This window comes from Bufo bufo, chromosome 5 (assembly GCF_905171765.1).
Source record: "Bufo bufo chromosome 5, aBufBuf1.1, whole genome shotgun sequence".
Taxonomy (NCBI): Eukaryota; Metazoa; Chordata; class Amphibia; order Anura; family Bufonidae; genus Bufo; species Bufo bufo.
The window spans coordinates 342,393,869-342,465,957 of record NC_053393.1 but is presented as its reverse complement, the minus strand read 5'-3'; positions in this window follow the sequence as shown (position 1 = coordinate 342,465,957).

Genomic DNA, 72,089 nt, shown 5'->3' with positions numbered 1-72,089 from the left:
GTCACTGAATGGGAGTCGCGAGTCGGGACTCGGGAAACAGAGCTCCCTTGGGCCCCCAGGAGCAACTGGGCCCAGGGCAGCTGCCCCTTTTGCCCTGCGGCAAAGACGGCCCTGGTAGGGACACAGATGCTGGGTCTATTCCCCTAGGTCAGTGGTCGGCAAGCCGCGGCTCGCGAGCCACATGCGGCTCTTTACACACTTTAATGCGGCTCTTCTGCAGGGCTCCAGATGCCATTAGCGACTAGACCCGCCGCCGCAGCTCTGCTCAATACAGCGGCGGGCACAGGAGATGATCGTTCTCAGCAGCGCAGGAGGAGTCTCTCCCTCCCCCCTGTGCTGCTGCTGTCCCCGCCGCTGCCAATAAGAAGAGGCAGGAGGAGGAGGGGAGGGGCTGTGGCCACTGCGCCACCAATGAAGAAAACTGACCTGTTAATACAAATACAGGAGGCGGGTGCCGGAATCAAATAGCCGGCACCCGACCTCTGTGACAGGGAGCTGCGATCTGCTGCAGTTGAGTTAACCCTTCAGGTGCGGTACCTGAGGGGTTAACTGCCGCTGATCGCAGCTCCCTGTCACAAAGGTCGGGTGTCGGCTATTTGATTCCGGCACCCGCCTCCTGTATTTGTATAAGAAACGTTGGTGGCACAGTGCCCCCCCCCCCCCAGTATAATAAACGTTGGTGGCACAGTGCCCCCCCCCCCAGTATAATAAACGTTGGTGGCACAGTGCGCCACCCCCCCCCCCCCAGTATAATAAACGTTGGTGGCACAGTGCGCCCCCCCCCCCCCCAGTATAATAAACGTTGGTGGCACAGTGCGCCCCCCCTCCCCCAGTATAATAAACGTTGGTGGCACAGTGCCCCCCCCCCCAGTATAATAAACGTTGGTGGCACAGTGCGCCACCCCCCCCCCCAGTATAATAAACGTTGGTGGCACAGTGCGCCACCCCCCCCCCCAGTATAATAAACGTTGGTGGCACAGTGCCCCCCCCCCCAGTATAATAAACGTTGGTGGCACAGTGCGCCACCCCCCCCCCCAGTATAATAAACGTTGGTGGCACAGTGCGCCCCCCCCCCCCCCAGTATAATAAACGTTGGTGGCACAGTGCGCCCCCCCTCCCCCAGTATAATAAACGTTGGTGGCACAGTGGGAAGTGCCAATGAGGGTTAAAAATAATAAAAGAAAATTAACTCACCTCCTCCAGTTGATCAGGTAGCTGCCGGTCTCCTGTTCTTACTTCTTTCTAGTTTCTTCAGGACCTGTGGTGACGTCACTGAGCTCATCACATGGCCCATTACCATGGTGATGGATCATGTGATGAGCACAGTGATGTCACCACAGGTCCTGCGTCCTGAAGAAACTAGAAAGAAGTAAGAACAGGAGACGATCAATTGGAGGAGGTGAGTTAATTATTTTTTTATTTTTTAACCCTCATTGGCACTGCCCACTGCGCCACCAATGTTTATTATATTGAGGGGGGGCGCACTGCGCCACCAATGTTTATTATATTGGGGTGATGGGGGGGGCGCACTGCGCCACCAATGTTTATTATACTGGGGTGTTGGGGGGGCGCACTGCGCCACCAATGTTTATTATATTGGGGTGATGGGGGGGGCGCACTGCGCCACCAATGTTTATTATACTGGGGTGATGGGGGGGGCGCACTGCGCCACCAATGTTTATTATATTGAGGGGGGGCGCACTGCGCCACCAATGTTTATTATATTGGGGTGATGGGGGGGCGCACTGCGCCACCAATGTTTATTATATTGAGGGGGGGCGCACTGCGCCACCAATGTTTATTATATTGGGGTGATGGGGGGGGGGCGCACTGCGCCACCAATGTTTATTATATTGAGGGGGGCGCACTGCACCACCAATGTTTATTATATTGGGGTGATGGGGGGGCGCACTGCGCCACCAATGTTTATTATATTGACCTTGTACTAAGCATTCTGTATTCAGAATGCTATTATTTTCCCTTATAACCATGTTATAAGGGAAAATAATACAGTGAATAGACTTTCATCCTAGGAACCATGCGTGAAAATCGCACTTGCTTGCGATTTTCACACAGCCCCATTAACTTCTATGGGGCCTGCGTTGCGCGAAAAACGCACAACAGAGCATGCTGCGATTTTCACGCAACGCACAAGTGATGTGTGAAAATCACCGCTCATGTGCACAGCCCCATAGAAGTGAATGGGTCCGGATTTAGTGCGGGTGCATTCCGGTATTTTGAATGCCGGATCCAGCACTAATACATTCCTATGGGGAAAAATGCCGGAGCCGGCATTCAGGCAAATCTTCATTTTTTTTCGCCGGAGATAAAACCGTAGCATGCTACGGTTTTATCTTTTGCCTGATCAGTCAAAATGACTGAACTGAAGACATCCTGATGCATCCTGAACGGATAAGGGTACTTTCACACTTGCGTTGTTTGATTCCGGCAGGCAGTTCCGTTGCCTGAACTGACTGCCTGATCAGGCAAACTGTATGCAAACGGATGTCATTTTTTCTGACTGATCAGGCATTTTTCAGACTGATCAGGATCCTGATCAGTCAGAAAAATGCCTGATCAGTCAGAAAAATGCATTGCAATACCGGATCCGTTTTTCCGGTGTCATCAGGCAAAACGGATCCGTTTTTTTTTTTTTTTTTTCATTTTTAAAGGTCTGCGCATGCGCAGACCGGAAGGACGGATCCGGCATTCCGGTTTTTTGAATGCCGGATCCGGCACTAATACTTTCCTATGGAAAAAAATGCCGGATCCGGCATTCAGGCAAGTCTTCAGTTTTTTTCGCCGGAGATAAAACCGTAGCATGCTACGGTTTTCTCTTTTGCCTGATCAGTCAAAACGACTGAACTGAAGACATCCTGATGCAAACTGAACGGATTACTCTCCATTCAGAGTGCATGGGGATAAAACTGATCAGTTATTTTCCGGTATAGAGCCCCTGTGACGGAACTCTATGCCGGAAAAGAAAAACGCAAGTGTGAAAGTAGCCTTACTCTCCATTCAGAATGCATGGGGATAAAACTGATCAGTTATTTTCCGGTATAGAGCCCCTGTGACGGAACTCAGTGCCGGAAATGAAAAACGCTAATGTGAAAGTACTTTAAAATATTAAGTTTAAATCCCCCCTTTCCCAATTTTACATATAAAATATATAAACAATAAATAAATAAACATATTACATAGCCTTTTTAGTCACCTTGTCACCCCAAAAAATAGCATAGGACTGTTCTATTATGGGCCGAATGTTTCATAAAATGCGAAATGCACACAGCTTTTTTTGTTGTTTTTTTTTTTTTGCACGGTATTGAGTATCACAATACTTTTTTATGGTGACGAAAGCGAATCAAAATTTTGGTTTCAAAACAACCCTACGCCGATCTGATCGGCGTAGCGTTGTCACGATACCAAAATTTTGATTCAGTTTCGATTTGGCAACTAAAAATTTGATTTGGCTCCTAAATTTTTCAGTTCAGGAGCCAATGGCTACTTGGAATTTTTTTTTAGTCTGGAGCACTGTTCTGTGTGCCCGGCGCCCGCTCCCCTCCCTCCTCTCGGGGGCGGCAGCCTGCGGCTGTCCTGCCTACATGTGTGCCGTGCGGCGCTCAGGCCAAAGGAGGCGTCACTGACTGTCAGTGGGGCCGCGGCGGAGGGAGGCGAGGAGGCGGAGCTGCTCTGTCTGCTATGACCTGTAAAAGCTGCCCCTCCAGGCTGGCAGCAGAAGAACACAGTCACAGAGTAACACTGAGGCACGACTTGTTGGAACTTGGCCGACCCTGCTGGACTCTAGTCTGGACTCTGGAGAAGACACCTTAAGGCAGAGCCAGCTGAGATTGGAGCCAGGACCAGACCGACCCCACTCCAGCCAGACCCCAGTGATATATCAGGTACCGACTTCAACATTGTCCCTCATCATGTCACCCCCCCGATGGTGCAGACTCCAACATTGTCCCCCATTAGGGAGCATAATGGATGGGGGCTGACGGCTGTCATGGGGGGCATGATGGCTGACATGGGAGTAATGATGGATGGGTGCTGACGGCTGACATGGGCATGATGGATGGGGTGCTGACGGCTGACATGGGCATGATGGATGGGGTGCTGACATGGGGGGCTGACGGCTGACATAAGGTCATGATGGCTGACATGGGGGGCATGATGGATGGGGGCTGACGGCTGACATGGACATGATGGATGGAGTGCTGACATGGGGGGCTGATGGCTGACGGCTGACATGGGGTGCTGACGGCTGACATAGGGGCATGACGGCTGACATGGGGGGCATGATGGATGGGGGCTGACAGCTGACATGGGCATGATGGATGGGGTGCTGACGGCTGACATGGGGGGCATGATGGCTGACATGGGGGGCTGATGGCTGACATGGGGGGTAATGATGGATGGGGGCTGACATGGGCATGATGGGGTGCTGATGGCTGACATGGGCATGATAGATGGGGTGCTGACGGCTGACATGGGCATGATGGATGGGGTGCTGACATTGGGTGCTGACGGCTGACATAAGGTCATGATGGCTGACATGGGGGGCATGATGGATGGGGGCTGACGGCTGACATGGACATGATGGATGGAGTGCTGACATGGGGGGCTGACGGCTGACATGGGGTGCTGACGGCTGACATAGGGGCATGACGGCTGACATGGGGGGCATGATGGATGGGGGCTGACAGCTGACATGGGCATGATGGATGGGGTGCTGACGGCTGACATGGGGGGCATGATGGCTGACATGGGGGGCTGATGGCTGACATGGGGGGTAATGATGGATGGGGGCTGACATGGGCATGATGGGGTGCTGACGGCTGACATGGGCATGATGGATGGGGTGCTGACGGCTGACATGGGCATGATGGATGGGGTGCTGACGGCTGACATGGGCATGATGGATGGGGTGCTGACGGCTGACATGGGCATGATAGATGGGGTGCTGACATGGGGGGCTGACGGCTGACATAGGGGCATGACGGCTGACATGGGGGCATGATGGATGGGGGCTGACATGGGCATGATGGATGGGGTGCTGACTGCTGATATAGGGGGCTGATCTGAGGTATGATTAACATTGGGGGTCTGATTGGTGGTCTGACCTGAGGTATAATGGAAAATATTGTTTCTGATTATACTCCTCTAAAACCTATGTGCATCTTATAGGGCGAAAAGTACAGTCCTCAAACCAGATCGAAGATATCAGGACCACACAGAGGAGAAGCCAGCTGCTGCAGACAGAACCAGGACCAGGTGAGCTGCGGGCGGGGCGGTGGGAGAAGGGGGTCACCGAGATGTAGCTTCGCTTGTGTTGCCAAAAAATCCTTGCACAGGCTCTGGTCACGTCCACGTGACAGGGCCGGTGCAAAGAGTCCCACAGTACCCGACCTATGTGGATACTTGCATGCACAATATTCTCAATAAAAACTTATTGAAACTAAAAACAGTGTACCATCCTATGTATTTTCGGTTTTAAAAATGTGGCTCTCAAAATAAATTTCAATCGTGGTTTTGGCGAGATTTGGCTCAGTTGAAAAAAAAGGTTGCCCACCACTGCCCTAGGTGTTCCTGTAACCTTCCTCTATTCACCACTTCACTGTCCGTCCCTAATTATCCCTCACAAGCGGTGTTGACTGTCCAGCTTCGCCATAGGAGCAAAAGAGGGGAAACACTCATACCAATTCTTTGAGGTGGTGAATAGAGGAAGTTTACAGGGACACCTAGTGGAATAGACCCAGCATCTGTGTCCCTACCTCTCTTTTTTCCTCTAATGCTATTAACTGCTATCCGACACTCTGTTTCTAAATGTCTGTAGGCTTGAACATTTTTTGCGTACAGTTACTTTTTTGTTTAGTTTTCAATTAATTGTGATATTTGAGAATTGTGTCTATGGGCCTATTTTTAAGGTATATTTATTAAATGTTAAGTTTTAGTAAGGTCATCCATCACTGTGCATATATATTGTAAATTCAAGTCAACTAAATTAGCCACAGAAAAATCTATACAATTGGCCGTCTAAATGGTAATCACAGGAATGCAATTCTAGAGACTATTAATACCAACCCCAAAATACTTGTCCAATATATGCATGTTACACAGATATATAGACAATAAAATCTAAGAGGTAGATTTATCTTTCCTCTATGTCACTCTTCTAAGTGCAAATGCAGTTCCTATGCCAATCCTCATCACTTTCCTAAAATGTTGTCTGGCATAAATGATAACTGAAATCTGCACCAGCCATGAGATTGAATATATTTTTCAATCTAGGTGCATGTTGTGCTGGAGCATGTGCTTAATTTATGACTAAGCATATCATCATTTAATAAACACATCCTCAGTGGGCGACGGTCTTGATAAATGATCCCCTATGTCTTTGTTATGATCTAAGTAAAATGTTCAGACATACTGTACATGAAAAGTTCAAAATTCCACAAAAAAAGATACATGAAACATGAGGAAAACTATCTCCCTGTTCCATTTTTTGTGTTTTGCTGTGGGTTTTTTTTTAACTAGAGGACAAAGGGAAGCAGAGCTATTAACCTCTCACTTTTCATCAAAGTTCGCCAATGAGCTGCCAGTGCAAAAAAAATATTCAGGAGACAGAAATCAAGGAACTTGACACAAGAACCCAGACATATCCCCATTTTCAACCAGGTAGCCCCCCTGATATGAGCAGGGCAAAGGCTTTTTTAGGTGATCCGGTGACATACCAGGCTCTCCATAGGGATTTCTAGGCGGAGGCTTCCACATAGCAGTGAGCATGGTGATGTCACTGGCACTGATGGGCAGGCTTTATCGCTGCCCTAGCCGGTAAAACAGCTAGGGCAACACTAAAGCCTGCCCATCAGAGCCGGTGATATCACCGGCAACACTGCTAGGTGGAAGCCTCCGCCTAGTAGTGTTTAAAGCATAAACAGCCATTGCCCAGCGCAATACAGCACATGGAGTGGGAGAGCATTAGAGCATGAAATTCTCCAATGCTCATATCAGGGAGCTGGAGGGGTGAAAATGGGGATCTGTCTGTGTTGAGCTCTGAACCCAGACAACCCCTTTAAATATTGAAAAAGACCCTCGCCCATATGGCATTAATCCATGGGTACTGAGGAAATTGAGCTTGGTAATTGACTGTTGTATCCCATCTTCTTAGACTCTCCGGGTGCCGGCTTTCAGAAAGTGGCAGAAGCAATGAGCGCTTCCATCAATACAGATGGAAATGCTCATTGCTGGAGCGCTGGGAGCTGCGGTCCTTTAACTCACCACTCGACTCCCAGTGCTCCTCTCCTCCTTCAGGCCGGCGGCGCACAGAATGGTGAAGCAGGAAGACTTTTCCCCACTCCATAATTCAGCCTGCATGCACAGATCGCGCTGCCGGCCTGTGTGGGTGGAGCCTGCAGCCTGGAAATCGGCATAAGCTCTGCACCCACACAGTGCTGCATGGCGATCTGTGCCTGCAGGAAGAGAAGTATGTGAGCTTCAGGAGTGGGACAAGGTGAGTAGTTACTGTGTTTTTTTATTTTTTATACAGAGGAGGTGCAGAGGGCATTATTACTATGGAGGGGGCACAGAGGGCTTTATTACGATGGAGGGGGCACAGAGAGCATTACTAATGTGAAGAGGGTACAATGAGAATTTCTACTATGGAGGGGGCACAGAGCCAAAGGGCATTACTACAATGAAGGGGGCACAGAGGGCATTATTACTGTGAAGGGGGCACAGAGGGCATTATTACTGTGAAGGGGCACAGTGGACATTATTACTGTGAAGGGGCACAATGGGGATTTCTACTATGGAGGGGGCACAGAGGGCATTACTAGCACAGTGGGCATTACTACTATTAAGGGGGCACAATGGGCAGTATTACTATGAAGGGGGCACAATGGGGATTATTACTATGAAGGGGACACAATGGAGATTATTACTATGAAGGGTGCACAATGGGGATTGTTACTGTGAAGGGGCATAAAGAGGGCATAACTACTGTGAAGGGGCAATGTGGGCATAACTACTGTGAGAGGGCACAATGTGAGCAATACTACTGTGAGAGGGTACATATTTTAAGTGTTGGTGGGGTGCCAAAGAAAGGACCCACCCTGGGTGCCAAACACCCTAGGCACGCCACTGCTCTCTTATGACAAGGTAAGTGTCACAAGATTGGAGGACAGCTGATGTTGAACCACTATTTTAAAAAGGTTAAAAGGTAGAACCTGTAGTATTTCAAATAATTGAAGGCATTTTAAGAAATTAAAACAAATAGACTCAATGAAAAGTCAAAAGAACCACCCTAAGGATGCACATCCAACAATAACCATAGGTAAAAAAAAAAATGTATATAAAGTTTAATAGACAACTCAAACAAACAGACACATTAAAAAATTGTATACAATATGAACAACGTGTCGGTAACTGAATAAAACCGACACATACAGAATCCACTAAACGTCCACAAAATCAGGACATAAGATGTATGCCAGCTATACACAATGTCAACATATAAGCTACATATAGAAAATGTTAAATAAGGTATGGCCACTAATGAATAAAAACAGACCACAATGAGGTAAAAAAGTAAGAGCCAGAACCTGTAAAAGCAGCTGGTGCAGTGGATCTGAACAAAGTGAGAGACGCCCAACGTGTATCGTCGGCGCAGTCCGGCTTCGTCAAGGGACTGCGCCGGCGATACGAGTTGGGCGTCTCTCACTTTGTTCAGATCCACTGCACCAGCTGCTTTTACAGGTTCTGGCTCTTACTTTTTTACCTCATTGTGGTCTGTTTTTATTCATTAGTGGCCATACCTTATTTAACATTTTCTATATGTAGCTTATATGTTGACATTGTGTATAGCTGGCATACATCTTATTTCCTGATTTTGTGGACGTTTAGTGGATTCTGTATGTGTCGGTTTTATTCAGTTACCGACACGTTGTTCATATTGTATACAATTTTTTAATGTGTCTGTTTGTTTAAGTTGTCTTTATATAATATAAGTTGTCTTTATATAATATATATATATATATATATATATATATATATATATATATATATATATATATATTTTTTACCTATGGTTATTGTTGGATGTGCATCCTTAGGGTGGTTCTTTTGACTCTTCATTGGGTCTATTTGTTTCCGTATTATATTCTAAACCACTCCATTGCACTCCTTGTATTATTTGCATTTATTGGTGTGCCCCTCCATCCACACTTCATATCATTTTAAGAAATGAGTTGCACAAGTATATCACAGCGAATAACGTAATAACTATTTGTTAGAAAGGATTCATGAAGAAGAGGTTGTGCCTAACCAACATGGTTGGCTTCTTTGAGGAGATAAGTGCAGATCTGGGTGTTGGTTATGCAGCTGATGTTACTTATCAACAGTTTGCAATAGTTATAGTGTCCCACACAAGAGTTTTGTACTAAAGCTCGGACTGGAAGACAAAGAGGGTAATTTATTAAGACCAGAATTTTATATGCCGGTCTTGATATCCCTTGCTCTAAAGGAGGATGTACTTAATTTACCTTTATTATCAAGGTGCAATCCTTGTCATAAATTAAGAGCATCAATCGGAAAACTATATTCCTAAAATGAAATCTACACCAGCGTATATTTTAGTCATCATTTACTCCAAAAAACTGGGGTGATGACAATGGAGTAAGGTGGGCTAGACTGGAAAGTTAGAAGTGAAGACAGTTTTGTGAGGAATGATTTTAGGATGTAAGGATTCTAGAAGTGTATGGCTGTCTTCCATTGCGTAGCAATGTGGATCCTGGCTTCCAGGCAAATATGCTATACCAAATTATTGGTGGAGGAAAGAATTTGTCACTAACACAGAATGCAACAGGATACAAAATATTGCAGGCTCATTTCTGGTCTAACAACAGAAGGAAATTACAATATGAATTCACAGGATTTTCATCCAGTTGCATCCTATTTTAAAAGTAACATCTAAAAGTAGCATCTAAGTACGGGATACAATAAGTTGGCATGAATGAGGCATTAATAATATTGTTGCCCAAACACATAATCATAATTTTAAGTGTTTGTTATCTTACATAGATAAAAAAAAACAAAAAAAAAAAAACATAAATCACCTCCCCTAGAACAATCATTTGTGGCTTGAATGAAGACAAATGCTATAAATTCAATTGCTGAAATTCTGACAGCTCTGTATATCTGTACTTCCAGATCATTTCAGGACAGCTGTCTCTGCTGGGAGTTCTCAGCAAGCATTTGCTATGTCTGAATCAGGTACTGAAAGCATTGCTACTTAGGTTAAAACAAGTAATCAATTGCATGTAGATAAGCCATCTGTTACCGACAACACTAAGTTTTACTTCATGTTATTGTTGCCTTCATTTTATTCACACTCCACTTGCCACTACTTCAAATTCAGCAGTCTATAAATGTAATGCATTATGCAGTGTGAAACAGCCCTCTAGTACCTTGTCTATTGTTAGTTTTTTTGCAGTTGAGAATAGCATGGATATTGTTTTCTTCTGTTTAGAATGATTATATCAGAGGGCTCAGTGTTTGGCATTTTTAGGCAGCTTGTTGCATTTATTATGGTTACAAAATATTCTTACTCATATAAAAAGCACTATATAGTATATAGTAACATAGTTGCATAGCATGGTAGCAAAAGACAAGTTCAACACAGGGATGGGACTGAATGTCGATGAAGGGACGGGGTATGGAAACCAGCATGCTATACGTTTACATACTGTAAGTGTTAATGTCACTCTTCAATGCCATCAGCTGTTAATGTGTAGGATATTCTAGCGATTCACTGCTCACAGCGATTACTCATGTCTAAAGATGAGCGAACCACTCGAGATTCAGTTTGGTTCAGGTTCACCAAATTTTTTAATAAGTTCAGTTCTGACCTAATCGGGCCAAACCAAAGTTGCTCCAGTGGCCCTGAAAATTTGTATACAACCCCCTCTAGCCTCTTAGGACAATTTTTTTTTTAGGAAAACTTGTTATCTCTTTTCATTTACTTTTTATGATTTTTTTTTCTTTTTCCCTCCCCAAGCTCTGGAACGCAATGACAGCAATAGTAAATGATGTCTGAGTGGCACTGACATATATAGCTATGGGTAAGCTCATGTTTGATGGCATTAACATACAGCATGTTTAAAAACACACTGTGCCAGCATGTGTGTTATGCTTTTTCATATTCCAAAGTTTTCAAAAATTATCCTTTATCAGGTGCAGATGATGTTTATACACACATGGTGTTCTGCGATGAAAAAAAAATGCATCCCAAAATTATGCTTTGACATGGTCAGAATGCCTGCCCATATGCCTGTCCAAGTGTTAATTGTCTGAATAAAAAGTGGCTTGTTTGAAAGAGCCTAGAAAAATTTTAAAACTTTTAATTGGGAGCAGCAGCAGTGCAGTGTGGATGTGTAAAAGATCCAAAAATGTTGGAATATGGCCGCAATAGTAACAGCAGCAGAAGCAGCATAGCATGGAACATACAAGCCAGTAAAACAGCTGTCTGTGGGGAGTAGTAGTAGTAGTAGTAGTATTAGTAATAGTAGTATTAGTAATAGTAGTAGTAGAGAAAACAGAGGCAGATGGTTTGCATTAAGAGTGGTGGCAGTAGGGGATCAGCAGCAGGAAGTAGCAGCAGCTGAGGCAGTGGCAGCTACAGCAGCAGCAGCCATATGGTACATGTTGGCAGGCAGGAGGCATCATGATGACCTTACGGATGATGATGGTCAGGAGGCCACAGTAGCAGCCATACAGAACATGATGGTTTGCAGTTTGCAGCATTGACATGATGGTGGCAGTGGCATGATGGAGAGAGCTGCCATACAGAACATGATGGTTGGCAAGTAGCAGCTGTGTCATGATGTTGGCAGTGGCATGATGGAGGCAGCAGCCATATAAAATATGATCAATAATAAATCAGGCTGGCTCACGGTATATTTGCATACACAAAATTTATTATCCCAATAAATGTATTATAAAAATATAAAAATATTAAAACACGACCTTATTCCATATCAGCATATACACATATAGATAAATATAATGTGGAGCTCACGCATGTATCTATAAAACTGGAGTACTCCAGTAAATGTGACCTCTTTGCTTTCAGATGTTATCAGTTTTCTCCCATATACAAAGTAATTCACCAGCTTAAGATTATAACAATCGTATAACTAGGTGCGATTTTACCAGTAGTTGGAACCTACAGTACAGACCAAAAGTTTGGACACACCTTTTCATTCAAAGCGTTTTCTTTATTTTCATGACTATGAAGGCATCAAAACTATGAATTAACACATGTGGAATTATATACATAACAAACAAGTGTGAAAAAAACTGAAAATATGTCATATTCTAGGTTCTTCAAAGTAGCCACCTTTTGCTTTGATTACTGCTTTGCACACTCTTGGCATTCTCTTGATGAGCTTCAAGAGGTAGTCCCCTCAAATGGTCTTCCAACAGTCTTGAAGGAGTTCCCAGAGATGCTTAGCACTTGTTGGCCCTTTTGCCTTCACTCTACGGTCCAGCTCACCCCAAACCATCTCGATTGGGTTCAGGTCCAGTGACTGTGGAGGCCAGGTCATCTGGCGCAGCACCCCATCACTCTCCTTCATGGTCAAATAGCCCTTACTTTAAAAGTTTTCCCAATTTTTTGGCTGACTGACTGACCTTCATTTCTTAAAGTAATGATGGCCACTTGTTTTTCTTTACTTAGCTGCTTTTTTCTTGCCATAATGCAAATTCTAACAGTCTATTCAGTAGGACTATCAGCTGTGTATCCACCTGACTTCTCCTCAACGCCACTGATGGTCCCAACCCCATTTATAAGGCAAGAAATCCCACTTATTAAACCTGACAGGGCACACCTGTGAAGTGAAAACCATTTCAGGGCACTACCTCTTGAAGCTCATCAAGAGAATGCCAGGAGTGTGCAAAGCAGTAATCAAAGCAAAAGGTGGCTACTTTGAAGAACCTAGAATATGACATATTTTCAGTTGTTTCACACTTGTTTGTTATGTATATAATTCCACATGTGTTAATTCATAGTTTTGATGCCTTCAGTCTGAATCTACAATTTTCATAGTCATGAAAATAAAGAAAACTCTTTGAATGAGAAGGTGTGTCGAAACTTTTGGTCTGTACTGTATATGGTTCGAAGGAAAATGTCCTTGTTGCAATTTTTAAATGGTGAAAAATTTGCGCTCAAGAGCGCTTGCAAATGGTGGGTACCTCGCTTTCAGCCATTGCTTGTTCACTGCCGCCTCGTTCACAGTTATCACTCGTGTCGGCCTACGTGGCGTCCCACGTGATGAACCAAGGAAAGGATTCGCTGATCTAGATAGATGTAATGAAATATGCGATTCACTGTTGTGTGATGTAGCTGGTATATCAGAGTCCGATTGGCGTGATCGATATAACCGAGGCCTATGAAGCAGAGTTTGATTTGGTATAAAATTCGATTTGATGTAGCAGAGTCAAATCGGTACATAAAACATAGCGGATCGGCTGAGATGGTATTTTAGCCTGGTGTCCATTGGTGACGGTATTGGACTCACTGCCCTCAATGTAAATAAATTTGATAGAATAAAAATAATAATAATAATGGCATAGTCCTTTTGCGATAATTGGGAGAAATGCACAGAAAGCTGGGTCACATTCACACTAGACGCGTTCCTTCCTCAGTAGTGAAATATAAAATGCTAAAATGGGAACCTGCTGGTCATGCCTATAAATACCCGATTTGGGCATATTGCAATTCTAGCGGAGGGGTAGCACGATCCACAAGGTCTCCGCTGGTAGACAGGAAAAGCAGGCAATGATCCAAATAGGCCGGTACAGCATACAATCCTTCCCTCCCAAGAACTGTAACGGAACGCCTAGCACCCCGACCGGGTACATCCGTCGATAGTTGCTCCAAGTGCTTCCAGAGGACTCCAAGCACTCCACTTGACCCCGTCAGCACTGCAGACCCCACGAACCGCCGAAGCTTGGTGGAGGTCTCGCCGTCTCCTACCCACCCTGGACCTATGACAAGGCTCCAGTGGGTGAACCTCTCCTATATCCAGAGGCAGGAACCAGGAGCAAGCTCTTACAAGAGCTAGGAGTTATAGCCAGGGGAGTATACAGCGTATAGCAATCCCCATACACATGAGACGAGGCTCTATGTTGAATGTAAAACAGGAACTCTCTTTATTTTAACACACAAGCATTTTATACACATCTTCCAACAAAGTTACCACCCCAGGGTTTTGTAAAAACAGCCAATAACCACGTACAATACACTCAGACACTCCCACACAAAATCCTCCCCTCTGTCCGTGATAGAATTACCTCACACTGGGTTGATGACTCAAACATACAATGTCCCACCCTTTACAATACACATAGACATTTAACACATTCCCAGACAGCTCAAGTCTGAGTGCATATCATTAGGTGAATGCCGCTCAGAATACACAAATACAATACAATTAGCTATCTGGGTGCCCTCACATAACATACAATACAATTGCATGAATGCTGGCGGTTTTCATGCCGCCAGCATAGGAACGTTACAGCCCACCTGAACCATATTACACAAAACATATATACGCTTGGTTCTTTAACCACCTCCGGACCGCCTTACGCAGGATCGCGTTCTGGAGGTGGCAGCGCTGCGCACAGTCACGCATATATGCGTCATCTCGCGAGACGCGAGACTTCCTGTGAACGCGCGCACACAGGCGCGCGCGCTCACAGGAACGGAAGGTAAGAGAGTTGATCTCCAGCCTGCCAGCGGCGATCGTTCGCTGGCAGGCTGGAGATGTGTTTTTTTTTAACCCCTAACAGGTATATTAGACGCTGTTTTGATAACAGCGTCTAATATACCTGCTACCTGGTCCTCTGGTGGTCCCCTTTGTTTGGATCGACCACCAGAGGACACAGGTAGCTCAGTAAAGTAGCACCAAGCACCACTACACTACACCCCCCCCCGTCACTTATTAACCCCTTATTAGCCCCTGATCACCCCATATAGACTCCCTGATCACCCCCCTGTCATTGATTACCCCCCTGTCATTGATCAACCCCCTGTAAAGATCCATTCAGACGTCCGCATGATTTTTACGGATCCACTGATAGATGGATCGGATCCGCAAAACGCATCCGGACGTCTGAAGGAAGCCTTACAGGGGCGTGATCAATGACTGTGGTGATCACCCCATATAGACTCCCTGATCACCCCCCTGTCATTGATTACCCCCCTGTCATTGATTACCCCCCTGTAAAGCTCCATTCAGACGTCCGCATGATTTTTACGGATCCACTGATAGATGGATCGGATCCGCAAAACGCATCCGGACGTCTGAATGAAGCCTTACAGGGGCATGATCAATGACTGTGGTGATCACCCCATATAGACTCCCTGATCACCCCCCTGTAAAGCTCCATTTAGATGTCCGCATGATTTTTACGGATGCACTGATAGATGGATCGGATCCGCAAAACGCATCCGGACGTCTGAATGAAGCCTTACAGGGGCATGATCAATGACTGTGGTTATCACCCCATATAGACTCCCTGATCACCCCCCTGTCATTGATTACCCCCCTGTAAAGCTCCATTCAGACATCCGCATGATTTTTACGGATCCACTGATAGATGGATCAGATCCTCAAAACGCATCCGGACGTCTGAATGAAGCCTTACAGGGGCATGATCAATGACTGTGGTGATCACCCCATATAGACTCCCTGATCACCCCCCTGTCATTGATTACCCCCCTGTCATTGATTACCCCCCTGTCATTGATTACACCCCTGTCATTGATCACTCCCCTGTCATTGATCAACCCCCTGTAAAGCTCCATTCAGATGTCCGCATGATTTTTACGGATGCACTGATAGATGGATCGGATCCGCAAAACGCATCCGGACGTCTGAATGAAGCCTTACAGGGGCATGATCAATGACTGTGGTGATCACCCCATATAGACTCCCTGATCACCCCCCTGTCATTGATCACCCCCCTGTCATTGATCACCCCCCTGTAAAGCTCCATTCAGATGTCCGCATGATTTTTACGGATGCACTGATAGATGGATCGGATCCGCAAAACGCATCCGGACGTCTGAATGAAGCCTTACAGGGGCATGATCAATGACTGTGGTGATCACCCCATATAGACTCCCTGATCACCCCCCTGTCATTGATTACACCCCTGTCATTGATTACCCCCCTGTAAAGCTCCATTCAGATGTCCGCATGATTTTTACGGATGCACTGATAGATGGATCGGATCCGCAAAACGCATCCGGACGTCTGAATGAAGCCTTACAGGGGCATGATCAATGACTGTGGTTATCACCCCATATAGACTCCCTGATCACCCCCCTGTCATTGATTACCCCCCTGTAAAGCTCCATTCAGACGTCCGCATGATTTTTACGGATCCACTGATAGATGGATCGGATCCGCAAAACGCATCCGGACGTCTGAATGAAGCCTTACAGGGGCGTGATCAATGACTGTGGTGATCACACCATATAGACTCCCTGATCACCCCCCTGTCATTGATTACCCCCCTGTCATTGATTACCCCCCTGTAAAGCTCCATTCAGATGTCCGCATGATTTTTACGGATGCACTGATAGATGGATCGGATCCGCAAAACGCATCCGGACGTCTGAATGAAGCCTTACAGGGGCATGATCAATGACTGTGGTTATCACCCCATATAAACTCCCTGATCACCCCCCTGTCATTGATTACCCCCCTGTAAAGCTCCATTCAGATGTCCGCATGATTTTTACGGATGCACTGATAGATGGATCGGATCCGCAAAACGCATACGGACGTCTGAATGAAGCCTTACACGGGCGTGATCAATGACTGTGGTTATCACCCCATATAGACTCCCTGATCACCCCCCTGTCATTGATCACCCCCCTGTCATTGATCAACCCCCTGTAATTGATCACCCCCCCTGTCATTGATCACCCCCCTGTCATTGATCACCCTCTGTAAGGCTCCATTCAGACATTTTTTTGGCCCAAGTTAGCGGAATTTTTTTTTTTTTTTCTTACAAAGTCTCATATTCCACTAACTTGTGTCAAAAAATAAAATCTCACATGAACTCACCATACCCCTCACGGAATCCAAATGCGTAAATTTTTTTAGACATTTATATTCCAGACTTCTTCTCACGCTTTAGGGCCCCTAGAATGCCAGGGCAGTATAAATACCCCACATGTCACCCCATTTCGGAAAGAAGACACCCCTAGGTATTCCGTGAGGGGCATATTGAGTCCATGAAAGATTGAAATTTTTGTCCCAAGTTAGCGGAAAGGGAGACTTTGTGAGAAAAAAATTAAAAATATCAATTTCCGCTAACTTGTGCCAAAAAAAAAAAATTTCTATGAACTCGCCATGCCCCTCATTGAATACCTTGGGGTATCTTCTTTCCAAAATGGGGTCACATGTGGGGTATTTATACTGCCCTGGCATTCTAGGGGCCCCAAAGCGTGAGAAGAAGTCTTGTATCCAAATGTCTAAAAATGCCCTCCTAAAAGGAATTTGGGCACCTTTGCGCATCTAGGCTGCAAAAAAGTGTCACACATCTGGTATCGCCGTACTCAGGAGAAGTTGGGGAATGTGTTTTGGGGTGTCATTTTACATATACCCATGCTGGGTGAGAGAAATATTTTGGTCAAATGCCAACTTTGTATAAAAAAATGGGAAAAGTTGTCTTTTGCCAAGATATTTCTCTCACCCAGCAAGGGTATATGTAAAATGACACCCTAAAACACATTCCCCACCTTCTCCTGAATACGGCGATACCACATGTGTGACACTTTTTTGCAGCCTAAGTGGGCAAAGGGGCCCATATTCCAAAGAGCACCTTTAGGATTTCACAGGTCATTTACCTACTTACCACACATTAGGGCCCCTGGAAAATGCCAGGGCAGTATAACTAACCCACAAGTGACCCCATTTTGGAAAGAAGACACCCCAAGGTATTCCGTGAGGGGCATGGCAAGTTCCTAGAATTTTTTATTTTCTGTAACAAGTTAGTGGAAAATGCTGATTTTTTTTTTTTTTCATACAAAGTCTCATATTCCACTAACTTGTGACAAAAAATAAAAACTTCCATGATCTCACTATGCCCATCAGCGAATACCTTGGGGTCTCTTCTTTCCAAAATGGGGTCACTTGTGGGGTAGTTATACTGCCCTGGCATTCTAGGGGCCCAAATGTGTGGTAAGGAGTTTGAAATCAAATTCTGTAAAAAATGACCTGTGAAATCCGAAAGGTGCTCTTTGGAATATGGGCCCCTTTGCCCACCTAGGCTGCAAAAAAGTGTCACACATCTGGTATCTCCGTACTCAGGAGAAGTTGGGGAATGTGTTTTGGGGTGTCATTTTACATATACCCATGCTGGGTGAGAGAAATATCTTGACAAAAGACAACTTTTCCCATTTTTTTTATACAAAGTTGGCATTTGACCAAGATATTTATCTCACCCAACATGGGTATATGTAAAAAGACACCCCAAAACACATTCCTCAACTTCTCCTGAATACAGAGATACCAGATGTGTGACACTTTTTTGCAGCCTAGGTGGGCAAAGGGGCCCATATTCCAAAGAGCACCTTTCGGATTTCACAGGTCATTTTTTACAGAATTTGATTTCAAACTCCTTACCACACATTTGGGCCCCTAGAATGCCAGGGCAGTATAACTACCCCACAAGTGACTCCATTTTGGAAAGAAGAGACCCCAAGGTATTTCGTGATGGGCATAGTGAGTTCATAGAAGTTTTTATTTTTTGTCACAAGTTAGTGGAATATGAGACTTTGTAAGAAAAGAAAAAAAAATATAAAATCATCATTTTCCGCTAACTTGTGACAAAAAATAAAAAGTTCTATGAACTCACTATGCCCATCAGCGAATACCTTAGGGTGTGTACTTTCCGAAATGGGGTCATTTGTGGGGTGTTTGTACTGTCTGGCCATTGTAGAACCTCAGGAAACATGACAGGTGCTCAGAAAGTCAGAGCTGCTTCAAAAAACGGAAATTCACATTTTTGTACCATAGTTTGTAAACGCTATAACTTTTACCCAAACCATTTTTTTTTTTACCCAAACATTTTTTTTTTTATCAAAGACATGTAGAACAATAAATTTAGAGCAAAATTTCTATATGGATCTCGTTTTTTTTGCAAAATTTTACAACTGAAAGTGAAAAATTTCATTTTTTTGCAAAAAAATCGTTAAATTTCGATTAATAACAAAAAAAGTAAAAATGTCAGCAGCAATGAAATACCACCAAATGAAAGCTCTATTAGTGAGAAGAAAAGGAGGTAAAATTCATTTGGGTGGTAAGTTGCATGACCGAGCAATAAACGGTGAAAGTAGTGTAGGTCAGAAGTGTAAAAAGTGGCCTGGTCTTTCAGGGTGTTTAAGCACTGGGGGCTGAGGTGGTTAAAGTGGCATACACATATGCAATAACATCGTACATACAGGAATGACAATATACAGTGGCTGGGTTTGCCACAATGCTCCCCCAGAACCAAGCCGGCATACCCAGTTTGATCCTAACGGATCGGCTTGGGGATGTCCGGAGGAGTACTCAGAGTGGTTAGGTGGTGCTGTGGTGCGAGCCTGTTGCCGTGTCTCAACCAGATAAGCTTCATGGCTGATGGACTGGGGAACAAAAGCTGAAGTCAGCTCCCCCAGGTCGTTGCCCAAAATAACATCTGCGGGTAAGTCCTGCATCAGGCCCACCTCCACATTCCCATACCCCGCTCCCCAATTCAGGTGGACTTTGGCCGTGGGGATCTTGTAGATCGCTCCCCCTGCTACACGCACTGCCACACCCTCCCCCGTGAGGTTGCTATTGGGTACTAGGTGGTTGCGGACCAGCGTTATAGTAGCCCCAGAGTCTCGTAACCCCTGTACCTTTCTCCCCTCCACCTGTACCTCTTGTCGATGCACTTGGCGGTTGTCAGAGGCGGCTTGGATAGGGTTCACCTCATGTAGTGTGCCCAGGGGTTCCTCGGTGGAAGCTAGGACCTCGGGTACTCTGTAGGGTTCCGCTTGGGCACAATGAACCGCTGCCCGGTTGTTGGGTACCGGGGGGTTCCAGCTGGGCCGTGGTCGGTTGCGGGGACAGTCCCGCTGCATATGTCCCTGTTGGTTACAGGTGTGGCATCGTATCGGGGGGAGAGCTTGATACCTGGGTGTGTAGGTGTTATTGCTTACCCCCGGGCGTGCTGGAACGGCTGTGTTTACGGTTGGTACTGGTGTGGTAGATCCATAGGTTGGTTTCGATTGAGTGCACTGTTCCCTCCTGGTATCCTGGAACTCATCTGCTAGCTTGGCTGCGTCTTGTAGGGTGCGTGGCTTCCGATCCCGCACCCAATTCTGCAGGTGCGCGGGTATCCCGTCAAAGAACTGCTCCATTACCATGAGTTGGAACAGGTCTTCCAGGGTGTTAACTTGGGTGGCCTCCAACCACCCCTTTGCCGCTCGTTGTAGGCGGTGTGCCCATTCTGTGTGAGTGTCTCTGGTGAGCTTTTTAATGTTTCTGAACTTTAGTCGGTAGGCCTCGGAGGTAATCGCATACTTAGCTAAAATGGCCTGTTTTACCTTGGCATAGTTTGTACTGTCCTCGTCAGGTACGGCACGATATGCCTCTGCGGCGCAACCAGATAGTCTCCCTGCCAGTAGGGGTACCCGATCCTCCGCACTGATATTGTGCAACTGGCATAACCGTTCAAAATCCTGCAGGTAGTCATCTACCTCACCTTCCGCTTCCGAATAGCTCTTAAAAGCTTGGTAGAGAATTTTAGCTTTCCCTGGCAGGATGTTAACAGGCGTCGTGGCTCTTTCTCCAGTCTGCTGGTTCATCTGCGACCTCCGAAGCATGATGTATTCCTGCACATCTCCAAAAACTCTGTCAGCCATCTGGTCATATAGCGCTGGTGGAAGTAGAGCCATCCTGCTCCTGTATTCCTCCTCAAATTCTGTTGGCTCCTCCTCCCTTGGAGGTGCTGCAGCAGCCGCGGCTCTGTCTCCTTCCATTAGCTCTGCGATTAATATAACCTTTGTCTTGTTGCTGGCTACTGTTCCCCTTGCCTCCAGTAACTCTTTCAAAGTACTTCGTTTCAAAAGTGCATAATTCGTGCCCATTCACCGGCCGTTCGTGAGTTTCCACGTGTTCCCGGGTTCTGTTTTCAACCGAATGAGTAAACTCACGAATTGCTGCTTCCTTTCTTCTATTCGCTAGAATTCTGCCGAAAGTTGCTTTGCTGGGTAGTTGAAATCCCGTTGCTTGCCACCAATTGTAGCGGAGGGGTAGCACGATCCACAAGGTCTCCGCTGGTAGACAGGAAAAGCAGGCAATGATCCAAATAGGCCGGTACAGCATACAATCCTTCCCTCCCAGGAACTGTAACGGAACGCCTAGCACCCCGACCGGGTACCTCCGTCGATAGTTGCTCCAAGTGCTTCCAGAGGACTCCAAGTACTCCACTTGACCCCGTCAGCACTGCAGACCCCACGAACCGCCGAAGCTTGGTGGAGGTCTCGCCGTCTCCTACCCACCCTGGACCTATGACAAGGCTCCAGTGGGTGAACCTCTCCTATATCCAGAGGCAGGAACCAGGAGCAAGCTCTTACAAGAGCTAGGAGTTATAGCCAGGGGAGTATACAGCGTATAGCAATCCCCATACACATGAGACGAGGCTCTATGTTGAATGTAAAACAGGAACTCTCTTTATTTTAACACACAAGCATTTTTTACACATCTTCCAACAAAGTTACCACCCCAGGGTTTTGTAAAAACAGCCAATAACCACGTACAATACACTCAGACACTCCCACACAAAATCCTCCCCTCTGTCCGTGATAGAATTACCTCACACTGGGTTGATGACTCAAACATACAATGTCCCACCCTTTACAATACACATAGACATTTAACACATTCCCAGACAGCTCAAGTCTGAGTGCATATCATTAGGTGAATGCCGCTCAGAATACACAAATACAATACAATTAGCTATCTGGGTCCCCTCACATAACAACATACAATTGCATGAATGCTGGAGGTTTTCATGCCGCCAGCATAGGAACGTTACAGCCCACCTGAACCATATTACACAAAACATATATACGCTTGGTTCTTTAAAGTGGCATACACATATGCAATAACATCGTACATACAGGAATGACAATACAGGGAGTGCAGAATTATTAGGCAAGTTGTATTTTTGAGGATTAATTTTATTATTGAACAACAAACATGTTCTCAATGAACCCAAAAAACTCATTAATATCAAAGCTGAATATTTTTGGAAGTAGTTTTTAGTTTGTTTTTAGTTTTAGCTATTTTAGGGGGGATATCTGTGTGTGCAGGTGACTATTACTGTGCATAATTATTAGGCAACTTAACAAAAAACAAATATATACCCATTCCAATTATTTATTTTTACCAGTGAAACCAATATAACATCTCAACATTCACAAATATACATTTCTGACATTCAAAAACAAAACAAAAACAAATCAGTGACCAATATAGCCACCTTTCTTTGCAAGGACACTCAAAAGCCTGCCATCCATGGATTCTGTCAGTGTTTTGATCTGTTCACCATCAACATTGCGTGCAGCAGCAACCACAGCCTCCCAGACACTGTTCAGAGAGGTGTACTGTTTTCCCTCCTTGTAAATCTCACATTTGATGATGGACCACAGGTTCTCAATGGGGATCAGATCAGGTGAACAAGGAGGCCATGTCATTAGATTTTCTTCTTTTATACCCTTTCTTGCCAGCCACGCTGTGGAGTACTTGGACGCGTGTGATGGAGCATTGTCCTGCATGAAAATCATGTTTTTCTTGAAGGATGCAGACTTCTTCCTGTACCACTGCTTGAAGAAGGTGTCTTCCAGAAACTGGCAGTAGGACTGGGAGTTGAGCTTGACTCCATCCTCAACCCGAAAAGGCCCCACAAGCTCATCTTTGATGATACCAGCCCAAACCAGTACTCCACCTCCACCTTGCTGGCGTCTGAGTCGGACTGGAGCTCTCTGCCCTTTACCAATCCAGCCACGGGCCCATCCATCTGGCCCATCAAGACTCACTCTCATTTCATCAGTCCATAAAACCTTAGAAAAATCAGTCTTGACGTTTCAGATTGTGTGTCTTGTTCAGTGGTGGTCGTCTTTCAGCCTTTCTTACCTTGGCCATGTCTCTGAGTATTGCACACCTTGTGCTTTTGGGCACTCCAGTGATGTTGCAGCTCTGAAATATGGCCAAACTGGTGGCAAGTGGCATCTTGGAAGCTGCACGCTTGACTTTTCTCAGTTCATGGGCAGTTATTTTGCGCCTTGGTTTTTCCACACGCTTCTTGCGACCCTGTTGACTATTTTGAATGAAATGCTTGATTGTTCGATGATCACGCTTCAGAAGCTTTGCAATTTTAAGAGTGCTGCATCCCTCTGCAAGATATCTCACTATTTTTGACTTTTCTGAGCCTGTCAAGTCCTTCTTTTGACCCATTTTGCCAAAGGAAAGGAAGTTGCCTAATAATTATGCACACCTAATATAGGGTGTTGATGTCATTAGACCACACCCCTTCTCATTACAGAGATGCACATCACCTAATATGCTTAATTGGTAGTAGGCTTTCGAGCCTATACAGCTTGGAGTAAGACAACATGCATAAAGAGGATGATGTGGTCAAAATACTCATTTGCCTAATAATTCTGCACGCAGTGTATACAGTGGCTGGGTTTGCCACAGCAATACATGGACTGAATTCTGGATCGCACAATGGCAAACTGATTGCAAATTGCACACACACTGTCAATACTTTAGATATATAAAAATAAAGATATAATATTAGATGAATAAAATAAAATTACATATTATAAAACATGAAAATACAGAAATACAAAAAAATAAAAATACAGAAATACAGAAAAAATAAAAAAATAAAAATACAATTTTCAGAAACTCAGAAACTCTAGGTGTCTGAGGGAGGGGAAAAAGATGCAGAGGGATTCAATGCGCTGATACACAGCCTGGCATCGACTCCCTGTGAAATCCATCCCACCTCCCTCTTAACCACCTCCGGACCGCTGTACGCACAGACGCGTCCTGGAGGTGGTTGATTCATTCCTCCTGGACGCGCCAGCGCGTCCTCTCGCGAGACGCGAGATTTCCTGTGAACGCGCGCACACAGGCGCGCGCGCTCACAGGAACGGAAGGTAAGAGAGTTAATCTCCAGCCTGCCAGCGGCGATCGTTCGCTGGCAGGCTGGAGATGTGTTTTTTTTAACCCCTAACAGGTATATTAGACGCTGTTTTGATAACAGCGTCTAATATACCTGCTACCTGGTCCTCTGGTGGTCCCCTTTGTTTGGATCGACCACAGAGGACACAGGTAGCTCAGTAAAGTAGCACCAAGCACCACTACACTACACCCCCCCGTCACTTATTAACCCCTTATTAGCCCCTGATCACCCCTGATCACCCCTGATCACCCCATATAGACTCCCTGATCACCCCCCTGTCATTGATTACCCCCCTGTCATTGATTACCCCCCTGTAAAGCTCCATTCAGATGTCCGCATGATTTTTACGGATTCACTGATAGATGGATCGGATCCGCAAAACGCATCCGGACGTCTGAATGAAGCCTTACAGGGGCGTGATCAATGACTGTGGTGATCACCCCATATAGACTCCCTGATCACCCCCCTGTCATTGATTACCCCCCTGTAAAGCTCCATTCAGACGTCCGCATGATTTTTACGGATCCACTGATAGATGGATCGGATCCGCAAAACGCATACGGACGTCTGAATGAAGCCTTACAGGGGCGTGATCAATGACTGTGGTGATCACCCCATATAGACTCCCTGATCACCCCCCTGTAAAGCTCCATTCAGATGTCCGCATGATTTTTACGGATGCACTGATAGATGGATCGGATCCGCAAAACGCATCCGGACGTCTGAATAAAGCCTTACAGGGGCATGATCAATGACTGTGGTGATCACCCCATATAGACTCCCTGATCACCCCCCTGTTATTGATTACCCCCCTGTAAAGCTCCATTCAGATGTCCGCATGATTTTTACGGATGCACTGATAGATGGATCGGATCCGCAAAACGCATCCGGACGTCTGAATGAAGCCTTACAGGGGCATGATCAATGACTGTGGTGATCACCCCATATAGACTCCCTGATCACCCCCCTGTCATTGATTACCCCCCTGTCATTGATCACACCCCTGTAAACCTCCATTCAGACGTCCGCATGATTTTTACGGATCCACTGATAGATGGATCGGATCCGCAAAACGCATCCGGACGTCTGATCGAAGCCTTACAGGGGCATGATCAATGACTGTGGTTATCACCCCATATAGACTCCCTGATCACCCCCCTGTCATTGATTACCCCCCTGTCATTGATTAACCCCCTGTAAAGCTCCATTCAGACGTCCGCATGATTTTTACGGATCCACTGATAGATGGATCGGATCCGCAAAACGCATCCGGACGTCTGAATGAAGCCTTACAGGGGCATGATCAATGACTGTGGTGATCACCCCATATAGACTCCCTGATCACCCCCCTGTCATTGATTACCCCCCTGTAAAGCTCCATTCAGATGTCCGCATGATTTTTACGGATGCACTGATAGATGGATCGGATCCGCAAAACGCATCCGGACGTCTGAATGAAGCCTTACAGGGGCATGATCAATGACTGTGGTTATCACCCCATATAGACTCCCTGATCACCCCCCCTGTCATTGATTACCCCCCTGTAAAGCTCCATTCAGATGTCCGCATGATTTTTACGGATGCACTGATAGATGGATCGGATCCGCAAAACGCATCCGGACGTCTGAATGAAGCCTTACACGGGCGTGATCAATGACTGTGGTTATCACCCCATATAGACTCCCTGATCACCCCCCTGTCATTGATCACCCCCCCTGTCATTGATCACCCCCCCTGTCATTGATCACCCCCCTGTCATTGATCACCCCCCTGTCATTGATCACCCCCCCTGTCATTGATCACCCCCCTGTCATTGATCACCCCCCTGTCATTGATCACCCTCTGTAAGGCTCCATTCAGACATTTTTTTGGCCCAAGTTAGCGGAATTATTATTTTTTTTTCTTACAAAGTCTCATATTCCACTAACTTGTGTCAAAAAATAAAATCTCACATGAACTCCCCATACCCCTCACGGAATCCAAATGCGTAAAATTTTTTAGACATTTATATTCCAGACTTCTTCTCACGCTTTAGGGCCCCTAGAATGCCAGGGCAGTATAAATACCCCACATGTGACCCCATTTCAGAAAGAAGACACCCCCAGGTATTCCGTGAGGGGCATATTGAGTCCATGAAAGATTGAAATTTTTGTCCCAAGTTAGCGGAACGGGAGACTTTGTGAGAAAAAAATTAAAAATATCAATTTCCGCTAACTTGTGCCAAAAAAAAAAAATTTCTATGAACTCGCCATGCCCCTCATTGAATACCTTGGGGTGTCTTCTTTCCAAAATGGGGTCACATGTGGGGTATTTATACTGCCCTGGCATTCTAGGGGCCCCAAAGCGTGAGAAGAAGTCTGGTATCCAAATGTCTAAAAATGCCCTCCTAAAAGGAATTTGGGCACCTTTGCGCATCTAGGCTGCAAAAAAGTGTCACACATCTGGTATCGCCGTACTCAGGAGAAGTTGGGGAATGTGTTTTGGGGTGTCATTTTACATATACCCATGCTGGGTGAGAGAAATATCTTGGTCAAATGCCAACTTTGTATAAAAAAATGGGAAAAGTTGTCTTTTGTCAAGATATTTCTCTCACCCAGCAAGGGTATATGTAAAATGACACCCCAAAACACATTCCCCAACTTCTCCTGAATACGGCGATACCACATGTGTGACACTTTTTTGCAGCCTAGGTGGGCAAAGGGGCCCATATTCCAAAGAGCACCTTTAGGATTTCACAGGTCATTTACCTACTTACCACACATTAGGGCCCCTGGAAAATGCCAGGGCAGTATAACTACCCCACAAGTGACCCCATTTTGGAAAGAAGACACCCCAAGGTATTCCGTGAGGGGCATGGCGAGTTCCTAGAATTTTTTATTTTTTGTCACAAGTTAGTGGAAAATGCTGATTTTTTTTATTTTATTTTTTTTATACAAAGTCTCATATTCCACTAACTTGTGACAAAAAATAAAAACTTCCATGAACTCACTATGCCCATCAGCGAATACCTTGGGGTCTCTTCTTTCCAAAATGGGGTCACTTGTGGGGTAGTTATACTGCCCTGGCATTCTAGGGGCCCAAATGTGTGGTAAGGAGTTTGAAATTAAATTCTGTAAAAAATGACCTGTGAAATCCGAAAGGTGCTCTTTGGAATATGGGCCCCTTTGCCCACCTAGGCTGCAAAAAAGTGTCACACATCTGGTATCTCTGTATTCAGGAGAAGTTGAGGAATGTGTTTTGGGGTGTCTTTCTACATATACCCATGCTGGGTGAGATAAATATCTTGGTCAAATGCCAACTTTGTATAAAAAAATGGGAAAAGTTGTCTTTTGCCAAGATATTTCTCTCACCCAGCATGGGTATATGTAAAATGACACCCCAAAACACATTCCCCAACTTCTCCTGAATACGGCGATACCACATGTGTGACACTTTTTTGCAGCCTAGGTGGGCAAAGGGGCCCATATTCCAAAGAGCACCTTTAGGATTTCACAGGTCATTTACCTACTTACCACACATTAGGGCCCCTGGAAAATGCCAGGGCAGTATAACTACCCCACAAGTGACCCCATTTTGGAAAGAAGACACCCCAAGGTATTCCGTGAGGGGCATGGCGAGTTCCTAGAATTTTTTATTTTTTGTCACAAGTTAGTGGAAAATGCTGATTTTTTTTATTTATTTTTTCATACAAAGTCTCATATTCCACTAACTTGTGACAAAAAATAAAAACTTCCATGAACTCACTATGCCCATCAGCGAATACCTTGGGGTCTCTTCTTTCCAAAATGGGGTCACTTGTGGGGTAGTTATACTGCCCTGGCATTCTAGGGGCCCAAATGTGTGGTAAGGAGTTTGAAATTAAATTCTGTAAAAAATGACCTGTGAAATCCGAAAGGTGCTCTTTGGAATATGGGCCCCTTTGCCCACCTAAGCTGCAAAAAAGTGTCACACATCTGGTATCTCTGTATTCAGGAGAAGTTGAGGAATGTGTTTTGGGGTGTCTTTTTACATATACCCATGCTGGGTGAGATAAATATCTTGGTCAAATGCCAACTTTGTATAAAAAAATGGGAAAAGTTGTCTTTTGCCAAGATATTTCTCTCACCCAGCATGGGTATATGTAAAATGACACCCCAAAACACATTCCCCAACTTCTCCTGAATACGGAGATACCACATGTGTGACACTTTTTTTCAGCCTAGGTGGGCAAAGGGGCCCATATTCCAAAGAGCACCTTTCGGATTTCACAGGTCATTTTTTACAGAATTTGATTTCAAACTCCTTACCACACATTTGGGCCCCTAGAATGCCAGGGCAGTATAACTACCCCACAAGTGACCCCATTTTGGAAAGAAGAGACCCCAAGGTATTCGCTGATGGGCATAGTGAGTTCATGGAAGTTTTTATTTTTTGTCACAAGTTAGTGGAATATGAGACTTTGTATGAAAAAAAAAAAAAAAAATCATCATTTTCCACTAACTTGTGACAAAAAATAAAAAATTCTAGGAACTTGCCATGCCCCTCACGGAATACCTTGGGGTGTCTTCTTTCCAAAATGGGGTCACTTGTGGGGTAGTTATTCTGCCCTGGCATTCTAGGGGCCCAAATGTGTGGTAAGGAGTTTGAAATCAAATTCTGTAAAAAATGACCTGTGAAATCCGAAAGGTGCTCTTTGGAATATGGGCCCCTTTGCCCACCTAGGCTAAAAAAAGTGTCACACATCTGGTATCTCCGTACTCAGGAGAAGTTGGGGAATGTGTTTTGGGGTGTCATTTTACATATACCCATGCTGGGTGAGAGAAATATCTTGGCAAAAGACAACTTTTCCCATTTTTTTATACAAAGTTGGCATTTGACCAAGATATTTCTCTCACCCAGCATGGGTATATATAAAATGACACCCCAAAACACATTCCCCACCTTCTCCTGAGTACGGAGATACCAGATGTGTGACACTTTTTTGCAGCCTAGGTGGGCAAAGGGGCCCATATTCCAAAGAGCACCTTTCGGATTTCACAGGTCATTTTTTACAGAATTTGATTTCAAACTCCTTACCACACATTTGGGCCCCTAGAATGCCAGGGCAGTATAACCACCCCACAAGTGACCCCATTTTTGGAAAGAAGAGACCCCAAGGTATTTCGTGATGGGCATAGTGAGTTCATAGAAGTTTTTATTTTTTGTCACAAGTTAGTGGAATATGAGACTTTGTAAGAAAAAAAAAAAAAAAAATCATCATTTTCCGCTAACTTGTGACAAAAAATAAAAAGTTCTATGAACTCACTATGCCCATCAGCGAATACCTTAGGGTGTGTACTTTCCGAAATGGGGTCATTTGTGGGGTGTTTGTACTGTCTGGCCATTGTAGAACCTCACGAAACATGACAGGTGCTCAGAAAGTCAGAGCTGCTTCAAAAAGCGGAAATTCACATTTTTGTACCATAGTTTGTAAACGCTATAACTTTTACCCAAACCATTTTTTTTTTACCCAAACATTTTTTTTTTATCAAAGACATGTAGAACAATAAATTTAGATCAAAATTTAAATATGGATGTCGTTTTTTTTGCAAAATTTTACAACTGAAAGTGAAAAATGTCATTTTTTTGCAAAAAAATCGTTAAATTTCGATTAATAACAAAAAAAGTAAAAATGTCAACAGCAATGAAATACCACCAAATGAAAGCTCTATTAGTGAGAAGAAAAGGAGGTAAAATTTATTTGGGTGGTAAGTTGCATGACCGAGCAATAAACGGTGAAAGTAGTGTAGGTCAGAAGTGTAAAAAGTGGCCTGGTCTTTCAGGGTGTTTAAGCACTGGGGGCTGAGGTGGTTAAAGGGCTTCTGTCACCCCCTAAACACATTTTTCATTTTTAGGGCTTGTTAAAATCCTTATTGAACGACTATTCCCTATATAGGGCTCTTACCTTGGTCTGTGGCTTTGTTTCATTAAAATTTTATCTTTTAAAATATGCAAATACTTGCTGGTAGAAGCCGCATCATCCTTTTAAAAAAAACACGGCGCAGGCGCTCTGAGAGAAGGATGCTCGCCTCCTCAGCACTCCCTCAGTGCGCCTGCGCCGATGACGTCTTCTCTTTCGGTGATGTCATTGGCGCAGGCGCACTGAGGGAGTGCTGACGAGGCGAGCGTCCTTCTGTGCCGAATGAAGACAGGCGCGGGATTTTAAATGCTGACAGGGCCAGCCGGAGGAGGAGCGCGCTTACTGGCCCTGTCAATCAACAGGAGGAGGGGGCGTTTTTTTTAAAAGGAGGATGCGGCGGCTACCAGCAAGTAGACGCCCTACTTGCTGGTAGTTAAGTCATTTGCATATTTTAAAAGATCGATTTTTTATGAAACAAAGTCACAGACAAAGGTAAGAGCCCTATATAGGGAATATTCGTTCAATAAGGATTTTAACAAGTCCAAAAATGTGTTTTGGAGGTGACAGAAGCCCTTTAAGGAAACCAAATATTTCCATCTCCGAGGCCAAAATTATTTTACCGTTTAGTAAAGACTATAAATTGGTAAACAACATTATTTGTAAACACTGGCATTTAATAAAAGATGATAAGCTTTTAGGTCCTATACTTCCAGTTCAGCCTCCGATTGTCTACACCCGGGCCCCAAATTTGGGACTTCAGGTGGCTCTGACAATAAGGAGGAATATAACAGAACCAATGATAACTCCGTGGTCTAATCTAAAAGGTTTCTTCAGATGTGGCTGCTGCAATAATTGTAGGCAGACACATTTTGATAGGAACACAAAAGAGGTAGTATAAACCACTAATAATTTCCAATGGGAAATTAAAGAAATCCTGTCATGTAACAGCAAAGCAGTGATTTATATAATTCAATGCCCATGCCCAAAACAGTATGTAGGGCGTACAAAAAGAATGTTTAGGACCAGAATTACGAAGCACATTAACAATATTAAGAAACAGTCAGAAACACATCCATTATCCAAGCATTTCAAATTATACCATGAAGGTGACCCCAGCAAGATGAAATATATGGCTATCCAATCGGTCAAGCCAGATTGGAGAGGGGGAGACTTTGTAGCTAAAATGTCCAGACAAGAATTAAAGAAGATTTTTGAATTTGGATCTTTGATGCCTCTAGGACTAAACTTGGAGATGGAAATATTTGGTTTCCTAGTTTAGAGGGAAGTGGGATGGATTGCACAGGGAGTCGATGCCAGGCTGTGTATCAGCGCATTGAATCCCTCTGCATCTTTCCCCGCTCCCTCAGACACCTAGAGTTTCTGAGTTTCTGAATATTAGATTTTTTTTTTTGTATTTCTGTATTTTTATTTTTTTGATTTTCTGTATTTTCTATGTTTTATAATATGTAATTTTATTTTATTCATCTAATATTATATCTTTATTTTTATATATCTAAAGTAATTACTGTGTGTGCGCAATTTGCAATCAGTTTGCCATTGTGCAATCCAGAATCCAGTCCATGTATTGCAATATGCCCAAATAGGGTATTTATAGGCATGGCCAGCAGGTTCCCATTTTAGCATTTTATATTTCACTACTGAGGAAGGAACTTGTGTTCCGAAACGCGTCTAGTGTGAATGTGACCCAGCTTTCTGTGCGTTTCTCCCAATTATCGCTAAAGGACTGAGATTTTTTATTTTTTATTTTTTATTCTATCGAATTTATTTACATCAAGTACGATGAGTCCAATACCGTCACCAATGGACACCAGGCTAAAATACCCTCTCAGCAGATCCGCCTGTGCCGCTATGTTTTATGTACCGATTTGACTTTGCTACATCAAATCAAATTTTATACCAAATCGAACTCTGCTTCATAGGCCTCGGTTATATCGATCATGCCAATCGGACTCTGCTATACCAGCTACATCACACAACAGTGAATCGCGTATTCCATTACATCTATCTGGATCAGCGAATCCTTTCCTTGGTTCGTCACGTGGGACGCCACGTAGACCGACACGAGTGATCACTATGAACGAGGCGGCAGTGAACAAGCACGGGCTGAAAACGAGGCATCCACCATTTGCAAGCGCTCTTGAGCGCAAATTTTTCACCATTTAAAAATTGCAACAAGGACATTTTCCTTCGAACCATATAGGTTCCAACTACTGGTAAAATCGCACCTAGTTATACGATTGTTATAATCTTAAGCTGTCAAATTACTTTGTATATGGGAGAAAACTGATAACATCTGAAAGCAAAGAGGTCACATTTATTGGAGTACTCCAGTTTTATAGATACATGCATGAGCTTCGCATTATATTTATCTATATGTGTATATGCTGATAATATAATATCTGCTTGCTGTAAACTGTGTATATGTGTATATGCTGATAAATAATATCTGCTTGCTGTAAACTGCGGCAAGCAGCATATACAGGGTTTCCCAGTAATAATTTAATTTGTCCGATGCTTAAGAGGGAGGAACAAATTCCCCCATTTTCATTGATAGCAAGGGTCTAAAGGCATGGCTATCCAGTAATTATCAGACTGGTTGATGTTACTGATCCACTTGTCACTGTGTAATCAAGCGAGCATACAGGTCGCCATTCTGTCCAGTGTGCCTGAGGAGCCAGTTCTTTCCACCAACGCCCCCGCACTGAGATGATTGGGTGTCATGCCTGGTTTAATCATCATCATCATCCTCTTGGTCCTCCAACTATGACTCCTCTTCCTCCCCCTCAAGTAGCAGCACCTCCTCCTGGACCTGGCCATGTTGCTGGTTTGTTGCCTCATCACTGCCACAAAAAACATGGACTCAGTGGACCATGAACGACCTCTACTGTCCCTGTCCGTAACAGATTCTCTAGGTGTCCACTGTGAAGTGCAGCTTGCCGTACAATGAGAATACACTGCGTGCAGAATTATTAGGCAAATGAGTATTTTGACCACATCATCCTCTTTATGCATGTTGTCTTACTCCAAGCTGTATAGGCTCGAAAGCCTACTACCAATTAAGCATATTAGGTGATGTGCATCTCTGTAATGAGAAGGGGTGTGGTCTAATGACATCAACACCCTATATTAGGTGTGCATAATTATTAGGCAACTTCCTTTCCTTTGGCAAAATGGGTCAAAAGAAGGACTTGACAGGCTCAGAAAAGTCAAAAATAGTGAGATATCTTGCAGAGGGATGCAGCACTCTTAAAATTGCAAAGCTTCTGAAGCGTGATCATCGAACAATCAAGCGTTTCATTCAAAATAGTCAACAGGGTCGCAAGAAGCGTGTGGAAAAACCAAGGCGCAAAATAACTGCCCATGAACTGAGAAAAGTCAAGCGTGCAGCTGCCAAGATGCCACTTGCCACCAGTTTGGCCATATTTCAGAGCTGCAACATCACTGGAGTGCCCAAAAGCACACGGTGTGCAATACTCAGAGACATGGCCAAGGTAAGAAAGGCTGAAAGACGACCACCACTGAACAAGACACACAAGCTGAAACGTCAAGACTGGGCCAAGAAATATCTCAAGACTGATTTTTCTAAGGTTTTATGGACTGATGAAATGAGAGTGAGTCTTGATGGGCCAGATGGATGGGCCTGTGGCTGGATTGGTAAAGGGAAGAGAGCTCCAGTCCGACTCAGACGCCAGCAAGGTGGAGGTGGAGTACTGGTTTGGGCTGGTATCATCAAAGATGAGCTTGTGGGGCCTTTTCGGGTTGAGGATGGAGTCAAGCTCAACTCCCAGTCCTACTGCCAGTTTCTGGAAGACACCTTCTTCAAGCAGTGGTACAGGAAGAAGTCTGCATCCTTCAAGAAAAACATGATTTTCATGCAGGACAATGCTCCATCACACGCGTCCAAGTACTCCACAGCGTGGCTGGCAAGAAAGGGTATAAAAGAAGAAAATCTAATGACATGGCCTCCTTGTTCACATGATCTGAACCCCATTGAGAACCTGTGGTCCATCATCAAATGTGAGATTTACAAGGAGGGAAAACAGTACACCTCTCTGAACAGTGTCTGGGAGGCTGTGATTGCTGCTGCACGCAATGTTGATGGTGAACAGATCAAAACACTGACAGAATCCATGGATGGCAGGCTTTTGAGTGTCCTTGCAAAGAAAGGTGGCTATATTGGTCACTGATTTGTTTTTGTTTTGTTTTTGAATGTCAGAAATGTATATTTGTGAATGTTGAGATGTTATATTGGTTTCACTGGTAAAAATAAATAATTGAAATGGGTATATATTTGTTTTTTGTTAAGTTGCCTAATAATTATGCACAGTATTAGTCACCTGCACACACAGATATCCCCCTAAAATAGCTAAAACTAAAAACAAACTAAAAACTACTTCCAAAAATATTCAGCTTTGATATTAATGAGTTTTTTGGGTTCATTGAGAACATGGTTGTTGTTCAATAATAAAATTAATCCTCAAAAATACAACTTGCCTAATAATTCTGCACTCCCTGTACGTGAGTGCACAGTTAGCAATGTGGCCATGTGGGTGTTCAGCTTGTAGACAAGCTACTTCTGATGGGGAAAAGTTTTCTCATGGCCAAACATTCTGTTATAGATGTCTCACGATGGAGCCGAGAAGAAAGAGGAGTCTTAGCAGGAGAAGAAGATGACGACAAAGATTCCATATTGCTTTGGGATGTGGCTGCCAAAAAGTAGACCAGGAGAAGAAGGAAAGACTTGATCTGATGCTAGACAGTTGTATTTTCCCAAAGGATCCGGTGATGCTCCCTCATGTGGTGCAATAGTCCTCTGGTATCTATGGGTGTGTAAATAAGGATGAAAATAAGCCATGATCTCGCACACTGCTGTGATTTTTTTTGTGCCCACCTTGTGGAGAAAAAGAGCCTTACTAGAGTTGCTGGAACAGAGCTACAGGTAGCGAAGCTGGGCTTACCTGATCCACCCACAGTGTCAGCAGCATCATCAGATCTCAAAGCAGACATGGTCCTCGCTGTTCTTGGGAGGTACGTTGCCTTTGCTTTTTATTGCTTAAACCACTGCCCTTCACTGATGTTGTCTCCTCCTCAGCACCCCGATCTGGCTCCCAGGTCCTATCCAGCACACAATCAAAATCGGAGTCCTCACCCTTCCTGGCGCGTTTATCAGACTGTGAGATATCTTGATGGGCTATTGAGCCCCCTCCCCAGTTCTGCATTTTTCCCAAATGCCATTGCCACTGCCCCACTACCAGGCCGTGGATACAGGTGCCCCTATTATCACCACCATCAAGACATCTATGCATGGGGTCCTCAGCCTTCTCCTCACCTTCTCCTCAGGTCAGCCCATACAGTGATGGCTCTCAAACAGGTCGTCAACAAGGAGATTTTTTTGACTATCTGTCATTGGGCGTGATTTTTTATTTTATTTTGCCACTTCTTAGAAAAAAGAAAGGCGCCCCACCAGAAAGGGGCAGTGAAAACTGAGAGGGCTTCACTGAAAGCCTTCTTTGGGGCTGTTAGGAGTAGAAGCAGTAGGAATGCTGTGGCCCCTGGGATACTGTGTCTCCATGGGATGATGTTCGACTCCAAAGTTACCTCCATGTTATTCTTCTGCAACTAAGAAGAGGACACTAGTAGTTGTACTATTCACATGTATTTTCCACCTATAACAATAGACAAGTTACTGGAGGACTGTTTTTACACTGCTTGTGCCACCTCAAAAGCTTAAGGCCTGTGAGAGTGAATGGTGGTGTCACGCTCTAGTAACGGAGGGAAACCCCACACCGGACATAGGAGGGAAAGGAAAAAGGAAATAAGGCCTGAAAACTTAGGGAAGGAAGATGGACACCTAATGTTGAAACCCCTAATCAAAGCCCTGACTGACTATCAGTATGAAAAGACCCCAGAGGTAGGTGAGTTCGTACACAGGAATACCTAAAGTCCTATCTAACCCTAAAGGACCCTGCTAATAATGACACAAATGAGACATTCTGTTCCTCCAAAAGGAAGGATGAACGGGAGTCTCACAAAGGCCTAATACAAAAACAACAAAGAAACGCAAAACAGAGAAAAGCCAAAATACAAAGGGAAAGGAAACACTTAAAGGGGTTATCCAAGTATTGGGGGAAAAAAAAAACATATAAAACTCATCAGGACATCAATATACATTAGTTAAGCTTGAAAAAAAAATACATACTTACACCTTTGCATAGTTCTGTTATTCATGCTATGTTTACATGCTGCAGCAAAGCTGTGGGGGCGTGTAACAACCCGCCCCCTGCTATGCATATCCTAACTTTGCATACAAACACAGTCACATAATTATCTCCTAGCTCACACAGGCAGAAGATCTTCCAGTCACACTGCATATATATACACTGCTCAAAAAAATAAAGGGAACACAAAAATAACACATCCTAGATCTGAGTTAATTAAATATTCTTCTGAAATACTTTGTTCTTTACATAGTTGAATGTGCTGACAACAAAATCACACAAAAATAAAAAAATGGAAATCACATTTTTCAACCCATGGAGGTCTGGATTTGGAGTAACCCTCAAAATTAAAGTGGAAAAACACACTACAGGCTGATCCAACTTTGATGTAATGTCCTTAAAACAAGTGAAAATGAGGCTCAGTAGTGTGTGTGGCCTCCACGTGCCTGTATGACCTCCCTACAACGCCTGTGCATGCTCCTGATGATGTGGCGGACGGTCTCCTGAGGGATCTCCTCCCAGACCTGGACTAAAGCATCTGCCAACTCCTGGACAGTCTGTGGTGCAACGTGACGTTGGTGGATAGAGCGAGACATGATGTCCCAGATGTGCTCAATTGGATTCAGGTCTTGGGAACGGGCGGTCCAGTCCATAGCATCAATGCCTTCGTCTTGCAGGAACTGCTGACACACTTCAGCCATATAAGGTCTAACCACACCAGCATATGGTCTCACAAGGGGTCTGAGGATCTCATCTCGGTACCTAATGGCAGTCAGGCTACCTCTGGCGAGCACATGGAGGGCTGTGCGGCCCTCCAAAGAAATGCCACCCCACACCATTACTGACCCAATGCCAAACCGGTCATGCTGGAGGATATTGCAGGCAGCAGAACGTTCTCCACGGCGTCTCCAGACTCTGTCACGTCTGTCACATGTGCTCAGTGTGAACCTGCTTTCATCTGTGAAGAGCACAGGGTGCCAGTGGCGAATTTGCCAATCTTGGTGTTCTCTGGCAAATGCCAAACGTCCTGCACGGTGTTGGGCTGTAAGCACAACCCCCACCTGTGGACGTCGGCCCTCATATCACCCTCATGGAGTCTGTTTCTGACCGTTTGAGCAGACACATGCACATTTGTGGCCTGCTGGAGGTCATTTTGCAGGGCTCTGGCAGTGCTCCTCCTGTTCCTCCTTGCACAAAGGCGGAGGTAGCGGTCCTGCTGCTGGGTTGTTGCCCTCCTACCGCCTCCTCCACGTCTCCTGATGTACTGGCCTTCCTCCTGGTAGCGCCTCCATGCTCTGGACACTACGCTGGCGGACACAGCAAACCTTCTTGCCACAGCTCGCATTGATGTGCCATCCTGGATAAGCTGCACTACCTGAGCCACTTGTGTGGGTTGTAGACTCCGTCTCATGCTACCACTAGAGTGAAAGCACCGCCAGCATTTAAAAGTGACCAAAACATCAGCCAGGAAGCATAGGAACTGAGAAGTGGTCTGTGGTAACCACCTGCGGAACCACTCCTTTATTGGGGGTGTCTTGCTAATTGCCTATAATTTCCATCTGTTGTCTATCCCATTTGCACAACAGCATGTGAAATTGATTGTCACTCAGTGTTGCTTCCTAAATGGACAGTTTGATTTCACAGAAGTGTGATTGACTTGGAGTTACATTGTGTTGTTTAAGTGTTCCCTTTATTTTTTTGAGCAGTGTATATATATATACAGGGTGGGCCATTTATATGGATACACCTTAATAAAATGGGAATGGTTGGTGATATTAACTTCCTGTTTGTGGCACATTAGTATATGTAAGGGGGGAAACTTTTCAAGATGGGTGGTGACCATGGCAGCCTATTTGAAGTCGGACATTTTGAATCCAACTTTTGTTTTTTCAATAGGAAGAGGGTCATGTGACACATCAAACTTATTGGGAATTTCACAAGAAAAACAATGGTGTGCTTGGTTTTAACGTAACTTTATTCTTTCATGAGTTATTTACAAGTTTCTGACCACTTATAAAATGTGTTCAATGTGCTGCCCATTGTGTTGGATTGTCAATGCAACCCTCTTTTCCCACTCTTCACACACTGATAGCAACACTGCAGGATAAATGCTTGCACAGGCTTCCAGTATCCGTAGTTTCAGGTGCTGCACATCTCGTATCTTCACAGCATAGACGATTGCCTTCAGATGATACGAGATGTGCAGCACCTGAAACTACGGATACTGGAAGCCTGTGCCACAAACAGGAAGTTAATATCACCAACCATTCCCATTTTATTAAGGTGTATCCATATAAATGGCCCACCCTGTATATATATATATATATATATATATATATACACTCACCTAAAGAATTATTAGGAACACCTGTTCTATTTCTCATTAATGCAATTATCTAGTCAACCAATCACATGGCAGTTTCTTCAATGCATTTAGGGGTGTGGTCCTGGTCAAGACAATCTCCTGAACTCCAAACTGATTGTCAGAATGGGAAAGAAAGGTGATTTAAGCAATTTTGAGCGTGGCATGGTTGTTGGTGCCAGACGGGCCGGTCTGAGTATTTCACAATCTGCTCAGTTACTGGGATTTTCACGCACAACCATTTCTAGGGTTTACAAAGAATGGTGTGAAAAGGGAAAAACATCCAGTATGTGGCAGTCCTGTGGGCAAAAATGCCTTGTGGATGCTAGAGGTCAGAGGAGAATGGGCCGACTGATTCAAGCTGATAGAAGAGCAACGTTGACTGAAATAACCACTCGTTACAACCGAGGTATGCAGCAAAGCATTTGTGAAGCCACAACACGCACAACCTTGAGGCGGATGGGCTACAACAGCAGAAGACCCCACCGGGTACCACTCATCTCCACTACAAATAGGAAAAAGAGGCTACAATTTGCACGAGCTCACCAAAATTGGACTGTTGAAGACTGGAAAAATGTTGCCTGGTCTGATGAGTCTCAATTTCTGTTGAGACATTCAAATGAAGGAGTCCGAATTTGGCGTAAACAGAATGAGAACATGTATCCATCATGCCTTGTTACCACTGTGCAGGCTGGTGGTGGTGGTTTAATGGTGTGGGGGATGTTTTCTGGGCACACTTTAGGCCCCTTAGTGCCAAATGGGCATCGTTTAAATGCCACGGGCTACCTGAGCATTGTTTCTGACCATGTCCATCCCTTCATGACCACCATGTACCCATCCTCTGATGGCTACTTCCAGCAGGATAATGCACCATGTCACAAAGCTCGAATCATTTCAAATTGGTTTCTTGAACATGACAATGAGTTCACTGTACTAAAATGGCCCCCACAGTCACCAGATCTCAACCCAATAGAGCATCTTTGGGATGTGGTGGAACGGGAGCTTCGTTCCCTGGATGTGCATCCCTCAAATCTCCATCAACTGCAAGATGCTATCCTATCAATATGGGCCAACATTTCTAAAGAATGCTATCAGCACCTTGTTGAATCAATGCCACGTAGAATTAAGGCAGTTCTGAAGGCAAATGAGAAATAGAACAGGTGTTCCTAATAATTCTTTAGGTGAGTGTATATATAGTCAGGTCACAAAATATTCGGACATCGACACAATTGTAACATTTTTGGCTCTATACACCACCACAATAGATTTTAAATGAAACAAAGATGTGCTTTAACTGCAGACTGTCAGCTTTAATTTGAGGGTATTTACATCAAAATCAGGTGAACGGTGTAGGAATTACAACAGTTTGCATATGTGTCTCCCACTTGTTAAGGAACCAAAAGTAATGGGACAATTGGCTTCTCAGCTGTTCCATGGCCAGGTGTGTGTTATTCCCTCATTATCCCAATTACAATGAGCAGATAAAAGGTCCAGAGTTCATTTCAAGTGTGCTATTTGCATTTGGAATCTGTTGCTGTCAACTCTCAAGATGAGATCCAAAGAGCTGTTACTATCAGTGAAGCAATCCATCATTATCAGAGAGCTAGCAAAAACATTAGGCGTGGCCAAAACAACTGTTTGAAACATTCTTAAAAAGAAGGAACGCAGTGGTGAGCTCAGCAACACCAAAAGACCCGGAAGACCACAGAAAACAACTGTGGTGTATGACTGAAGAATTCATTCCCTGGTGAAGAATACACCCTTCACAACAGTTGGCCAGATCAAGAACACTTTCCAGGAGGTAGGTGTATGTGTGTCAAAGTCAACAATCAAGAGAAGACTTCACCAGAGTGAATACAGAGGGTTCACCACAAGATGTAAACCATTGGTGAGCCTCAAAAACAGGAAGGCCAGATTAGAGTTTGCCAAACGACATCTAAAAAAGCCTTCACAGTTCTGGAACAACATCCTATGGACAGATGAGACCAAGATCAACTTGTACCAGAGTGAAGGGAAGAGAAGAGTATGGAGAAGGAAAGGAACTGCTCATGATCCTAAGCATACCACCTCATCAGTTAAGCATGGTGGTGGTAGTGTCATGTCGTGGGCATGTATGGCTGCCAATGGAACTGGTTCTCTTGTATTTATTGATGATGTGACTGCTGACAAAAGCAGCAGGATGAATTCTGAAGTGCTTTGGGCAATATTATCTGCTCATATTCAGCCAAGTGCTTCAGAACTCATTGGACGGTGCTTCAGAGTGCAGATGGACAATGACCCAAAGCATACTGCAAAAGCAACCAAAAGAGTTTTTTAAGGGAAAGAAGTGGAATGTTATGCAATGGCCAAGTCAATCACCTGACCTGAATCCGATTGAGCATGCATTTCACTTGCTGAAGACAAAACTGAAAGGAAAATGCCCAAAAACAAGCAGGAACTGAAGACAGTTGCAGTAGAGGCCTGGCAGAGCATCACCAGGGATGAAACCCAGTGTCTGGTGATGTCTATGCGTTTCAGACTTCAGGCTGTAATTGACTGCAAAGGATTTGCAACCAATTATTAAAAAGTGAAAGTTTGATTTATGATTATTATTCTGTCCCATTACTTTTGGTCCCTTAACAAGTGGGAGGCACATATTGAAACTGTTGTAATTCCTACACCGTTCACCTGTAAATACCCTCAAATTAAAGGTGACAGTCTGCAGTTAAAGTACATCTTGTTTGTTTCATTTCAAATCCATTGTGGTGGTGTATAGAGACAAAAATGTTAGAATTGTGTCAATGTCCCAATATTTATGGACCTGACTGTATATACACACACACACAGCAGTATACAGGACAGAAGTATATAAATACACACACTATATACACCTATCCTTTATACTGCTAGATATATAAACATACAGCAGTATACAGGACGAGAGTATACAGTGTGTGTATATGTATATATATATATATATATATATATATACAGTTGTAAGAAAAAGTATGTGAACCCTTTGGAATGATATGGATTTCTGCACAACTAAGTCTTAAAATGTCATCTGATCTTCATCTAAGTCACAACAATAGACAATCACAGTCTGCTTAAACTAATAACACACAAAGAATTAAATGTTACAATGTTTTTATTGAACACACCATGTAAACATTCACAGTGCAGGTGAAAAAAGTATGTGAACCCTTGGATTTAAAAACTGGTTGCACCTCCTTTGGCAGCAATAACTTCAACAAAACGTTTCCTGTAGTTGCAGATCAGACGTGCACAACGGTCAGGAGTAATTCTTGACCATTCCTCTTTACAGAACTGTTTCAGTTCAGCAATATTCTTGGGATGTCTCGTGTGAATCACTTTCTTGAGGTCATGCCACAGCATCTTAATTGGGTTGAGGTCAGGACTCTGACTGGGCCACTCCAGAAGGCTTATTTTCTTCTATTTATGCCATTCTGTTGTTGATTTACTTCTATGCTTTGGGTCGTTGTCCTGTTGCAACACCCATCTTCTATTGAGCTTCAGCTGGTGGACAGATGGCCTTAAGTTCTCCTGCAAAATGTCTTGATAAACTTGGGAATTCATTTTTCCTTCAAAGATAGCAATCCGTCCAGGCCTTGACGCAGCAAAGCAGCCCCAAACCATGATGCCCCCACCACAATACTTCACAGTTGGGATGAGATTTTGATGTTGGTGTGCTGTGCATCTTTTTCTCCACACATAGTGTTGTGTGTTTCTTCCAAACAACTCAACTTTGGTTTCATCTGTCCACAGAATATTTTGCCAGTACTGCTGTGGAACATCCAGGTGCTCTTGTGCAAACTGTAAACATGCAGCAATGTTTTTTTGGGGACAGCAGTGGCTTCCTCTGTGGTACCCTACCATGAAATCCATTCTTGTTTAGTGTTTTACGTATCATAGATTTGCTAACAGGGATGTTAGCATATGGTAGAGACTTTTGTAAGTCTTTAGCTGACACTGTAGGATTATTCTTCACCTGATTGAGAAGTCTGCGCTGTGCTCTTGCAGTCATCTCTACAGGACGGCCACTCCTAGGGAGAGTAGCAGCAGTGCTGAACTTTCTCCATTTATAGACAATTTGTCTTACCGTGGACTGATGAACAGCAAGGCTTTTGGAGATACTTTTATAACCCTTTCCAAGCTTTATGCAAGTCAACAATTCTTAATTGTAGGTCTTCTGAGAGCTCTTTTGTGCGATGCTTTATTCACATCAGGCAATGCTTCTTGTGAAAAGCAAATTCAGAACTGGTGTGTGTTTTTTATAGGGCAGGGCAGCTGTAACCAACACCTCTAATCTCATCTCATTGATTGGACTCCAGTATGATGACACCTCACTCCAATTAGCTCTTGGAGATGTCATTAGTCTAGGGGTTCACATACTTTTTCCACCTGCACTGTGAATGTGTGTTCAATAAAAACATAGTAACATTAAAATCTTTGTGTGTTATTAGTTTAAGCAGACTGTGATTGTCTATTGTTGTGACTTAGATGAAGATCAGATCACATTTTATGACCAATTTGTGCAGAAATCCATATCATTCCAAAGGGTTCACATACTTTTTCTTGCAACTGTATATATATATATATATATATATATTGTGGGGGTCCGCTCTGGTAGGCAGTGGTAGCGAGTGCAGTATAGAGGCAACACAGACCGGTCTTGGTGTAAAACAAGATGCTTTGTTTATTCACATGGTGCATACAAGTGAAAGACGGTGCAGTTCATAGGTAGGGTGGTCACACACAACAGCAAAATAATAGTTCAAACACAGTAAGTCCCTGCTGCAGGCTACTTGAGGCCTGTTTCCATCACATAAAGCAAAGTCTATTTAAAGCCAAGAGTAATGTCACCTTTTTCTCCTTGGTGAAGTAAGTCCCTGGGTCCGGCTTCTAGCCACGGAACACGGATCCCTCCTGGCTTCAGTTGCGGGTTCCCGCACACTCCTTTACAGGCCTCAGCAAACAGCCCAGCTCACCTCCACTTCTCACTCTCTCAGCCAGAGAACACAGAAGCTCCACATTGCACACCACACCCTTGTTGCTGGTCTGGTTTTAACCCTTCCCTGCAAAACCTGGCCTGGACCGTGGGGAGACAGGCACCCGCCTGCATATCTTCCTGATCCCAATAAGAGCCGGCCCGGATCCGCTGTGTTAATAGCATAACCGCTGCAAAATGCACTTTTCCGGCTCTTACTCCACCGGGGCCAGGACCCCCGGTGGCACGTACCTTCCGTCTACCACCACCCCAGGTACTCTCCTACATATCCCCCCTTTGTTCAACCCTGAAGGGTTGCACACCATGTTTAATCCTGAGAGGTTGGACACATGTAAAACAGTGTACCCGGGACAGGGCATCGGCATTCCCCTGTAAGCGGCCTGCCCTGTGTTCGACACTGAACTTAAAATTCTGGAGGGACAAGAACCATCTGGTGACTCGGGCACTCCCCTCCTTGGTCCGGCTCATCCACTGGAGAGGGGAATGGTCGGTCACCAGACAGAACCTTCTCCCTAACAGATAGTACCGAAGGGACTCGAGGGCCCACTTAATGGCCAGGCATTCTCTCTCTACCACGCTGTACCTGGTTTCCGCTGGGGTGAGTTTGCGATTCAGGAAGACAACGGGGTGTTCCTCCCCACTGATTTCCTGAGAGAGTACTGCCCCTAGGCCCACTCCAGAGGCGTCCGTCTGAATGACAAATTCCCGTGTGAAGTCGAGTGTCACCAAAACCGGGGACCCACACAGAGCCGACTTCAAACGGGAGAACTCCTATTCCGCCTGCTCATCCCAGCAGACCATCACCGTCTTCCTCCCATTAAAAAAGTCTTGTCAACGGGGCCGCTACTGTGGCAAAGTTGGGGATAAAGCGCATGTAATATCCTATCATCCCTAGGAACTAACGTACTTGCTTGGTGTTAAGAGGTCTGGGCCAGCTCTTGATCGCCTCAATCTTGTCTACCTGGGGTTTGACAACTCCCCGCCCAATCACGTTTCCCAGGTACCGGACCTCCTCGAACCCGATCAAACACTTTTTTGGGTTGGCCGACAGTCCGGCTTTTCTGAGGGAATCGACTACGGCCTGTACCTTGGGCAGGTGACTTTCCCAGTCCTGGCTAAACACAATGATGTCGTCCAGATATGCCGAAGCATATGGACGATGGGGCCGTAGGATGACGTCCATCAATCGCTGGAAGGTGGTTGGAGCGCCATGTAGGCCAAAGGGCAAAACTTGGTACTGAAATAGCCCCTCTGGGGTGACAAAGGCCGCCTTCTCGTTTGCCACCTCCGTGAGAGGCACCTGCCAATATCCCTTTGTGAGGTCGAGGACCGAGAAATAGCGAGCTTTCCCTAGCTGTTCTATGAGCTCGTCTACCCGGGGCATGGGGTAGGCATCGAATTTCGACACTTCGTTGAGCTTTCTAAAGTCATTGCAGAAGCGCAGAGTACCGTCAGGTTTTGGGATGAGGACTATGGGGCTGGCCCACTCACTCCTTGACTCCTCAATGACCCCTAACCTCAACATGGACCTTACTTCTTCTGAAATGGCCTGTCGCTGGGCCTCCGGTACACGATACGGCTTTAACCGTACCCTGACGTGGGGCTCAGTGACGATGTCATGTCGGACTACCAAAGTTCGACCAGGAAGCTCAGAGAACACGTCCCTATTTCGACTCACCAACTCTTTGGCTTCCTGAAAATAAAAATAGAAAAAAGGATTGCGCTGCAGGAGAAGATTCTTTTCTGTATATTTCAATTTTCTTTCTTTTATGTTCGAAAAAAGTCTTCAACTAATAGGACCACATGCACACATCAAATCTCAACAGTGACATGGAAACCTGTAATATAGTGAAAAAACGCACTATGGTGTAGTAAGCTCCAAACACCTATTGAGCCTTGTGAATAAAATATACTCACAAAACTCCACTTGTAAAACGCGTGGATAAAGATCTCATCGATGTCTTCTATCAGAGAGCTCTGCAGTGAAAAACCGCACTATGGTGTAGTATGTTAAAACACCTATCACGCCTTGTGAATAAGATATACTCACAAGACTTCACTTGTAAAACGCGTGGATGGAGATCTCATCGGTGTCCTCTATGGGAGAGCTCTGTTGGTCAAGCAAGCATAAGTCTGGAGCCGTCGATTCAGGAGGTATTCATCCAAACCGCGATCCAACAGGTCAAGTGCTGCTTGTAAAGGATAACACCGAACTCCCACTTCCAAAGATCTCAAAGGAAGGAGGTCGCAAGAATGGTGAAGTACGTACCAATGTGTCAGATAAAAATATTTAATATACTCACAAAAGTACAGGTATAAAAACGTGTTTAAAAACAATCTGAATTGCCCGACCCGGGTTTCGCCATAATGCTTCATCTGGGGCGTTAATTACTAAGTGGATACCACTGGGTTTAAGTTAGCAGGGAAACCTCCCCTAGTATACATCATGATGACATCTGAATCTCTTGAATATTGGGTAATTTAAACAGGGAAAAGCACAAATATATACAACAGATGCAAACAATCTTATAAATTAGAATAGAATAAGTGATGAGAATCGGATATAGTAAGTTAAAGGACCTATGTCACCTCCTATCAAAAAAAACTTAAAATCAGTACTTAGACTATACAGGCATTAACATCGCATTCAATATTTAACCCCTGAGGCTGAATGGTGTCGAGAAGGAACATCCACTCCACCTCCTTTTTATTCAATATCGCAATAAAGTCTCCTCCACGTATAGGGGTGTGCACCATCTCGATGCCAGTAAAACGCAGACCCCTAGGGTTTTTTTGGTGATGGATCTTAAAGTGTAAAGAGACACTATGCGTCTCCAGCCCTTTTTTAATATTGCGGATGTGTTCCTGAACCTGAGTCTTGAGGCTCCGTGTGGTTCTTCCCAAATACTGGAGGCTACACGGGCACTCCAACAAATAGATGACACCAACGTTGTTACAGGAAAAATCACCTCTTATTTTGAAGGTCACACCTTTTCTTTTTTTAGATGGTATACTATCAACAGACCTTTCTCGATCCTTTTGAATGCGGTTCCTGCATGGTAAGCAAAAACCGCACCATGTGAATTTGCCCTTATGTGCAATCATGCGTTTTTTGTTGGTTGCAAAGCTGGCGCTATGGACCAATCTATTAGTAAGATTGCTAGCTTTCTTGAAGACTACAGGGGGTTTATCTGGCAAATCCTTACTAAGAACGGGATCATTCTTAAGTATATGCCAATTTTTGTTGATCATGTTCTTAATATGACCCACTTTATTGTTATACTGAGTTAGAAACATATATCTGAAATCTTTCTTTTGCTGGTCACTCTCTTTCCTTATTAAGGGCTTATTAACAGCACGCTTTTCTTCTATCTCTTCTCTACAACGGTCTAAATACTCTTCCTCATACCCTTTTTCCAAAAATCTTTCTTTGACCATCTGTCCCTGTTCTCTATAGTCCTCTATTTTAGTGCAATTTTTGGAAATGCGCTGAAACTGGCTTTTAGGTATATTCTTAAGCCAGGATGGATGATGACAGCTGTTTAATTCGATATATGTGTTCACATCCACGGTCTTGAAAAAGGTCTTGGTTTTGAGTCTGCTATCTTCTACAAAAATAACTAAATCAAGAAAATCGACGGAGGTGGCACTTACATGACTGGTAAACTTAAGATTAAATGGTTCTGGTTAATGTCCACTATGAAGGTATCTAGACCCTCCCTCTCACCCTGCCAGATGAGAAGGCAGTCGGCTATGTACCTTCGCCAAACTATTAGTTGTCCCCTCCCTAGATCTTTGTTGAGGACCGTGTCAATTCTCTCCCTCTCCCACATGGTCATGAACAGGTTGGCGAGGCTGGGGGAGAATTTTGCCCCCATCGCCATGCCAGAGTGTTGAAGGTAAAAAGAATCATTGTAGAGAAAATAGTTGTGGGTGAGACAGAAAATCACACAGTCCAAGACAAAGTTTTTTTGTTCTATCCCCATCTGAGGGTCACTGTCTAGGGCTTCTTGGACCCCTCTAATACCCAAATCCTGTGGTATACAGGTATAGAGGGAGGACACTTCTACTGTGGCTAACCACAAAGTTCCCTGGATTTCTCCAATCTCCTCTATAAGATCAATAACACTGGTGGAATTTTTTAGATAGGAGGGGGCCACTGTCACATATTTCTGCAGAAAATAATCTATATATTCAGAGACTCTACTGTTCAGGGAATTAATCTCTGACACAATAGGTCTCCCAGGGGGATGTATTGGATCCTTATGCATCTTTGGCAGACAATATATCACAGGGGTAACCGGATTTTTTAAAGAAAGGTAGCCAAACTCTTTTTTGTTTAAAACGTCATTCTGCAGACCCCTCTTCAAAATCACTTCTAATTGCTTTTTATACATATTTAGCGGATTATTCTTCAACACTAAGTAGGTATCCTTATCAGAAAGCAGTCTTTCCATTTCCAAAGTGTATTGTTCCACATCCATTAACACGACCCCTCCCCCCTTATCGGCCGGTTTTATAACTATTTTATCATTCTTTTCCAACCTTTTTAATGCCTCCTTCTCTTCACTAGAGAGATTGTGTTTTGTGGGTTTACTATCCATTTTCTCTAGTTCATTCAAAAGGCTTCTTTTGAAAGCATCAATGCATTCGTTATTCTTATTCTTGGGACAGAATTTAGATTTATTCCAGAGGTCGGTATGTAAAACCCCTGTGGTCACTAAAGTGTTAGCCGGCGGTGGTAGTTGTATATTTAAATAATATTTTGCCATATTTAATTTTCTAATATTTCTATGGATGTCAAGGAATAGACTGAATTTATTAATCCCATTACTCGGGGCAAACTTAAGTCCTTTTTGTAAAACCAGTTCCTCTTCTTTGGAAAGAGGATACCTGCTTAGGTTAAATATTCCTATTGATTCCCCTTGCTTTTCTTTCCTACCGGGATTTGGTTTCCGTCCCCTACCTCTATGTCCTCAATATAGCTTCTTTTTTGGGGCGTTCTCGAGGTCTCCTTTGTTACCTTTTCTTGAGAAAGGTCCCTCTGTACCCCCCCCCGCATGCTCTGATGTGGAAAATTCTGACTCAAATCTGTATCATGTTTGTCTGTAATCACTAAATTTTTATCCTCACTATCTTCCATCACTCTATGGTTGTGTTGCATCTGTTGTACACTATTAGATTCCCCTCTATTTTCACTGAGATTAACTTTGCCTGCTTTGTTAATACTTCCTCCACAGTCTGTCTTGGTTTTCAGTGGATTCTTACAGTTATTGAGCCTTAGTTGGTCCCTGGTTGGATATATACGTGGGTGTTTCTTGACCTATCATAGGTTGATTGGTTATAGTATCCCATATTGTTATATTGATAGTGTCCTCTTCTCTTATTGAAATTAATGCCCTGATTATAATAAGGTATAAAATTGTCCCTCCGTCTATAAGGGGCATAACATTGATCAGGGTGTTCTTCCAAGGCTCTTCTGTTACTATAAGAATCTCTATTCTCGTTCAATAGTACATCATCCCCCACTATTGAACGAGAATAGAGATTCTTATAGTAACAGAAGAGCCTTGGAAGAACACCCTGATCAATGTTATGCCCCTTATAGACGGAGGGACAATTTTATACCTTATTATAATCAGGGCATTAATTTCAATAAGAGAAGTGGACACTATCAATATAACAATATGGGATACTATAACCAATCAACCTATGATCGGTCAAGAAACACCCACGTATATCCAACCAGGGACCAATTAAGACTCAATAACTGTAAGAATCCACTGAAAACCAAGACAGACTGTGGATGAATTATTAACAAAGCAGGCAAAGTTAATCTCAGTGAAAATAGAGGGGAATCTAATAGTGTACAACAGATGGAACACAACCATAGAGTGATGGAAGATAGTAAGGATAAAGATTTAGTGATTACAGACAAACATGATACAGATTTGAGTCAGAATTTTCCACATCAGAGCATGCGGGGGTACAGAGGGACCTTTCTCAAGAAAAGGTAACAAAGGAGACCTCGAGAACGCCCCAAAAAAGAAGCTATATCGAGGACATAGAGGTAGGGGACGGAAACCAAATCCCGGTAGGAAAGAAAAGCAAGGGGAATCAATAGGAATATTTAACCTAAGCAGGTATCCTCTTTCCAAAGAAGAGGAACTGGTTTTACAAAAAGGACTTAAGTTTGCCCAGAGTAATGGGATTAATAAATTCAGTCTATTCCTTGACATCCATAGATATATTAGAAAATTAAATATGGCAAAATATTATTTAAATATACAACTACCACCGCCGGCTAACACTTTAGTGACCACAGGGGTTTTACATACCGACCCCTGGAATAAATCTAAATTCTGTCCCAAGAATAAGAATAACGAATGCATTGATGCTTTCAAAAGAAGCCTTTTGAATGAACTAGAGAAAATGGATAGTAAACCCACAAAACACAATCTCTCTAGTGAAGAGAAGGAGGCATTAAGGTTGGAAAAGAATGATAAAATAGTTATAAAACCGGCCGATAAGGGGGGAGGGGTCGTGTTAATGGATGTGGAACAATACACTTTGGAAATGGAAAGACTGCTTTCTGATAAGGATACCTACTTAGTGTTGAAGAATATCCCGCTAAATATGTATAAAAAGCAATTAGAAGTGATTTTGAAGAGGGGTCTGCAGAATGACGTTTTAAACAAAAAAGAGTTTGACTACCTTTCTTTAAAAAATCCGGTTACCCCTGTGAAATATTTTCTGCCAAAGATGAATAAGGATCCAATACATCCCCTTGGGAGACCTATTGTGTCAGGGATTAATTCCCTGAACAGTAGAGTCTCTGAATATATAGATTATTTTCTGCAGAAATATGTGACAGTGGCCCCCTCCTATCTAAAAAATTCCACCAGTGTTATTGATCTTATAGAGGAGATTGGAGAAATCCAGGGAACTTTGTGGTTAGCCACAGTAGAAGTGTCCTCCCTCTATACCTGTATACCACAGGATTTGGGTATTAGAGGGGTCCAAGAAGCCCTAGACAGTGACCCTCAGATGGGGATAGAACAAAAAAACTTTGTCTTGGACTGTGTGATTTTCTGTCTCACCCACAACTATTTTCTCTACAATGATTCTTTTTACCTTCAACACTCTGGCGTGGTGATGGGGGCGTAACTCGCCCCCAGCCTCGCCAACCTGTTCATGACCATGTGGGAGAGGGAGAGAATTGACACGGTCCTCAACAAAGATCTAGGAAGGGGACAACTAATAGTTTGGCGAAGGTACATAGACGACTGCCTTCTCATCTGGCAGGGTGAGAGGGAGGGTCTAGATACCTTCATAGCCGACATTAACCAGAACCATTTTAATCTTAAGTTTACCAGTCATGTAAGTGCCACCTCCGTCGATTTTCTTGATTTAGTTATTTTTGTAGAAGATAGCAGACTCAAAACCAAGACCTTTTTCAAGACCGTGGATGTGAACACATATATCGAATTAAACAGCTGTCATCATCCATCCTGGCTTAAGAATATACCTAAAAGCCAGTTTCAGCGCATTTCCAAAAATTGCACTAAAATAGAGGACTATAGAGAACAGGGACAGATGGTCAAAGAAAGATTTTTGGAAAAAGGGTATGAGGAAGAGTATTTAGACCGTTGTAGAGAAGAGATAGATGAAAAGCGTGCTGTTAATAAGCCCTTAATAAGGAAAGAGAGTGACCAGCAAAAGAAAGATTTCAGATATATGTTTCTAACTCAGTATAACAATAAAGTGGGTCATATTAAGAACATGATCAACAAAAATTGGCATATACTTAAGAATGATCCCGTTCTTAGTAAGGATTTGCCAGATAAACCCCCTGTAGTCTTCAAGAAAGCTAGCAATCTTACTAATAGATTGGTCCATAGCGCCAGCTTTGCAACCAACAAAAAACGCATGATTGCACATAAGGGCAAATTCACATGGTGCGGTTTTTGCTTACCATGCAGGAACCGCATTCAAAAGGATCGAGAAAGGTCTGTTGATAGTATACCATCTAAAAGAAGAAAAGGTGTGACCTTCAAAATAAGAGGTGATTTTTCCTGTAACAACGTTGGTGTCATCTATTTGTTGGAGTGCCCGTGTAGCCTCCAGTATGTGGGAAGAACCACACGGAGCCTCAAGACTCAGGTTCAGGAACACATCCGCAATATTAAAAAAGGGCTGGAGACGCATAGTGTCTCTTTACACTTTAAGATCCATCACCAAAAAAAACCTAGGGGTCTGCGTTTTACAGGCATCGACATGGTGCACACCCCTATACGGGGAGGAGACTTTATTGCGATATTGAATAAAAAGGAGGTGGAGTGGATGTTCCTTCTCGACACCATTCAGCCTCAGGGGTTAAATATTGAATGCGATGTTAATGCCTGTATAGTCTAAGTACTGATTTTAAGTTTTTTTTGATAGGAGGTGACATAGGTCCTTTAACTTACTATATCCGATTCTCATCACTTATTCTATTCTAATTTATAAGATTGTTTGCATCTGTTGTATATATTTGTGCTTTTCCCTGTTTAAATTACCCAATATTCAAGAGATTCAGCTGTCATCATGATGTATACTAGGGGAGGTTTCCCTGCTAACTTAAACCCAGTGGTATCCACTTAGTAATTAACGCCCCAGATGAAGCATTATGGCGAAACCCGGGTCGGGCAATTCAGATTGTTTTTAAACACGTTTGTATACGTGTACTTTTGTGAGTATTTAAAATATTTTTATCTGACACATTGGTACGTACTTCACCATTCTTGTGTCCTCCTTCCTTTGAGATCTTTGGAAGTGGGAGTTCGGTGTTATCCATTACAAGCAGCACTTGACCTGTTGGATCGCGGTTTGGATGAATACCTCCTTAATCGACGGCTCCAGACTTATGCTTGCTTGACCAACCGAGCTCTCCCATAGAGGACACCGATGAGATCTCCATCCACGCGTTTTACAAGTGAAGTCTTGTGAGTATATCTTATTCACAAGGCGTGATAGGTGTTTTAACATACTACACCATAGTGCGGTTTTTCACTACAGAGCTCTCTGATAGAAGACATCGATGAGATCTTTATCCAAGCGTTTTACAAGTGGAGTTTTGTGAGTATATTTTATTCACAAGGCGCGATAGGCGTTTGGAGCTTACTACACCATAGTGCGTTTTTTCACTATATTACAGGTTTCCATGTCACTGTTAAGATTTTATGTGGGCATGTGGTCCTATTAGTTGAAGACTTTTTTCGAACATAAAAGAAAGAAAATTGAAATATACAGAAAAGTATCTTCTCCTGCAGCGCAATCCTTTTTTCTATTTTTATATTTGGCGGACTCTTTTACCCACATTGTCTTAGGATTTGCAGCGCTTGAGGGGACAAGTATCCTGTACAGAGACTCTATTATCTATTATCTTTGGCTTCCTGAGCTTGTTTGGTCGACAGACCACCCGCTATCTTTACCGCGGAGGTGCCCTCCGGGACCTCGGGTGTGTGTGTGTGTGTATATATGAACATATATTTGGAGATATATTTACTTTTTGGTGTCCGGGGACAATTGAGTAAGGACATGAGGAAGAAGGCTCTCCTGGAATCCTGTCAGCATTCTGACTCCATCCAACTCTATATGCATAGCAGACTTACCTAAATATCAGCTTAAGGCTCCTTGACCTGTTATCCTCAGTCTGGCTCGGTGTTTTGTATGTGTGAGTACCGGGACTCCAGCGCTTCAGTACACACGCGGAGATAACACAGATGCGGCTACTACCACAGAGCGGGAGGCAGGCGCTGACAAAAGTAAAAGAGTTACAGCCTGAACAGACGCCCTTAGGGCATGATGTCCCCTCAGAAATAGCTCTATTTGTGCTCCCTTGCGGGCATACACTGAGGTTGGGGTAGCGCCGAGTGGGGAGGTGGAAGCGCAAGCATACTGAAGTAAGAAGCCATCTTCTTTACTTTTTAGTGTCTGGACGTGGTAGCTTTTGGGTCCGACCATCCAAGCAGTATCTGAAAGGACCGCTGTTGTTTTGAAAAGATACAGAGAGAGGGGGTTGGCACACAGGCTCTGACGTCTCGTGTACAGAGCAGGGCCACTCCCTCAGGCAGGGATAAGTCTGTACACGAAATGTCACTATAGGAGCCTGGTGGATGGCGTCGGGGGTCACTTGACCCGCAGCAGCACTGAAGAAACCTGATGATATCGCTGAAAACACTACATTACAAAAGTATTATGTGGTATGTTAAAAGGCACATTGTAAGAAATATATGTAACTCGGATAACCCCTTTAACTTCCAAGAAGCTATTGCAGCACCAGGAACTCAGCCGAGATCCAAACACCAGCTATCCACAGGTCCAACTGAAGCTATAAACCTCATAGCATTGTGGGAGAAACAACTATAAATATGGAAAGTTAAATGACCACAATAGCAACACCTGGAGGTTAAAGGTGTGGCCAGTACAAGAAACACCACAGACGCCAAATTGAGCCACAAGATAAAGATGTCAAATCAAACCACGTGTTGCAAGTCTCAAAGATCTCCTGCCACTCACTGTTAGAGTTGAGCGGACACCTGGATGTTCGGGTTCGACGGGTTCGGCCAAACTTCACAAAAAGTTTTAGATCGGGACCAAACTTGACCCGAACTTGACCCCGAATCCGAAACCCATTGACGTCAATGGGGACCCGAACTTTTGAGCACTAAAATGGCTCTAAAAATGTCATTTAAAGGGCTAGAGTGCTGCAAATGGAATCAAAATGTGGTTAAGAGCATGGAAATGACTTTAAATAACATAAAATACATACAAATTAAAAATAATAATCTTTATCTAGTAGGACGAGGTCCATATAGAGTAGGAGGTTGAGGAGGCAGTGGATGTGGCAGTATAGGTGGAAGCGGCGGGGGAGGAGGAGGTAGCCTACACTGCTTTTTGGTTTTAAATGTATTTAAATTTTTTTAGATTAGGGTACACCACAAAATATTGGGAAATATAACCTGTGATAACCCCCTCCATTTGTGCTAAACACACGTTCAGACAATACACTGGCTTCAGGGCAGGCCTGCACCTCCAAGGCGTAAAGGGAAAGCTCAGGCCATGTGCCTAATTTGGAGACCCAGAAGTTAAAGGGGGCAGACCCGTCATTCAGTATGTGTAAGCGTGTGCACACATACTGCTCCAACATGTTGCTGAAATACTGCCTCCTGCTAAGATGTTTCAGCTGGTGGTGCTGGTTGTTGTGGCGTGCTGTCAAAGCTTTTCCACATTTTGGCCATGCTAACCCTGCCTTCTGAGGTGCTGGTGGTGTCCCAGCTGAGTTGGCGACCTCTTCCTCCTTCTCTGCCTTCGCCTTGTGCTTCCACTGTGCCCCCGCTGTCAGGTGGGAATGCCACCAGCAGCGAGTCTACCAGCGTGCACTTGTGCTTGCGCATCTTACGATCACGCTCCAGTGACGGAATTAAGGACGGTACGTTGTCTTTGTAACGGGGATCCAGCAGCGTGGCCATTCAGTAATCAGCACAAGTTAGAATGTGGGCAACTCGGCGGTCGTTGCAGAGACACTGCAGCATGTAATCGCTCATGTGTTCCAGGCTGCCCAGAGGCAACGAAAAGCTGTCCTCTGTGGGAGTTGTATCGTCTGTGTCCTCTGTATCCCAGCTACGCACCAGTGATGGCCATGAGCTGGTTTGGGTGCAACCCTGCTGTGAACACGGTTCCTCCTCCTCCATCATCTCCTCCTCATCCTTCACCTCGTCATCCTCCAGAACTGTGCCCTGGCTGGACAATTGTGTACCTGGCGTTTGTGGGTGCAAGAACCCACCCTCGGAGCCACTTGTGAATGACTGGCCTGAAACGCCTACTCGCACCTGAGGAAGGTGTTTCACTTGTGCGTGTAGCTGACACAGATCGACCATGTCCTCCCCTGCAACTGGAGCTCCACCAGCAGCACCACGACCGGGGCCACGTCCCTTATTTGACGCTCTCCTCATATTTCTCAAATTTAGGATCTTGCCCAAAATGGGTGTTTTTTTAATAACAGAATAGAACAACAGTATCTAAAGCATGTATCTCACAATGACAGATGCAGCAAAGGCTGCAAAATTAAGATTTTTTCCCTAAATAGGTGATTTTTAATAGCAGAATAGAACAATAGTATCTAAAGGGTGTATCTCACAATGACAGATGCAGCAAAGGCTGCAATTTTAAGATTTTTGCCCTAAATAGGTGTTTTTTTTAATAGCAGAATAGAACAACAGTATCTAAAATGTGTATCTCACAATGACAGATGCAAAGGCTGTAAAATTTATTATTTTGCCCAAAATTATTATTATTATTTTTATAACAGAATATGACAGCAGTATATAATGCTTGAATTTCACACGTACAGATGCAGCAATGGCTGTGAAATTTAGTATTTTGCCCAAAAAGTTATTTTTTTTAAACCCAGAAAAATCTAGCTTAAATTGCACATTGACTAATGCGGCAAAGGCCCCAGATGGAGGGTATTGCCAAAAATGGGTGTTATTGAAGTATTTAAAGCTTGTTTTTAACAATCACAGATGCAGCAAAGGCTGCAATATTAATTACTTTGCCCAAGAAGGGTGTTTTTTTTTTAAATAACCGAATACACAGCAGTATATAACGATTGAATTTCACACTGACAGATGCAGGCAAGTCCGCAAATTAAGTATTTTGCCCAAAATGGGTGTTTTATTTTAATACCAGAATAGCACAGCAGTATCTAAAGCGTGTATCTCACACTAACAGATGCAGACAACACCCAAAATGGGTGTTTTTAAATAACAGAATAGCACAGCAGTATCTAAAGCGTGTATCTCACAATGACAGATGCTGCAAGGGCTGTAAAATTTATTGATTGCCCAAAATGGGTGTTTTTTTTAATAACAGAATATGACAGCAGTATATAACGCTTGAATTTCACATGTACAGATGCAACAAGGGCTGTAAAATTTAGTATTTTCCCTGCGGTTTGCTGCGTTTCTAGGTTATTCGGAACAGGATGGTGAACGGTGGTGTGATAATACACCACCAATCACCATCCTGCAATCCTGAGAGGTGATGGTGACATCACCTCTCAGGATCGGCTCTGATTGGCTGCAGGGGCGGGCGGGAGTGTCCGGGAGCGAGGAGAGAGGAGCACTGCATCGGATCTCCAGAGCTAGCACCCCCAGCACCCCCTTCTGACCCTCCACAGTAGTGCCATTTAGCACTAAAAGGTATTTAGGTAAAGGTTAGGGACAGGTTAGGTTAGGCAGGTATATTCAATTAAAGTTTAGTGAAAAAAAAAGAGTTTTTAACTGTTGCATCACACTAATCGGGTGTCTGGGGTCCACAGCACAGCTGTGTGATCCTAGACCCCCCCAGGGGTGCTGCAGCTTGCCCCTCTGCCCCCTCCCCAACATTATTTTGGGCTCAAGCAGTTTTTTTTTTTCCTGCGTACGCTGACTGTAGCCGTCACTCCTGGCGTCCGGCCACTGTTAGCGCATCGCACACCCAACCGCTGATCAGCTTCAGACGGCTTATCAGCGAGTTTGAATTATTATTTTTATTTTTTCACTTTTTTTGCCCGTTTTTTATTTAGTTTATTTTTTTTCTGTTAGTTTTAGGGCAAAGTCCATGAACACCCGTGCCCCCACACACACGAACACTAAGTAAAGATTTCCACGCACACACAGACGCACACACACACTCCCCTATGGCCCGCCGGATGTTCTCGGCCAAGGAGGCATACGCCCAGCTTGCCTCCGACTCAGAGAGCCTCAGTGAGGATGAGGATGACCCCACTTTCCTTTTGTCATTCGCATCCTCCTCATCATCTGGCAATGATGATGAGCCCCCAAGGCGGCGGAGCAAGGGGACCGCCATTCTAGTGACCCTGTGGCCCACACTAGTACGAGAAGCTCTGGGGCTCGTACTAGTTTTCCGGCCCACCAGTTAAGTCCACCAGAGCCCCCTACCGGTGAACTTGCATGGTGTACCCTAGAGCATTTTGAGCCTGCGATTCCTGATTTTGTTGGCCAACCAGGAATCCAGATTCCCACAGTGGGCTTCACTGAATATGACTATTTTAGTATTTTTTTCAGTGACCACTTTGTGAACCTGATGGTGGAGCAAACGAACGTGTTCACCCAACAGTTCAATGCTCAACACCTGGGCTACTTTTTTGGCTAGGGCCGGTGGCTGGACTCCGGTCAGTGCAGCCGAGATGAGGACGTTTTGGGGCCTCGTGCTGTACATGGGCCTAGTCAAAAACCCAGTGTCAGACATTGCTGGAGTGGGGGCGTCCTCTACCAGACCCCACTTTACAGTACGGCCATGACACGTACCCGGTTTGAGGCCATCCGGAAATGCCTGCATTATGCAGATAATGCAGCATATCGACCCCTATGATATCAGGCCGGTCATCGATCACTTTGGGGCAAAATTTTTGGAGGCCTATGTACCTGGAAGGGAAGTCGCGGTTGATGAGTCTCTCATTGCTTTCAAGGCGAGACTCATTTTCTGTCAGTATGTTCCCTCTAAGCAGGCGAGGTAAGGCGTGAAGCTGTACAAACTTTGTGAGAGTACCTCAGGGTACACTTACACGTTTCGTGTGAACGAGGGGATGGATTCCCGTATTGAACCCCCAGAATGTCCCCCCACTCTGGGTCTTAGCGGGAAACTTGTTTGGGACCTTATGCACCCACTGCTAGATAAGGGTTACCACGTGTACGTGGATAACTTTTATACTAGGATCCCCTTGTTCCAGTCCCTCGCTGCCAGATCCACGTCCGCTTGTGGGACCATGCAGAAAAATAAACGCGGCCTCTTTACCCACCCCCTCCAGGTACCTATCCCCAGGGGTGAGACCCGTGCCCTTACCAGTGGAAACCTGTTGCTGGTCAGATATAAGGACAAGAGGGATGTCCATGTACTGTCCACAATTCACAGTAACGGCATCACCCCTGTCCCTGTGCGAGGTACCACGGCAACGGTCCTCAAGCCCGATTGTATCGTCGACTACAATCGGTATATGGGAGGAGTATATGGGCGCAAAACCCGGGCATGATACAAAAAAGTTGCGGTCTACTTGGTACAGGTTGCCTTGTACAACTCTTGTACAACAGGGAAATTCCTCCAGTTCTATGAGGCAGTCCTCAAGGCCCTGATCTTTTCTGACTGGGAAAGAGCAGGCCAGAGTACCTCGGGAACCGGAGGCGCCCGGATCGTCCCTGGCCGACACTTTCCAGGTGTGGCCCCCATACTGGAAAGAAGGGACGGACCCAAAAAAGGTGCAGAGTGTGTCACAGGAGGGGGATACGGAAGGACAACACCCCTTAGTGTGACACGTGCCCCGATCATACGGGCCTCTGCATTATTGGTTGCTTCAGGGAGTACCACACTTCCATGGAGTACTAAATTTATAATCCCCTTCCCCAATTTTAATTCAATTTGGCCACTAACAATCGGAAAAAAAAAAAACTATGGTTCTCAGACTTGAGACAGTAAAACCCCCCCCAATTTTTTTTTTTAAATAATATTTTGTAAAACTAAAATAAATAAAAAAAGTTGACATATTAGGTATTGTCGCATCCGTAAGAATCTTCTCTACAAAAATACCCCATGACCTAACCCCTCAGATGAACACAGTAAAAAACAAAAAAAAATGTGCAAAAAAATGTATTTTTTGTCACCTTACATCACAAATAGTGTAATAGCAAGCGATCAAAAATTCATATGCCCCCCAAAATAGTGCCAATAAAACCATCCTCTCATCCCGCAAAAATTGAGCCCCTAACTAAGATAATCGGATAAAAAAAAACAAAAAACTGACTCTTAGACTTTGGAGATACTACAATGTTTTTTTTGTTGTTTATAAAAGGATCATACAGTGTAAAACCTAAATAAATTTTGAAAAAGTAGACATATTAGGTATCACCGCATCCGTAAGAATCTGCTCTATAAAAATACCAGATGACCTAACCCATTCAGATGAACATGGTTAAATTTTTAAAATAAAAACGGTGCAAAAAAAGTCATATGCCCCCCAAAATAGTGCCAATAAAACCGACCTCTCATGCTGCAAAAAAATGAGTCCTTACCTAAGATAATTGACTAAAAACAAAAAAAAAAAAACTGACTCTTAGACTATGGAGATACTAAAACGTTTTTTTTTTTGTTTATAAAAGGATAATATAGTGTAAAACCTAAATAAATAAATAAAAAGTAGACATATTAGGTATAGCCACGTCCGTAAGAATCTGCTGTAAAAAAATAACCCATGTCCTAACCCCTCAGATGAACACGGTCAAAAAATAAAATAAAAACGGTGCCAAAACAGCAATTTTTTTGCAAAGTTTCCATTTTAAACCGTTTTTTTTTCCAGTAGCAAAGGTTAACAGCCAAACAAAACTTAATATTTATTACCCTGATTATGCAGTTTACAGAAACACCCAATATGTGGTTGTAAACTGCTGTATGACCAAACGGCAGGAAGCAGAAGGAAAGGAACGCTGTATGGTTTCTGGAAGGCAGATTTTGATGGCCTTTTTTTTGGACACCATGTCCCATTTGAAGAATGCCTGATGCACCCCTAGAGTAGAAACACTATAAAAGTGACCCATCTAAGAAACTACACCCCTCAAGTTATTCAAAACTGATTTTACTAACTTTATTAACCCTTTAGGTGTTCCTCAACAGTTTATGGCAAATAGAGATGAAATTTCAGAATTTCTATTTTTGGTAAACTTGTCTCACAAAAATGTAATATAGAGCAACCAAAAATCATATGTACCCTTAAAAATAGTCCCAACAAAACTGCCACGTTATCCTGTAGTTTCCAAAATAGGGTCACTTTTATGGAGTTTCTACTTTTGGGGTGCATCAGGGGGGCTTCAAATGTGACATGGTGTAAATAAACCAGTCCAGCAAAATCTGCCTTCCAAAAACCACACGGCGCACCTTTCCCTCTATGCCCTACAATGTGCCCGTACAGTAGTTTACGGCCACATTAGGGGTGTTTCTGCAAACGACAGAATCGGGGCAATAAATATTGAGTTTTGTTTGGCTGTTAACCTTTGCTTTGTTACTGGAAAAAATTGATTAAAATGGAAAATTAGCCAAAAAATTGAAATTCTTAAATTTCATCTCAATTTGCCAATAATTCTTGTGTAACACCTAAAGGGTTAACAACGTTTATAAAATCAGTTTTGAGTACCTGGAGGGGTGTTGTTTCTTAGATGGGGTCACTTTTATGGAGTTTCTACTCTAGGGGTGCATCAGGGGGGCTTCAAATGGGACATGGTGTAAATAAACCAGTCCAGCAAAATCTGCCTTCCAAAAACCACACGGTGCACCTTTCCCTCTACGCCCTACCGTTTGCCCGTACAGTAGTTAACGGTCACATATGGGGTGTTTCTGCAAACTACAGAATCGGGGCAATAAATATTGAGTTTTGTTTGGCTGTTAACCCTTGCTTTGTTACTGGAAAAAATGGATAAAAATTGAAAATTAGCCAAAATATTTTAATTCTTAAATTTCATCTCCATTTGCCAATATCTCTTGTGGAACACCTAAAGGGTAAATGATGTTTGTAAAATCAGTTTTAAATACCTTGAGGGGTGTTGTTTCTTAGATGGGGTCACTTTTATGGACTTTCTACTCTAGGGGTGCATCAGGAGGGCTTTAAATGGGACATGGTGTAAATAAACAAAGCCAACAAAATCTGCCTTCCAAAAACCACACGGCACACCTTTCCCTCTACGCCCTACCTTGTGCCCATACAGTGGTTTACGGCCACATATGGGGTATTTCTGCATACTTCTGAATCAGGGGAATAAATATTGAGTTTTGTTTGGCTGTTAACCCTTGCTTTGTTACTGGGAAAAAATGATTAAAATGGAAAATTAGCATAAAAATTTAAATTCTGAAATTTTATCTCCATTTGCCCTGTGGAACACCTAAAGGTGTTAACGACAGGTAAGGGTTAACGACATTTGTAAAAATCAGTTTTGAATACCTTGAGGGGTGTCATTTCTAGAATGGGGTCATTTTTGGGTGGTTTCTAGTATGTAAGCCTCACAAAGTGACTTCAGACCTTTGTGGGTTTTTCAAAACTTCTGAAAAATTTCAAGATTTGTTTCTAAACTTCTAAGTCTGATGATCCAAACATGAAGTAGACATATGGGGAATGTAAAATAATGACTATTTTTGGAGGTATTACTATCTATTCTAAAAGTAAAGAAATTGAAATTTGGAAATTTTTCAAAATTTTTGGTAAATTTGGTATTTTTTTATAAATAAAAATGATTTTTTTTTTACTCCATTTTACCAATGTCATGAAGTACAATATGTGACGAAAAAAACTATCTCAGAATGGCCTGGATAAGTCAAATAGTTTTAAAATTATTCACACATAAAGTGACTGGTCAGATTTGCAAAAAATTGCCTGGTCCTTAACCCCTATTTCACATTAAGGACTTGGCCATTTTTTGCAAATCTGACCAGTGTCACTTTAAGTGCTGATAACTTTAAAACGCTTTGACTTATCCAGGCCATTCTGAGATAGTTTTTTCGTCACATATTGTACTTCATGACACTGGTAAAATGAAGTAAAAAAAAAAAAAAACATTTTTATTTATAAAAAAATACCAAATTTACCAATTTTTTTTTAAAAATTGCACATTTCCAAGTTTCAATTTCTCTACTTTTATAATACATAGTAATACCTCCAAAAATAGTTATTATTTTACATTCCCCATATGTCTACTTCATGTTTGGATCATTTTGGGAATGATATTTTATTTTTTGGGGATGTTACAAGGGTTAGAAGTTTAGAAGCAAATCTTGAAATTTTTCAGAAATTTTCAAAAGCCCAATTTGTAGGGACCAGTTCAGGTCTGAAGAAACCACCCAAAAATGAACCCATTCTAGAAACTACACCCCTCAAGGTATTCAAAACTGATTTTACAAACATTGTTAACCCTTTAGGTGTTCCACAATAATTAATAAAAAATAGAGATACAATTTCAAAATTTCACTTTTTTGGCAGATTTTCCATTTTAATAATTTTTTTCCAGTTACAAAGCAAGGATTAACAGCCAAACCAAACTCAATATTTATGGCCCTGATTCTGTAGTTTACAGAAACACCCCATATGTGGTCGTAAACCGCTGTACGGGCACATAGCAGGGCGCAGAAGGAAAGGAATGCCATACGGTTTTTGGAAGGCAGGTTTTGCTAAACAGTTTTTTTTGACACCATGTTCCATTTGAAGCCCCCCTATGGCACCCCTAGAGTAGAAACTGCATAAAAGTGACCCCATCTAAGAAACTACACCACTCAAGGTATTCAAAACTGATTTTACAAACGTCGTTAACCCTTTAGGTGTTCCACAAGAATTAATGGAAAATAGAGATACAATTTCAAAATTTCACTTTTTTGGCAGATTTTCCATTTTAATAATTTTTTTCCAGTTACAAAGCAAGGGTTAACAGCCAAACCAAACTCAATATTTATGGCCCTGATTCTGTAGTTTACAGACACACCCCATATGTGGTCGTAAACCGCTGTACGGGCACACGGCAGGGCGCAGAAGGAAAGGAATGCCATACGGTTTTCGGAAGGCAGGTTTTGCTGGACTGTTTTTTTTTTTACACCATGTCCCATTTGTCCTTAGACATCGCGCTGCATTCCATGCCATCGGGTTCCCCCTACAGCCGCATGGGGACCCGATGGCACCGCCGCCCGCAACCGCCGGATAAGGTAAAAGCCGCAAACCGCAGGTCTGAATTAACCTGCGGTTTACGGCGATCGCCGACACGGGGGGGTTACATGACCCACCCCGATGTTGTGACAGGATGCCCGCTGAATGATTTCAGCGGACATCCTGTCGTGATTAACCCCCGCCGCGCCGCAATCGCGATTTAAACTTAGGACGTACCGGTACGCCCTGAGTCCTTAAGGGGTTAAGGTGAAAATGAGCCCGGTCCCTAAGGGGTTAAAACCCAGAAAATTATTGCTGTATTTGTAGCTTAAATTGCACACTGACTAACGTGGCAGAGGCCCCAGATGGAATGTATTGCAAAAAATGGGTGTTTTTTAAAACCCAGAAAATTATTGAAGTATTTCAAGTTTGTTTTTAACAATTACAGATTCAGCAAAGGGCTGCAATATTAAGTACTTTGCCCAAAATGGATGTTTTTTTTACAAACAGAATATGACAGCAGTATATAACGCTTAAATTTCACACGTACAGATGCAGCAAGGGCTGTAAAATTGAGTATTTTGCCCAAACAGGGTGTTTTTTAAAACCCAGAAAATTATTGCTGTTTTTCTAGCTTAAATTGCACACTGACTAATGCTGCAAAGGCCACAGATGTAGGGTCTTGCCAAAAATTGGTAATTTGTTTAAACCCAGAATATAATTGCAGTAGTTCAAGATTCTATTTGACTGTCGCAAATGCACATATGCTGTGCTGGTGCACAGAACTTGCATAAAATGGGCTCAGGGCAGGGTAAAAAGATTGAGCACTGCACCCACACAACTAAATCTAGGTAGATCGCTGAGTTAACAAGTACTTCAGATTAAAGATTCTGTCCTATTCTCTCCCTCACAGCAGCAGCATCCTCTCCCTACACTAGTAACAGCAGAGTGACGTGCAGCGCTACGTGACTCCAGCTTATATAGAGACTGGGTCACATGCTGCACTGGCCAATCACAGCCATGCCATTAGTAGGCCTGGCTGTGATGGCTTCTAATAGCACAGAGTAAAATGCTTGTTGATTGGCTGCTTTGCAGCCTTTCAAAAAAGTGCCATAAAATAGACGAACACGGAACCCGTACCTGGACTTTTACTGAAATGTTCGGGTCCGGGGTCCAAAAGTCCTAAATGTCTGTATGAACCTGAACTTTACAGTTCAGGTTCGCTCAACCCTACTCACTATCGCTGGGATGTCCGTATATCTTGGTAATAGCACCAGTTTGACTCGAGCATCTCTATGCTCGGCACATCACGGAGTTCGGCCGAACACCGCATGTGCTCGAGCGTGATGCTTCAGTCAGTGTATTTAAATCTAATTTAGCCTCTATTTCTATGCAGAAGATCGCTGTACAGTGAATGAATCCCTCAGTGTGAGCCTGCAGCTTAGGAGTCCCTGCTCTGACTCCATATATAGCTATGTCCATATATGGATTCAGTGAGTGGGGACACCCCAGTGTATTTAAATCTAATTTAGCCTGTATTTCAGAAAAGTTTCTGCCGGTATTCAAACTCACAACTAGTGTTGAGCGTGAATTTTCAAACAGCGAATATTTATCGCGAATACCGCAACTTCGCTAATTTGCTAATATTTCGAATATATATATATATATATATATATTTGCTATATCGAATATTCGTAATTTTTTTACATCTGAAAACATGATTCCTTCCTGCTTCTTTCTTTTGGATCAATGAGTCATTGGCCCACAAGCAACTTAAGCAGGGAGGAATCATGTTTTCATATGCAAAAAAAATTACAAATATTCTAAAATACGAATATATAGCATACAGCAAATATATTCGTTATTTAGAATATTCGGTTTTGTTTTATTTTCAAGGTGTACTGTTATTCCACTTCGGCATACTCCTCCCCGACAAGCGTCCCCGTCACCATGGGAATGCCTGTGGGTTAGAAAATACCATCGGATCTGAGTTTTCCCTGAGATTGTGAAAACTCAGATCTGATGGTATATTCTAACCCACAGGCTTTCCCATGGTGACGGGGATGCTTGTCGGGGAGGAGTATGCCAAAGTGGAATAACAGTACACATTGAAAAAAAAAATTACGAATATTCTAAATAATGAATATATTCGCTATATTGCTTTAACTTAGTTTTTTGGAATATTCTAAAACAATAATATATAGCAATATATAACGAATATTCGTAAAATACACATATAGACTGCAATTTAGATAATATAGTGCTATAAACGTTTTTTCACAGTCGTAATTTTTTTTCTCTTATGAACTTTACAACTTTGAAAAAAAAGGTTATAGCATTATATTAGCTAAATTGCAGTCTATATGTGTATGTTACGAATATTCGCTATATTGCTATAACATTTTTAGCATATTTGTCATATTATAAAACAAGAATATATAGCAATATAGCAAATATTTGTAAAATACACATATAGACTACAATTTAGGTAATATAGTGATATAAACGTTTTTTCATAGTCTTATTTTTTTTTCTCTTATGAACTTCAGGTTTGAAGAAAAATTACAACTTTGAAAAAAAAAAAGGTTATAGCATTATATTAGCTAAATTGCAGTCTATTTGTGTATGTTACGAATATTCTCTACATTGCAATAACTTCATTTTTTTGCATATTCGTCATATTCTAAAACAAGAATATATAGCAATATAGCAAATATTTGTAAAATACACATATAGACTACAATTTAGGTAATATAGTGCTATAACCTTTTTTTAATAGTCGTAATTTTTTTTTCTCTTATAATACATAAGGCTGAAAAAAGACATTTGTCCATCCAGTTCGGCCTGTTATCCTGCAAGTTTTCTTCAGAATTGAAGAAAAATTACAACTTTGAAAAAAAAAGGTTATAGCATTATATTACCTAAATTGCAGTCTATATTTGTATGTTCCGAATATTCGCCATATTGCTATATATTTGTTATTTGTCATATTCTAAAACAAGAATATATAGCAATATAGCGAATATTCGCTAAATACAAATATAGAGCAATTTAGCTAATATAGTGCTATAATCTTTTTTTATAGTCTTATTTTTTTCTCTTCTGAACTTCAGATTTGGAAAAAATGTACACTATTAAAAAAACTATTATAGCACTATATTAGCTTAGCTAAATTACTCTGTTTGTATTTTCTCGAAAATTCGCTATATTGCTATATATTCTTGTTTTTGAATATGACGAATATTCTTAAAACGAATATATAGCACTATATTTACTGCTATATATTCTTTTTTGATCAACTTCGCATTATGCAATTTTTACAATTTAGATTAATTGCAATCGCAAAAATAATCTCGAATACGAATATTTGCGAATATGAAACAAATATTCTAGCGAATATTCGCAAAATATCACAAATTTGAATATGGGACCTGCTGCTCATCACTACTCACAACCTTCTGCATTAGAGGCTAGACACTTAACCACTCAGCTATAATGGCTGCATAGCCAGTTACTTCAAAAAATAAATTAATAAATAAATAAATTTAAATGAGACTTTTACTGTACTGTACTTCTACTGAGACCTATAAAGTAGAAGTCTTATATTTTATGGCACAAAATAAATGTGTCATTGCCAAAAAATTATAATAAAAAAAAAATATATATATATATATTTATTTTTAATATTTTTTTTGTAATTACACATTTACACTGCCCATCCCCCAAAAAAGTCACCACCAAAAATATTTTGTTGGACCGCCTTTAGCTTTGATTACGGCACACATTTGCTGTGGTATTGTTTCGATAAGCTTCTGCAATGTCACAAGATTCATTTCCATCCAGTGTTGCATACATTTTTCACCAAGATCTTACATTGAAGATGGTAGAGTCTGACTGCTGCGCAAAGCCTTCTCCAACACATCCGAAAGATTCTCAATGGGGTTAAGGTCTGGACACTGTGGTGGCCAATCCATGTGTGAAAATGATGTCTCATGCTCCCTGAACCACTCTTTCACAATTTGAACACGATGAATCCTGTCATTGTCATCTCGGAATATGCCCATCCCATCAGGGAAGAAAAAAATCCATTGATGGAATAACCTGGTCATTCAGTATGTTCAGGTAGTCAGCTGACCTCATTCTTGGAGCACATACTGTTGCTGAACCTAAAACTGACCAAGTGCAGCAACCCCAGATCATAGCACTGCCTCACAGGCTTGTACAGTAGGCACTAGGCATGATGGGTGCATCACTTCATCTGCATCTCTTCTTACCCTGATGCGCCCATCACTCTGGAACAGGGTAAATCTTGACTCATCAGACCATATGACCTTCTTCCATTGCTCCAGAGTCCAATCTTTATGCTCCCTAGCAAATTGGAGCCTTTTTTCTGGTTTACCTTACAGATTAGTGGTTTTCTTACGGCTACACAGATGTTCAGTGCCAATCCCTTGAGTTCCCTTCGCATTGTGCGTGTGGAAATGCTCTTACTTTCACTAATAAAAATAGCCCTGAGTTCTACTGTTGTTTTTCTTCGATTTGATTTCACAAAATGTTTAAGTGATCGCCGATCACGATCATTCAGGATTTTTTTCCCGCCACATTTCTTCTTTGAATACGATGGGTCCCCACTATCTTTCCAGTTTTTAATAATGTGTTGGACAATTCTCAACCCAATTTTAGTAGTTTCTGCAATCTCCTTAGATGTTTTCTCTGCTTGATGCATGCCAATGATTTGACCCTTCTCAAACAGATTAACATCTTTTCCATGACCACGAGATGTGTCTTTTGACATGGTTGTTTAAGAAATGAGAAGCAACTCTTTGCACCAGTTGGGGTTAAATAACTTGTTGCCAGCCGAAAGATAATCGCCCATGCAGGAGGCTCATAACTATTTTCTTAGTTAAATCCAGGTGGCAATTTATTTTTGGACAGGCAGTGTATTATGTGCCATACATTTTTTACAATTACTAAAAAAAATATAAAATATATAAATCTAATTTAACCTCTATTTCTGAAAAAGTTTGTAATGGGATTTGAACTCATAGCTTCTGCATTACAGCCCAGAACTTTAACCACTACACTATTTAGGTGCTTAGCCAGTCACTAAAAAAGTTAAATATGAGACTTCTACTGTATAGGTCTCATTAGAAGTACAGTAGAGTAGATGTCTCATTTTTTCTTTATTTATTTATTTTATTTTTTAAGTAACTGGCTATGCAGTAATTGGCTGAGTGGGTAAGTGCCTTGCCTCTAATACAGAAGGTCACAAATTTGACTCCTGGTAGAAACTTTTCTGAAATACAGGCTAAATTAGATTTAAATACACTAGGGTGTCCCCAAGCACTGACTCCATATATGGACATAGCTATAAATGCAGTCAGAGCAGGGACTTCTAAGCCGAACTAGAGTCCCGACACCCTCCCCTCTTCAGAGCAGGGGGTGCCTGGGGTTATCCCATTGACTTCCATTGTGGGAGAGCACCTGAGCATCGCAAAGTGTTCTACTCGAGCACATAAGCACTTTGGTGCTCGATCAACACTACTCGGTACGTCCGTGACAGGTGGGCCAGCAACCATTGGTTCCCGCCACACTATTCAACTGTATCAAATTTCCGAGGACAGTGATACAGTTGTATTTGTGGTAGGACACTACTTTTGGGGTCCTGGGCAAAACATTTAGAACCAAAAATCTGGATGTCTTGCGATAGTTACATTCAGGACGGCACACTCCAGCACTAGCAAATGTGACAATTGTCAGAATTGCTAGATGGTCATTCTGGTTCTGTAGGGGAACCAAGGAAGCCCAAAGTTTAGACTAATGACTGAATATAGACTTAAACATCCTGCAGTTACAGCAGGTAAAGTGAGGAGCAGGACTGTCAGGATACCATAGTCTACCTGATGATGCTACTTTTAAACTGAATAAGTGTGGATAGTTACTAAATAACAGTGCTGGTGGAATCTGTGATTAGAGACAGCAATACATGCAAGAGCAGAAGTGGGTAGAATTAATTGCCATTTATTGCTGTTGAAGCCTTTTTCTTGTCAAGACTGTGCCACTGTTTCACAGTTTTGAAACCACTATATACTGCATGTGCCTCTGTATTTGACAAGTAACCACTAAGGCTTATTCCATTCAGGTTGTCAATTTGGCTGTAGCAGTAAAGATAGACAATTTGTATTGCAGTGAGGATAAATGAAATTAGCTTACTGTTTAAATTGGCCAATACATTGAGATAAATTTTATTTTATTTGTCTTTTTTATGTTTTCAAATTTCTGTGGATACACGACTGCTCATAGTTACATAAAGAGGTGCTGTGGTGTTAATAAATTCATGATAAGAATTCCAGTAGATGAAGCTCAAACCACCTACATATGTGGACAAAATTTTTGACAGCCTTCCGTAAAAGAAAGAAAAGCCCACCATGGACACTGAAATAACTTGATACTGACAAAAGTAGCAATAAATAAAAAATATACTGAAAATCAGCTAATGAAAATCTGGAGCAGCACGAGTATCAGGGAGCAGGTAAGTATAATGTATACGAGAGGACCAGGCTTTGGCGGCAATCTTTTAGAATTCGGATGACCCCTTTCATTTATACTATTGGAATGTTGAGACTCCATTATACATTTTTTTGGACCAATTTAATTGTGTTTTTTGAGGGATACATATGTGTTATGGCCAAAGTACCAAATCATTTTCGGAAATTTATTTAACCCTTTCCTAGATGAAGAATCGCAATTACTCCCTTCTTTTGAAAATATATAGAAAACAAGTGCTATCATCTGCACTTAGTACAAGGACTGACTACAAAATATAAGAATGTAGCCTACTAGTATTTGTTCAATATAGCAGAATTGATTCTGTCCTTTGGATCCACTTACTTTTTATTAGTGAGTTTTTGAAATATAAAATTTAGCCCATTTCAGATGGCTTCCTGATTTAGGTTTTTATATTTATGGACAACTGCATTGTCAGTGATGAATGGAGTCAGCCAGCAGAGCTGAGATATATGTCTAGTTCTGCCTGCTTCATTAATTATATATCATATCACCTGCAATTAGAAATCACAAGCACGCTGCCTTTACATCCTATTGTCAGAGAAAGCAAAGATCAAATGTTAACACACAAGAAGAGTCAACACTGACTTGTCATTTTATTTCCCTGCTTGTAATTCCATTACAAATGCTGGATATGATTGCTTTGCAAGGTTGATTGGTCTGCAGTTTAAACCTATTAGCTTGGTTTATAACCCTTGTTATTGCTCCACTTTCATTGACTATTATATAACGGCGATGCAGTGACCCTACTACTAAAGCATACTGTCTTTTTGCCATTGTGATTTGTTCTAAACTAAAATGTTAGAGGTATCCTCACATTTTGTGCTGACACCATCCATGGCCAGGATGTAGTGTGCAGTGCCACAGACAATGAGGCATATTTCTCTTGAACACTGCATCTTAATAAATTTGGTGCATCTTACTCTAAAAGGACTTTTTACTAAGAGTGGTGCATGAAATGTTAGTGTTACTGAATCCACCCCATTGTCCTCATCCTCGATAGTGGACGGAACCAGAACTAAATGTCACGCTGGTGGTCCTTGCCCTCCATGGTCTTGCTGTCCCTGGTAGGCATGGATATTGTTCTGGTCTCCCTATGTGAATTGGGATTAGAGCTCTGTGAAGCTTCCTTCAGTATTGAGAGAGTTCATGATTTCCCCCTGCCCCTTTCCAGGTGCTGGTTAAGTTGCTGACCAGTCTTCCTACTTAGCTGGACTATAGTTCCCCCTTCTCGTCTGAGCGTTCAGGTTATTCCTTTAAGTAACCAGTGAAGGTGATCTCGTCTGAATATCCATGTACAGAAGCTTGTTTGTCTTCCTATTCAGCTCCTTGCAGCCTGGCCCGGCCTAGGAACTATGACTTGGATTAGGCTTGTACTCAGCCTGCCATGACTATTGGATTGTGTTCAGACTATACTTTTGCCTGTGTCCTTGGCGCTTTGCACCTGTGTCTCTGACCAGTGATGGCCAGTTTGCAGTGTTCACCCGCGAACACATGCAGGCTTCCATCTTGACTCACAAGTCCGGAGATGTCTTGACTCACAAGTCCGGCGATGCACAGGTAAGCCCTTACCTGTGCCTGTGCCGCAAGCTGGTCTGAAATCAAATGCGGTCACCGGGAGCAGGCAGTTCCGAGAACAGCCGCCAGGTGCCTTCATCTGGCTGTTCTCGGAACTGCCTGATCCCGGTGACCGCATTTGTTTCAGACCGGCTCCCTGCACAGGTAGTCAAGATGGCAGCCTGCATGTGTTCGCGGGCGAACACTGCGAACTGGCCATCACTGTCTCTGACCCCTATAGTTGGCTGTCAGCAGCCAACTACACCAGGACTACGATAGGAGGTAGGAGCCTGGTTGGTTCCTTGTGGTGAAGTCTAGATCCCTGTACAGGAGTTAAAGGGTGAATACCAGGGAACTACCAGAACAACGCCCTTAGGTTTAGCCCAAAGCCAAACTGGTTAGTTGGCACCGTGGGTCCATACCCATTGTCCATAACACAACAGCACCTGAACCTGAAAAAGAGCCTAAGT